Below are 69,735 nucleotides of genomic sequence, written 5' to 3'. Positions count from 1 at the left end.
TATTTATTTTTTTAAAATTTTAGGTGACGAGGGAAATCTGGTACGTGTCACTATTTGAGGATATATATTGGGTAAATTTTACTTTTGTGTACTAACCTATAAATCACCCATGAGATTAAGGTAAACCGTACCGTACCATGAAGATTCTATGTGATGGCTTGACTAAAAAGATATTTGCAAAAATCAAACTCGTAACTTTAAGTACGAAAATTATGTTCCACCCGGTCGATTCACTACTTGATCACCATTTTTTGGGACATGATGCCTTGAATATAATTGATTATACCGTGCATAAATGAAATATATGTTTGATCTTGATTAAAAAAGTAAAGTGATACCGACACACATATTTGTTGACTGCAACTTCCAGGACAGAGTTCAGCATCTTGTCGTTATGTGATTTTAACTGCTACATAATTATAAGAAAATAAAGTTATGCATGTCTTCTCTTCTAACTATAACTTTTGGATTAATGATAAATGTTTGATTCTAACAATATTATACTAACACTTAGCTCTAATTTTTATTTTATCAACCCGACTCAATGAGAAATAGATCGAGATGAATGCCTATAATAACCTTATTCGATCCTATAGAGATGAATGGTACATTGGCCACTGGCCTCTTGAAAATGTGGTGGTATATATATATATATATATATATATATATATATATATATATATATATATATATATATATATATATATATATATAATTTATTTATTTAAATAAGACTTGGCTCACGATCTGACCCATAGCCTGCGTAGGTTGTGGATCAAAGCGGGTCATGCCCGTTAGACTCGCATTTTCATAGGCCATCTTTTCTATACCCCTGTACTGTCCCACCGTGGGACGGATTGTCAGTCTACGAGTTTCAACCCAGTTTAGCAATCCTAGGCAGGTTGGTAGACTTCACTCTTTAGACTTCCGCCTAACAATCTCCAAGTTAGAAATTACAAGACTTGATCTTTCATTTGCTTCTGCCAAAGCTTCTAAAATGAAATGACGATGCTCTGTCGGGTCAGAATGTGGGGGCTCTTAGGGTTGGAGTTCAACCTTTTGGAAGAATGAAATGACGATGCTCACAATAGATGGACTTTTCCCATAACGACTTACGTAGTACATTTTAATTGATCCATCAAAACTATCACCTTTCTGGTTTGTCCACACTACGTGTCAATCACACTATAAATTGTAGCGAGTTAAATGTTACCGGAAAACACCTAAAATAAAGTTGGGCACAAGAAGTTGTGATTGGCGCATGAAACGATGCCATTAGTCTCGAGTAATGAGGATTAGGGCCCTCAAAGTCTTAACCTACCCAGATTGAGCCTCAAATCAAGGCGTAAATTAAGGGCAGCTAAAATATTCTAAAATTGGCAAATTGCACAACAAGGGATTATTTTATTCAAGAATCACAACCCAGGAGGTGCAGAAATAAGCAAATTGATGTCCGCACGGACTTAACTCACTGATTCAGTTAGTCTTGGCAGCGACAGTGTGATGATTATATCCAAGTGGAAGTACAAATTCCTTGTGCACACTGACATTTGATCATGTCTGCTGGGTCAATAATTTATATCCTTCCAAATATTTCGTCGGGCGAGTGTGGGGACGGGATTGGAGATTAAATCTTTTGGGATAAGAAATAAGCAAATTGATTGGGGGCTCAAACTAAGAGGAGGAGGAAGAAAAAGCAGGTAAGGGCAGAGGGAAACATGGAAAGAGACTGTAGTAGTGTTTGGCATTTTGCAACATAGTTGAAACCAATTAACTTAATTGATCGGAAATTTACCCTACAACTAACAACGTTATCCAAACACACATGCATATGCGTATACGTATGTATGGTAGTAATTAGAAGTAGTTCCAGATCAGAAAACCCAATCCTTAAACCTTTTGAAACTGTTGTTTATCGTTTTCTTAAAAAGGGAAATGCATGCGCAGATCAGATCAGATTAGATGAAATGTAAAGTCTTAAGAGGTAAGAAGTTTCTAGTTATACGACAGGTAGTTCATGCACCGTAGGATTTAGTAAAAAGATTGAGTGTATATGCGGCATGCTGGTTTGCTGCAGATAGGCTTTACTGTTTTAGGCATGCATCGATCATTTGAATGATTTTTATTTGGATTAAGGATTAATACTATAACAACACGTTTGGTTCACAGAATAAATTTTGAGGTAATAGGAATGTTATTGCATAAGGAATGGAATAGACAAAGAATAGAATATGAATTCTATTCTATTGTTTGGTTACCGGAATGAATAGACTTTAGGAATTATATTACAGTGTTTGGTTGGTTTAAGGAATAGAATGAAATATGTTTCAAAAGACATAAATACCCTTATAAAAATATGTGGTGGTGTTGGTGTTGGTGTTGGTGGTGGTGGTGGTAGTGGCGGCGGCAACGGCGGTGGTAGTTGCGGTGGCGGTGGCGACGGTGGTTGTGGTGACGGTGGTGGCAGTGGTAAGGTATTTTCAGTATGATAGTACTAAAGCTATTCTCAAATATTTGGGAATAGCTAACACCAGGGGTCCCCTAGGAATGGTTATTCCCCCTGCAAAGGGAATAACTCATTCCCAGGAACGCTATTACCTTGAATAAAATGACAAAACAAACAATGGAATAGGTTTATTCCCGGGAACGGTATTCCATTCCCGACCTATTCCATGAACCAAACACGCCATAAATGATTATTTTTTTAAAACTATTATCCCATCATAAAAGATGGTGGTCTGGTACTAAAACTTGTCTTTTTATTGAAAGATATCAACCGATTGTAACTATTTCACATAGTAAATATATAAAACAAATCATTAGAAAACATCAGCGGATCGAATTGCAACGATGCACAATAATAGTACCCAAAACAAACAAATTGAAAAGCAAACGAAGACGACATAGAATCATAAGGGTACCCTAAGTAGATAGAGGTGGTCATGTTAGAAATGGAGCTCCATAGCTAGGTCAACTTATCACTTAAACCAGATTTTTGTTGATTAGACTGGGGCTTAGCTTGGTGAATCACATTCTTGAATTTGACAATGCAAATGGGAAAGAGAAGGGAACTAATGGATTAAAGTAGAAGAAATTCTGGGCAGCTTTACAAATGATGGAATTATTCTTGAATCCTTGGATCTGAATTTGTTCAGGTTCTGAATTCATGGTCCAATTTGAATGGCAGATAGATGCCAAGTAAAGTATGAGACAGCAACCACACGCAACGCAAATGGGGGATAGTGTATAAATCATTTATGTATTATATACGGAGTACAAAAGTGCAAGTGTACTAGTGTACAACTATGTTGTGGTCCCTCGGTTTTCGTTTAATTATTATAATAATTTAACCTTTTAATCAATTTTGTGACTAATTAATTTCCTAAATCCTGCTAAGCATGTTGTGCTCAGATGACACCTCTGTGACTTCCCTTGAGAGAAGGTCACAAGATCGAACCTCGGTAATGGAGTATTGACTCTTTGGGTTGCAGTAGCAAGAAATTCCTTTAACGAGTTGAAATCTACATAATAGCATTCCCAACAATCCTGGCGACCAAGTTCAAGGGAATTTCGTTCTCCATGTCTTTCGGGAAGGAAGTAAATGTGCAGACTTTCTTACTACTTTTGGGCAGTCTAGTAGTTGGGACCCCTCCATCCTAGAGGACCCTCCCGAGGGTCTGGTGAGCTTCCTTGTGGCAGACGCCGGGGGGCCGCTTCTCGTATAATTATTTAGACTTGAGGCTTGGCCTGGCCTCTCTTACTTCACTAAAGGAAAAAAAAAAAAACGTACAATTAGATTTTTGTATGGGCTAGTCTAGGAAAAAAGAGTAAAATAATATTTTTAATTGAGTTGGTCTCTCCAACCGCGTGTACAATGGTAGCGCTTGTGTGCGCAACGTGCATTAAGTTTTTTTTTTTTTTTTTTTTTTTTTTTAAATAAAAAATTTTCAAACTTAGAAAAAATCAAGTTGCTACTGTTAAATCCTTCTCTCCTCTCTCTTATACCATATCACACTTTATGCCCTCGCACAAGCAAATACAAATCCTTACAAAAACTTTCTTTGAGCTTTCCCTAAGTTATATATATTAGATTTTAAACTCATACAAAACCTATCACAAAAATTCATAATGGCTAAACTTTACGCACAAGGTTGATTATTTAAAAACACAAAGTTTCAAAATCAAATATAAAACAAAAAGTCAAAGTTTTCTAAGGTATTTCTCAAAATTCTTGTATCAAAGGCGAATAACGATTCAAGTCTATACATATGCCCTATATATACCTTTAGGGGCATTATAAGCGCTTGTTTAGTTTATTATGTGATGTAAAATCTTCAAAACTGTCATATTACCTTTTAAAAAAAATCTTTAATAAACCAAATGTCTCTTAAAGAATTACTAGTATTTATAAAAAAGGACTATGGACCACCCAATAGCATATTTTGTTTGAATGGCAAGAAATATATAAAAAGGTGGCTGCCTATGACTAAGTGATGATCAAGCAAAGTAATAAATATTATTCTTCCAACCAATGCAACACTACAAAGAATTGTTTATAAAATAGAAACATCGGAGGGTACATACACACCTTCAGATACTGACTAAAAAAATCAAATCGATCAATTTAATTCAATTGAATTGTCATCAGATGTTACATTTGCAACCTTTAAATAGTGAGCGTGAATTTATCTCATCATCGAAATATAATACTCCGTAATAATCAAAAGGATCAAATCAAATTTTCTGTTAGGTGGTGGTCCAGAAACTCGAGTTCAGCATCATACCTTCGAAATATGGCGCTTGCTTATTGCTACACATGTATAAAAAAAAAATTATGAATTTGTTAATAGCTATAACTTTTAATGATAAATGTTTCATTTTGACATTGTGATTAGATGTTTGTACTAATTAAGTTTAATATTACATAAAAGCTAAGCAAGCAAAGGTTGAATAATATGGTCAGTTGGAAAATGGGAAGCAAGACCTCTAATTGTCGGGATCAAGATGACCGCCATTAGTTTAATCTTATTAATAACTTTTATTAACCCAATAATTAAACACCACTTATCTGAAAGCACATTCATCAAGGCCAGGGAATCCACAACATGCCATGCGCATCTTTCTTTCTGTAATACAAAAATGTTAAGAAAAAAAAAGGAATAAGGGTCAAATAGGCCATCGAACTGCACTCAATAATGCAATTAGGCCACCGAACTTCAAAAAGCTACAATTGGGTCCCTGAACTAACAAATTCTATTCAATTAGTCTAATTTGTAGGTTTCCAAGTTGTTAGCACGTTACCTCTTTTCAAAAAAAAAATTAATTATTATTTAAAATAATTATTTAATATTAATAATTAAAAAAAAAAAAAAAAAAAAAAAAAAACAGAGATTGACACGCCGGAGACGAAGAAGGTTTCTTCGTCTCCGGCCATGGAGACGGAGAAATCTTCTTCGTCTCTGGCTGGAGACGAAGAATATCTTCGTCTCCATGGCCGGAGACGAAGAATATCTTCGTCTCCATGGCCGGAGACGAAGAGACTCTTCGTCTCCGGCCATGGAGACGAAGAGTTTCTTCGTCTCCGGCAATGGAGACGGAGTTAACTTCTTCGTCTCTGGCCGGAGACGAAGGAACCTTCTTCGTCTCCGGCCAGAGACGAAGAAATTAACTCCGTCTCCATGGCCGGAGACGAAGAAGGTTTCTTCGTCTCCGGCAGACGGTATCTTTTTTTTTTTTTTTTTTTTTTTTTTTTAATTTTAAATAAGTATTTTAAATAATAATTTTTTAAAAATATTATAAATTAGGGGTGACCTGCTAATAACCTCCAAAACCTACAAATTGGACTAATTGAATAGAATTAGTTAGTTCAGGGAGCTAATTGTTGCTTTTTAAAGTTCGATGGCCTAATTGCATTATTAGGTGCAGTTCGATGGCCTATTTGACCCTTATTCCAAAACAAAAAAAAAACAATCCTTAAAAGAAGGAAACATTATATATATAATCAAACCTAGCTAATAAGCTGTTGGCTTAAGACCAAGAATCTCTCTCCCCTCCATCCTTATCCATTCTTACCACCTTTGTACACCATTCCACCATGCTTAGCTTTAACCTTAATCTAATGTGCTTGAAAATGGTAAACATAGTAAACTCTTAACAACCCCCTAGCCTTATCCTACCTTGTTCATTAAGATAACTCCAACTTGGAAATTAAAAGAAATTTTACGTACATAAAAATTAAATATACCAAAAGAAAATGTAAAAGAAAAAGAAAAAAAATCTCCCTATTATTATTATACTCCATATATGATTTGATCTACATATAGAGGGTAGTAGCTAGGTATAGGGCATATCTTGGTTTCATGTAGAGTAGTGGTGTTAGATTAAAAAACGTGCATGCTAGCTTAGTAAGTGTACCCTTTTAGCTCGATTTAACTGAAAAGTAAAATATATTTTTGGTATATTAAAGTTTAGATGAAAAGAAACAACAATACAAATTGACTTGTTATATTTTTATATATTTTTTTTGAAAAATTTCTATTTAAAGATCAAAATGTCCTTATATTTACTATTTAATAACATTTAATTTTTTTTTATGAAAGACCAAAAAAGTCACACCACAATAATATTAGTACCAAAGGGTGTGTTCTGAAAAAAAAATTAAAAGTGTTCTTATCACATATCTATATTTTGTTAAGAAAATTAAAAAAAAATGATTATTTTTTATCATTCAAAATATGTAATATTAATATGAAGTACAAAAAAAAAAAGTAAAAGGTAAAAATAAATATAGTGTGAGTCGTTATTGTTTACTATATGTACAACAAGTGGGAGTTACATGTCTCAACTCAATCAACTTTTTTGATAAAAGTGAAAGCAAATTCTATCTTCTCAAAGCTTCTACCATTCTAGTAAACCAACCACCGGCTAGCCTATTATAGTACCTCTTTTTTTTCTTTTTTCATAAATTTATGAATTCCGTGTCATCATGCTATTGGGTTTGTCTAGAATTTTGTGATTGAATCATTGAATTTAATTGGGTGAAGAGAAGAGTGTGCATTCTTGTATAATGTTATTCAAAATTCACATATAAAAAGATAAATCGTACTAAAAAATCCGTGCGAAGTTATAAATTACATATAAAAGGTAAAATCAGCACTTGAAAGATTTTGTGTGATAAGTTTGATAGAAAGAGTGTTGGTAAAAACTTATAAATTTGTAATTTCAAGTACAAGAATCATACTCTACGCACTCGTCCATCCCTTTCGGGGAAAATAAATCATATCATTGAATATAATTTATTTCACTTATTATCTCAAGACTATAGTAACATTTGTAATTTACCTATTACTTTGTATTAGAAAGATCTCGTGTTCTCTTCTGATTAGGTTGGAAATGCAAGATGTACCTTGTGAGGAGACAACGGTCTTCTGAACATAATCTGTTCAAATAGTGATCATAATTTCCACCTAGTTAGTCATCTAGTAGTGCTGTCATTACATCAATGGATATCCTAGCTTGGTCCCTTCAAATGTTTTAAGAAAAAGACTAATGGGATCAAATATAAACAACAAAATATTATCCACAAACATTAATAGCAAAGCATGTACATGATACCCTTCTAGAAGAAGACTATGATGGATAAGTGTAATCCATGTGTACATATACTTGATGAACCGAACCTTAATTAACAAATCAACACGCACAACTCATTGTATCTGCAAATTCTTGTAATCCCCAAAAAGATATGAGCAATCAAATTAAGGTTGGATATGATTATGATCGTGTGTCAACATGGTGGTAGGCTGTTTCATGAAGGAATCCAAAATAGGAAACTCCTTCAGTCCTTTGTCATCTAATCCTATAAAATACAAATCCGCACATAAAACTAGCAAAATGGTTAACTTGCAAGGAAGAAACTTGTCTAAATGATTAAACTGCTATTAGGATTAAATGCTTATCATTATATTAAAAAATATAGTTAGTAATGATTAGTGAATACGTAACTTTATTTCTTTATACGTGTATAACAGTTGCTGTTATATTACGATATTATGATGTTGGACTCTAATTATTGTTTAAATATAGCAATAATATTGTACTAGTGCAACAGTTTTTTTTTTTTTTTTTTTTCTCGACACGCTCTAATTAGTATATAAAAGGTGTGCTTTTGTTTTAATTATTTTCTTTTTATTATTCCAATAAAATTAAGACATGTTATATGAATTTTTACTCTTTTTTGGGTGCATATGGAGAAAAAAAAAAAAAAAACAAAAACTATTGAAATCTAGACTGCACTATCCCAATTCCATCTATGACAAGCAAGGGGCAAACACCATTGGGGAGGGGGGAGGACTTAATTAGGTGCCTCTAACTCAAAAAGGTGACAATCCAATTTGCACACATCTTAGTGTATATATGACTCTATTTGGTAATATAGTTAGCTTATCAGTTAATTTTGACTTATTTAATTATTATTAGCTGTTTGATTTGGTTAAACAATCAATATAAATGTTTGATTAATTAGTTTTTTGTAACCGCTATTATTCCAAAATATTAAAATTCAAAAAGTTACTCAAATTAAAGCAGTTTTTTCGATTAACTTTTTAAAATTGTATGTAATCAGCTATCAGTTAAGAATTAATATACCAAACACTTTTCTACAGTCGGCTAATGTTATCAACTAATCAAACCCACTAACTCAATCAGCTAAAAGATATTTACCAAACACACCTTATTTCTACAGACATGTTTGAGTTAGTACGTCAAATCTCTTTGGATAAATGCTCTAATCACAACAAATGAAAATGATCGAACATCGTTATTACACTCATCCATCCAAATCGATATTTTGTATAGTTATCAACGAATCACTTTCTGACTCAACCTTATTACTCCAACACACTTTTAAATCATAACAAATCTTTCAAATCTTTACAAAAAACACACAAATTTTACTTTTTAAAATTACACTTATCATTTTTTACCATAACAAATGGGGTGGGTGATGACTGGTTGGGGAGGTTATTAGTTTTGTAAAATCAAGACAACTAAGTATGTAAAATGGTCACATGGATAGGATAAAAAAAAAATGAAAAGAAATGTGGTCCCATGCATAGAGCAATGGGGGTAAAGACACGTGTAAAAGTAGTTGGTTGCACCCCATGTGCTTCTCTTCTTCAAGTTGAACCTCTCCTTTTCATCGTTTCAGACTTCCATCGATTTTCTGTCTTTCTCCTCACCCTAACTCATTCGTGTCCTTCTCCCACCGGCCACAAATAATAAGTTCCCCAATCATTATGTTACACGTACTCTCGTTTTATTCTATATTTTATCTATCGTCAATTTTAAAGAGTGAATCGTATAGTCGTTTCTTATTGAAAAGTCTAGATAAGATTAAGAATCATTCTATTCGACAGTGTACTTACATTGATGAGTAAAGTGATTCTTTTATTATGATGATTATTCATCCCTAGAGTTACATGCATCATCATTAGTTATACTCCGTATTTAATTTCAAGGTGCATCAGTTCTACACTTAAGGTGCGTTATTTTAATACTTAAGGTACGTCATTTTAACACTTAAAAGTGCGTCATTTTGACACTTAAGGTGTGTCATTTTAACACTTAGGTGCGTCAATTCAACACTTAATGTGCGTTAGTTTGACACTTAAGGTGCATCAGTTGACGGTTTGAAGTGCATCAATTTGACACTTAAGGTGCATCGGTTTGAAACTTAAGGTGCATAATTTTGAACCTTAAGGTGCATTAGTTCAACAATGGTAGAAGAAGAACGCATCCAGTTCTTAGGAAGTGCGTTTTTTTTTTCCTTTATTTGAGTCGTTGATCTAGATTAGATCAACAACTCATATCTCTCACCTGATCAGAAATATATATATATATATATATATATATATATATATATATATATATATATACACTACTGGAAATTATGGAATTTCTGACCACCTGAAAGTGATCTTAAATCAAGTCGAAAGTCTTGTTCCGATCACTTTTAGTATCCGAAAAAACCTTTGTTGCTATTCCCGACCACTTTTTACTTTCGACTTGATTTAAAATCACTTTCAGGTGGTTGAAAATTCTATAATTTCCAGCGGTGGTATATCATAGCACAAATTAAAACTTGTGCAATTTGTTTGGCTATTAAAATTTGGACTAATCAAAACAGGACATGTAATATATAGTCTGAAATGGACAAGTAGAAGGCATGTTTTCTTTCCACACATGCACACCAATGACATTAACTGTCCCTTCTGACACTTTGGATAACATTTGAATGATATATAGTCAATGACATGCACAACCATGATATTCATTTGGTTGGTTGGCCTAAAGTCTTGTGTTCTCGCCCACTTATTAAACAACACTTCCTCATCATTTAGATGCATTTTCTTTATTTTTCTTTAAAGACTATATAAGTTTAACCAATGAAAAACATCAACTTTTAAAATACTCTTTTTAAATTTTTAAAATAAAATATCTAATCCCAATTTAAGTAATATATAATATAGTCCAAAGTAAATAAAAAAAAGACTATTTATTTATTTATTTTTGTCTGAGGTGATATTATTAAATAATATATATCACTAGTTTTAAAATATGATAAAAATAAATTTACGTTCTTAAGTGACAATCAACGAGAATATATTCTAATCGAATGACCCGACCTAATTGTAAGAAAAAGACCTAAGAGAATAAAAAAAGGAGACCCGTTTAGGTGAGCCCATACCTCAACATAAGTCAATAGGTATTGATCATTGACATAGGTGGCCACATCTTCAAGACCAAGTACCCGTCATGGCGCAAGAGGTGGTCTAGTCCTTGGTCATCATCATGCTTAGAGTGTACTAATGTAGTAAAGACATGATGACACTCTAATAAAATTCCTTATAATATGTATTATTGGTAACATAAATATGAAAAATAGTTTTTACCCCGCTTAATTTTTCCTCATGACATGACTTATAATTATTGAGTGCCATGAATTGATAGACCTTATTACCAAATTTTAATAAAAGATTAATGCATCCAATATTCCCTTCATTTAATGAGGAAGGGAGGGAACCAAAAAAAAAAAAGAAAAAAAAAAAAGGGGAGGGGGGGCTTGGCCTTAGTTCCCTAAGATGAGAGTAATATTTAGTCGACAATACAAATTTAACAGTGAAATAATTCACGTATTAACTAAAAAACGAGGCACTATTTAATAAGATTCCAATCACACATAACTGATCACTTTTATGTACTGTTGCTCTCTTATCCATTCTTTCCAACCTCAATGCCCATTCATCATGGGACTAAATTAAATTTATCCGGGTGCGAACTTACCAACCAACATTCTATGTTGACTAAACCCGCTAGCCACTAATAGTGCAATTTTTGTTCAAACCATTTGAGCGAGCAAAATGAATTATTGGTCATTGAATTATCAACTCAACCAATCTTATTAGTTTTAATTTCTTTAAACATTTAGGATGTACTTACTAACCGAAAAATAGAGAATACATTCAGGTTGCGTTTAGTAGTGGTATATTAAAGTAAACATAATCGTAATTACTTCTTTATTTATATAGGAAAGAATTAGTTAATGTAATTGGCAGCTAGCTTAGTATTAAATTAGTTGAATAAGAATTTGTTGGAATTGAAGTTTTTTCACACTTGACAAAACATGCATTATCTAAATCCATCATCATCTCCCTCCAAAAAGGTTGAATTCCCAACCTTAAGGACCCCACACTCGACCCGACAGAGCATTTGAGAGGATATAAATCACGGTAACTCAGTGGCTCAGCAGACATGACCAAATGTGGTGATATACCCACTTTAATTTGGACATAATTCCACACTATCGCTGCCGATATCTTCTCCCAAATATTACCTACTGAACCATTAAATTAAACCTGTTCGAGCATCATCATCTTTATAAAATGTGATTCTCTATATGGGAATGCAATGCATGGCCGACCTGATATTTTATCGGGCATGGATATATGGATGGGGTTAGGGTACCTCAGCTCCTCCATGCATATGACACCATTCTTCTCCTCAAAGTAACTTTTGAGAAGTCAATTTGGTTCACTATCAATTGACAGAGGTTGTCATTCCAAAGTAGAGACAAAGTGGGACTGCAGTCATGGAAAAACCTTCCACGTTGTTTCATTTTCCTCCACCCAATCAACATACCTTGTCCCCTCCACATTTTTTTCCCCTACCACGGGATTCGAGTTTAGTGCAAAACAAGTTAGATAGTTACAAACCATTTTTGTTTGTTTAGGGTTTTTATGTATGTATGTATATTTATTTACTCTTATTTCAAGTCTTGATTAAATAGTAAATCATCTGACATTTAAAAATGAATTAATTTCACTTTTGGTCCCACGACTTTTGATGTTCTATCACTTTTGGTGCACAACTTTAAAATTTTTTAATTTTGGTGCCTAACTTTGTTATTTTTATCAGTTTTGGTCCTTTCGGCCAAATTGACAGCGAAATGTTGTTGGATTTTATATTTTTAGGGGTAAAATCGTCATCATAAGGAAGCATCTTCAATATCTAAACAAAATCACTTAAAATCATATCTATAGGTGTTTGATCGATGAGAATAATGGGGAAGACGGGCAGAAACCAGACAGATCTATGGGATTTATAGTTTCGACCATTGGCAAACTCTTTTTTTCCTCTTAATATGATTTTTCTTTTGTTTAAATATTGAAGATCTTTAAATTGGATGACGATTTTGTTCCTAAAATATAAAATCCGGAAATATTTTACCATCAATTTGGTTGGAAGGACCAAAACTGATAAAAATAACAAAATTAGGCACCAAAAGTGAAAAAATTTAAAGTTGTGCACCAAAAGTGATAAGAACTCAAAAGTCGTGGGACCAAAAGTGAAATTAATTCTTTAAAAATTAAAATGGTCACTTTGTGGTGTAATTTTTAGTGGGGTTCACTTTCGGTTTAAGTTGTGTCAAGTTGATTTGATTTTTTTTTGAGTGAGATGTTTAATTTGGTATATTATACACTCAAAATGAATAATTGATAAAGGAAGAATTGATTCTCAAAGCATACCCATTTGAGACTGGAAAAATGAAATTGAGAACAACATTTGTTCCACATTGAAAATGAGTGTGAATTTGTACTACTATATATACAATTCAACTTCTTAAAAATTTTGAATTATATAACATAGATATTCTCTTGTGTATAGGAGGGATCGAAATATTTTATTTCGATTTTTGGGGAAATTTCCCCACAATATTCTCTAAAGTAATTGTACACTAATGTTGACATCATGACAAATCCATACTGATGTAGTATATACGATCATTTATGACTACAAATACAGTACTAGGATCAATTCCGTAATTATGCGCTCTATGCTCGGGACTTAGGAACCGACCTCATCTGGTCGAATGGATTATCCCGAACAAAGACCTTCATTGTTTAAGGAGCACGCCCAAACCGACCACATCACCCCGACCGTATCCTGATGATGCGGTAGTCAGGAATCTCCTCCTACATGGATCTCTCGAGATTGTCCTTGTTAAAGACCGGTGCATACAAGACAATCCTTCGAGGCCTTTATATAAGATTATAAGGTGCCTCTATTGCCTAGACTTTTGAACCTTTTCACTAACAATACATCTTAGCTCGGGAATCTGCGACCCACTGTCTAAATTACCTGAGCTCACGTACTTACTTCGTAGACGTATTAGAGACTCTAGTGTATTTACCGCATCAGCTTGTATACAAGTGTTCGCACTAAAATAAATTTATATATGATTATATGACTTAAATTTACGAACTAGAATTGCCAGCAAAATAAACCATTAACATATATCCAATTATACAAATGATTTTAGTTTGATGAAGGGGCTGGTGAGTGATGTCATGCCTTAGGTATACATTCACCCATCCCGAGCAGTAGAAGAATTGAAGCTAGTGCACACAAATTCCTGACACCACAGCTAAGCTAAAAAGGTTACTATATGTAAAAGGTGGGGCGGCTTAATTGGCTGTCTGTTAGCGGTTAGCTTAGCCATAGAACTTGGAAGGAAAGAACCACTCTTCTCTTTATTAGGCAACAAAACAATCCTTGTCCAAATCCACAGGCCTCCAACTCTTTATTGTCTTCCATGTTTTGCATATGATAAAATAATAACCATTAATTTATCTGAAAGAGATGATTAAATGAACAGATCAGAACATGATCTTCATATTTAAAAAGTTATGAATTTAATTTTTGTCAACATTTTTTTAATGAAATTTACCTAATTGTTTCTCTTATCACTTGAAAATTGAAAATTGAAAATAAGTCATCATGTCAATCAATATTATTTTCATGGTAAAAAATAACTCTATTATATTTTATTTTCATATATAAAATTCAATGCTTGATTAAATTTTATTTCTTTGCCTTTCCAAAAAAAAAAACTTATTTCCTTGTATATATTCATTAATATTTTTATAATGCCAAAAGACTTTGTCGTCAAGCGACATAACTGTGGCTCTATCTCTCAAATGAGAGGTCACACTACATTGTAACATAGTCAATAGTACTCAAAAAATAATTTTAAAATGTAACTTTAAAAAAATATTTTATATATATATATATATATATATATATATATATATATATATATATATATATATATATATATATATATAACGTATTTTGTTGCTCGAAATTCTATAGTCACTACTCAAAAATTGCTTCATTCCTAAGGTAGTGGACTTGCTATGTTTTTTCATTGATCTCTTGGAGACTATAAGATCAGAGTTGTTCTCAAACGAAATTAGTTTTTGTTATATAAGTCATATTTATAGAGAAATTGACAGGTATGCATATTAGATGATTTATATATATATATATATATATATATATATATATATATATATATATATATATATATATATATATATATATATATATATATATATATAAGTGTGTTGATTGAGGTATATATAGTAGTTTTCTTTTGCTTGAAATATACATTTAATTTATTTATATCCAATTAAAGGGAAAAATTTGTTCGTAAAATATACATAATTATTGAACTCTATATTCACAATTACAGAACACTATGTTCATAATTATAAAGTTATATATTCATAATTTTTGAGCTTCATATTCACAATTATTGAATCTCTATATTTATAATTACAGAACTATATGTTCATAATTATATTCACAACTCTATGTTCATAATTATAAAACTATATTTTTATAATTTTTGAAATATATATTCATAATTATGAATAGTTTTGGAACCGTATCCACCTTGCAAGGTGAACACGGTTCCACAGCATAATTTGACATCAAGTAAGTGGAAGAATGATTATCATAAGTAAAAGTTATTTTTTATTCTTGTCAAGATTCTCTCTTGGTCAGCCTGTTACACAAGATTTTTTTAGTATGATTTATCTCTGGTATGTAATTTGCTCACTTTTAGTTAGTGAATGTTGTTCCCTTATCATCCAAGAGAAATAATAAATGCGGATAATACATTTATTTATCTGTTAAAATAGTATTTCATTATATTTCATTGTCTTGAACACAGTTGCTCTCGCAGGCGTCAGCTCATCACTATATATATAGCCACCCCCATCTTAATCTGCTGCAATCCTCACTCTTTGGTCTTGATTCTAGAGGGAGATGGCAGGCTGCGGCGGCATCAATAACAATCAAGTTGATGATCAAATGGCACTCATTTCTCATTTTTATCCAGATATTTACACTCAACTCCTACCCGATCAAGGTTAGCTAGCCACCCATGCATATATATGATGTTTTTGTTTTTACAAAATTTTAAATAAATCCGGCGAGAAAACGCTTCTGTGGGGCTGCACCGTCGCTGCCGGAGGAACAAGAAGATTTTTCCGGCAGCCACTCACGGCGCATCCCCATGTCCCAGTTGTGGTCCCTGAAGGTTAGATGAAGAAAAGCCCAGACCCGAAATGGGTCTCTCTCTCTCTCTCTTTTGTGACCAGGAAAACATATAGTGATTACTAGAGAGTAAACTTTGTCTTGTGATTCTAGTCAGTAATGATTGTTCATAGCTGATCGGTTCAAATCAAGAAGAGGAGAGTGAAACTTGTTTGTTTAGTTTAAGATCCGACATTAGGTGTGTTTTTTTTTTTTGGAGAGAAAGATTTGTTAAATGAATTTCCGGCCATCAATTTATGAATCTGACGTGAAAGTGGGTGTTTTCAGGAGAGGCGACGGAGGCGAAACCAAGGCGGAGGCGCAAGAAGAACAAGGCGGGCGGGGACGGCGGCATGACCGGAATCAGGAAGCGAAAGCTGAGCGAAGAACAAGTCAACCTCCTGGAACAAAGCTTCGGCGATGAACGGAAGTTAGAGTCGGAGAGGAAAGACCGGCTGGCTTCCGAGCTCGGACTTGACCCCCGCCAAGTCGCCGTCTGGTTCCAAAACCGCCGGGCGCGGTGGAAGAACAAGAAGCTGGAGGAAGAATACTCCAAGCTCAAGGCGGAGCACGACTCCACCGTCCTTGAAAACTGCCGTCTTGAATCTCAGGCACGTACATACAAACTTTATATAATTCATTTATTTTTGAGTTAGGAGAGAAATTTGTAGTTATTACCTAAATGTGTATATTTGTACCTAAAAATCAGGAATAGCTGTACTTGTGTTAAAATCAGAGTCAAACTTGTAATCTTATAGTTATCAAGTCAACAACCAACCAACTTAGCTGGTTACAACAAAACATAGAATAATTTCAAATTTTCTCATATTGTCCTAAATGAAGGTAAGAAAATAAAATGCGAAAACACTAAGTTTAGGCATGCATGGTCCGTAGAATTAAAAGAGAAATTAAAACAAAATTAATTAGGAAATAATCAAAACTGGAGTATAAACTGGAAAGTACTCAAACACTCTTCTTTAATTTGCCACCTTAATTGGAAACACAAGTCACAACTACCCCATATGTACATTATTCCCAACACCCTTGTTTAAGGTAACATGTTATGGTTCACCCTTGTCCCAAAGACCCTCTTTTGGTCTTTCCTTCTATTCTCACGTGGCCCGATTTTCTCGCGACAATAGAACAATGTTAAAATAACGTTACTAGCCTAAAACCTTATAGTCTAGTAATATAAATTTGAGATAACGATAATGTTATAAACGTGTAATTATTCTTAATACGATGATATTGTTGCAGGTGCTAAAGCTGAAAGAGCAACTTTGTGATGCCGAGAATAGGATTCAGAGTCTATTGGAGCGCCGCCACCATGGCGGAGGCGGAGGCGGAGGCGGAGGCGATGGGGTTTCCAGCAATAGTCCGAGCACTTCATCATTCCCCACAGAGGCACCGACGTTTTTCGGAGAGTTTGGAATGGACGGTTTGGACGATGAGTTCTATGTGGACGAAAACCATTACGGTCATGTCGTGGATCAATGGATTAAGTTCTACGGAATGTGATTATATTTATGAAGCTTATTATCATTATTATATAATAATAACTTCATGGCCGGATTCGTTATTCTAGGTAGCTAGCTAGATATGATAATGTAAATATATGACCCCCTATGTCTAATGTATGTAAATTATCCCCCTTTGTTTTCTCTTGTTACTAATTAAGTTAACTGGTCTTAGCTTATGTGTAGATAGCACGTAGCAGCAGTGTACTAGTGTGATTTTAATAGTATATATAACTCCATCTTTACTTATTTTAAATGTCATGTCATTTTATGTCAATCAAGGTTCATAAATGTACAGTGTGCAATTCAAAGATCAGTTATTGTATATGTAATTAGTAACTTATAACTGATTTAATTTCAAATTAAAATTGTACTAGTTATGAGGATAAGATTCTTATCCAATAATACCAATATTATCTAGACTTATCTTACTCTAATTTTGGTACGATTAAGCTCCGAGGTGTGATAGTGAGTAACCCCAGAGTTCCAAAGTGCGGTCCGGTGAACCCAGTTAGGCAAAAATTGACCCATCACCAAGAAATGGCCGCAAAAGAAGACATGAAGAGGACACATGTCAACATGAAATGCTCCGAAATATTGGCATCTGTCCCAAAAGCAAGTTGTGGGCTTACCTTAAATACCGTTTGGGATGGCATTTTCCATGTCGGGAGGGGGGATAATGACAATATAGTGAGATCGAAGCAATTCAAATACAATGCACCTAACAGGCAGAGGTACGATTTTAGTGCACACTGAACGGTCACGTTTTAGGGTTTGTCGTCGTCTGTCGTTTTGTTGCCTCACATGAAGAAATGGGTATGATTCCGTGACCTCGAGAATCTTCGCTCCAATTGCGGCCAAACACGGCCGTATCCTATAAAGAGTTCGCACTTTAACAAATGTTGTTGGACTTACTGAACTATATATTGGGATGAAGATGCAGGCCAGGCAGGCCCATTGGACTTCTTATGGGCTGGTGTTGCCTCATTCTTGTATGGCAAATTATGTTGTAGACACCGTTTCAAAATTGTTCATAATTATAAATATGAGTTAATTACCGATCTTGTCTATTGACTATGAAGATTTCACTAATCTGGTTCTCGACTTTTAAAATTTTTCAATTTAGTTTCCGATTATGCTTTTTTTTTTTTTTTTTTTTTTTTTTTTTTTTTTTTGTTCGAAATGGTCCTAACCGTTAGACGTCCGTTAATTCGGGACCAAATTGGTAATTTGCTATAGTCGAGGGACCATTTCGGCCATCACATGCATCATTTTCTCCGAAAGTTAATTACTGAAAATGGTCTCTTGACTAAAGCAAAATTACCAATTTGGTCCCGAGTTAACGGACGTCTAACGGTTAGGGCCATTTCAGGTAAAAAAAAAGAAGAAGCATAGCCTTGGATTAAATTGAGGAATTTTGGAAGTCGAGGACCAGATTGGTGAAATCCTTATAGTCGAGGGACCAAATCGGTAATTAACACTTATGAATATATAGTTCAAAAATTATGAACATATAGTTCTATGATTATGAATATAGAGATTCAATAATTGTGAATATGAAGTTCAAAAATTGTGAATATATAGGTTTATAATTATGAACATATAATTCAGTAATTTTGAACATAGAGTTCCGTAATTGTGAATATAGAGTTCAATATTTATGAATATGAAGTTCAAATATTATGAATATATATCTTTATAGTTATGAACATATAGTTCAGTAATTATGAACATAGAACCGTGTCCACTTTGCAAGCTGGACACGGTTCCACAACATAACGATTTTTCCTGTATGTATTACTGTGGAGTTGTTATACCATGGACTAGGGTCCATCTTGCAAGGTGGACATTGGTTAAGTCAAAACACATAACACTTATAGAAGAGAATTTGTGAATACAATACATGGTTATCAAATCCTAATATGTTAATATTGTGAGACTGTAGTATTTGAAAGAAACTTGTGAATACAAAATAAAGTAATTAATTACATGTATACAAATTGTGAATTTTTAAAATGTAAATTGTGAACATTTGGATCCGGGTCCATATTGCAAGGTGGACTCGAGTCCACATAATAATTTGCCAAGTATTTTGTACATGAGTTTATTCCACATTTGATCTCTAGATTATATTCGTATATATTTTCGCTTTTGATTTGTTTCATTTTTTTTTTTTGAAAATCGTGATTTGTTTCATTTTTCGATTTTGATTTGTTTCATTTTTTTTTTTGAAAATCGTGATTTGTTTCATTTTTAATAATCAAACTTTAAAAATATTTCGCTACCCTACTATAAATATAGGCATTTCAAACCGATTATTTGCTACTGCAATAAATTAAAATAAAGCCATGCTCATCTAAGATTGAGCATGGATGAACTTTGCCTGAGAGCTTCTTTAGTTTGTCCATGCCTCCCATAGTAATCTCATGAAGAAAACTCAAAGAAAGGTTTTAAATTTTTTTGAAAGATCAAAGAAAGATTATTTTAAATATCCAAGGAAATATTGGTGTTTGGTGATTTTGTTCTTAGGAAAGGTTTTTTAGAAAAAGTGTATCTCAAAGAAGATGATGATGTGCTTTTGTACTTCAATGAGTGCGTCAGATTTTGAAAATAATCTAAGTGATTCTTCAAAGAAATACCCTTAAGCATTTATTGGAAATAATTGAAAATAAATGTTCTAGTAAAAATGATTATTTAATCTTATGCATTAAATACAAGTTCATAATATTAGGGGTGTACAAACTTTGATAAAACTTTGATTAATCAACCGAATCAAAGAATTTTGATTAATAGTTAATTTGGTTTGAAAATACCAATGAATTTTGATTAACCGTTAATTTGGTTAAAAAATATCAATTAACGGTTAAAGATTTAAAAATTTAACTAAAAAATTTCGGCTAATCAGTTAATTGACTGATTAACCAAAAAGAAACTTCAATTCGGTTAATTTAGTAATAAAAACTTCAGTTCAATTAACCAATAAAGCTTTAAAAAATTTAATTAACTCGATTCCGTTAACCGAATGCAGATTCCTACATAATGTTAGTTCTTTGCACATATGGTGTTTTTCTTTCATCATCATCCTTTGCGTGACAATCTGACAGATTTCATTTACAGTTACATAGTAGTAAGCGTTTGATTTTAATAAATTTTATACTGCACATTTTATACAAAAAATATAGTTAAATAATATTACATTTTACCATATATTATTATTTGCATCTTAAAAGATGAAACTAATCTAATTAAATAATATTGATTGAGTATCATTAAGAACAACTTTGTCCCATATATTAAATGATTACAAGCGATGATTATGCGTAAAAAATTATTATTTAGTGCAATGCAATATGTATAAATTAAAATAAATAATTTTTTTCTAATTATATATTAAAAATATAATAGATAATGAAAATGATTATTTTTTTAAATAATTTTTATTTTGTCAAAATCTAGCTAGTGAAGCCTTCCAACTCAACGATTGAGCATTCCAACTCGGAAGCCTTTGTGAGCAAGATTTCAACTATTCAGTTATATAACAGATTTTCCCTCTCATTTCAACGATTCAGTTATTTCTATCAGCCTAAGCTCATCCACCTCTTTATAACAGATTTTCTCTCCCTCCCTCCCTCTCTCTCTCTAGCTATCTCTCTCTAGCTATCTCTCTCTCTCTCTGGTAAACCTGCTCGTTAGAAGGAATGGGGAATAAGCATAGTCAATACACCCAAGATGATGAGTTCAAATTTCTGATCGATGAAACCAAGCTCCAATATGGATATGTAATCAATAAGGGTGAGAACACCACCGTTTACGTCGGAACGTAAGTCTCCTCTTTGATTCTTCGAGTGCCATTTCTGATTCTATGTTTATTGTTTATATATTCAAAATTTGGTGGAGGAAATGATAAATATGGCCACTATCTGTTCGAAATTCAATTCAATTCATTATTCTTCAATTCTTATGGTAAATTTGTTCTTGACCTTTCTTGAGCTTTAATTTGATTGAGCGTTCTGAATTATTCTGGCTTCTATTGAAAATCTAGCTCGGATTTATGTACTGTACAGTGAATTAAGTCTGTTCTCTGTTAGAGTGAAGTTTTGCTATAGATTTTGCCTCTGATCTGACTTCTTTATCAATAGAAGTAGCTGAAGAGATAGTAGTGAGCTTAAATTTATAGATTAAGTCTGTTCTCGATCTGTTGTATTGTAAATGATGTTCAGAAAGTAGAGAGAAATAACACGATTTTGCCTCTGTTTATCAATAGAAGTAGTGAGCTTAAATTTATAGATTGCTGATTAATTAGTTACTTAGAGTTGAGAATTGTTATGTGTGACAGATATATGGCCAAACCTGTTGCCATAAAAGTAATACAGAAAGAAAAAGGCACAGATGTGAGTGCTCATCGAAACGAGAGATTTCTGAGGGAGGTCAGGTTGCTTGCTGCGTCCAAGCATGACAACATTCTGAAGGTAGTTATTCTTTTTTTTTTTTTTTTTTTTGGTAATATATTCATCGTCTATCTTTCCTGGGGATATGATCGATGAAATGTGTTGTTTCATGGTTGAGCAGTTTATTGGGTTCAGCCTGGAACCAGCCTTGACATTAGTTACAGAAATCATGAAAGGAGGTTCACTTCAAAAGCACTTATGGCACATCAGACCAACCAAGCTAGACCAAAAGGAAGCTTTAGTTATGGCATTAGAAATCTCTCGCGCAATGGCATATTTGCATGAAAATGGCATCATTCATCGCGACTTAATGCTCAGTAAGTAATTTTCTGCAGGCCTAACTTTGGTGCTAGCTATTCTGCTTATTAGTCATCAAGCTAATTATATAATTTTCTTGATCTCTTCTTGGATTGCAGATAATATTTTTCTATCAGAAGGCAAGAAGAGTGTGAAGCTTGGGGACTTTGGGCAGTGTAGGGAGCGTCTGGAAGGTTATTTTTCTACTGATGTTGGAACCTATCGCCGGATGGCTCCTGAGGTAGCAACTTTAATTTATTAACCATTCATCCAATCATATATATCAGGTGGAATTTTTTTTTTTTTTATTTTATTAAGGTGTATGTATGTGTCTGCCTGCATCATCATATATATCAGGTGTATAGTAGGGAGCGGGATGGAATCAGAAGCTTAACGACGAGATACAATCATAAGGTGGATGTATATAGTTTCGCTTTTGTTGTGTGGGAGCTGTACACAAACAAGACTCCTTTCCAGGGCAAGGATATCAACATGATTAAAAAAGCTGTACTTAATGTATGTATGCAAATTAAATGCAGACTTCAATTCATTTACTCTTTCATTTCCGGCCAGTAGCAGTTATATTGATTGTTTTTCTTTTTTTCATTTCATTTCAGAATGAGAGGCCTATCCTGGATGAGGAGGATATTCCGTTTGCCCTTCATGACTTTCTGCAATCCTGCTGGTCAACTGATCCACTACAACGACCAGAGTTTTCGGCAATCACAAAATTTCTAGAAGAATTGCGGAGCGAAATTGAGCCCGGTTGGGACATTATAGAACCCAGTATCCTAGCTAGCCGGCAGGAAAATTTGTGGATGAAGACTAAGAAGATCATCACAAGACTGGTCTCCTGTCTTCCTTTTCGCAAAAAGCCACCTCCAAGTGGGCTGCTGTTTTTTCCTTAAGAGTGGCATCTGCAAGTGTCTTTAAATTCTGCTGCTGCATATAAGATACATACATACATACAGGCTTCTTGATTGGCATATACTTGTAAAGTACACTTCATTCTTGATTCTTGGCAGATTCCATTTACTGCACAATAAAACAATATAATCTGTTAGACTGTCTATTCTTGGTCTTTCTGTTTTACTGTTTTCTGCCATATACCATTTTACTTTGATGATTTGATTAAGGGTCAAGGCTAGCTTCCAGCAGAATGCTTAGACCATTTCGATCATTTGATTTATATGTTATTTGGATTAGAAGTGGGCTTACATTGATTACTAGACAATATTTTCCCCTTTAATAATATGGAGTACTAATTCATTATATCTGTTTTAAAAGTCTGGTGCAGTCAAAAAATAAGTTAGATGGATAAATTAGAGCAATCTTAAACCACAAAAGTTTCAAATTATATTTTTCCATGATTCACTTTAGAATTTATATTTAACACTTTGACATTTTCTGTAATTGTTAATTTAACATTATACATATTCATTTTTAGTATACTATAAGATATTTTTGTTGTCTTTCAAAAAATAAGATATTTTTGTTGTAATCTTGATTCCTATTAGCCCGTAGCATTCTGCGAATCATCTCGTCATTACTTTACTATGCTCTAGCTTTGTTATAGCGACTGTTAAGTTATGAGATGATATAAAGAAAGGAAAAGTGTCAAATTGGCCCCCTAAGTCAAGTGGATAGTGCAATTGGGTCCCTTAAGTGAAAAAAGCTCCATTTAAGTCCCCTAAATCGGTAAAAATGTTCAATTAAGTCCAATATGACTTGTTTATCAGGTTAAATCGATATGGTGTTGACACGTGTACTTCTTATTTTATTTTTTAAAACAAATGTTTTTTATTTATTAAAAATTAAAAATATTATTTATTATAAATTAATTAATTAATAATAATAATAATTACAAATTAAAAAAATTAAAAAATTTAAAAATTAAAAAAAAAAAAAAAAAAAAAAAACAGCCACCGGCTGTCTGCACTGGACAGCTAGTGGCTATCTTCATTCTTCACGACCGTCTAAGGAAGGCGGCCATGGACGTCTGGCTGTCTTCCTTAGACGGCCGTGCGGCCACTGCTGTCCATGAAGAAAGAAGACAACCACCGACTGTCCGGCGCGGACAACCGGTGGCTGTTTTTTTTTTTTTTTTTTTTTTTTTTTTTTTTTTTAAATTTTAAAATATTATTATTTTTTAAATTAATTAATAAAAAAATAATATTTTTAATAAATAAAAAGTATTTATTTTTAAAAATAAAATAAGAAAGACACCCCAACACCATATCGATTTAACCTATTAAACAAGTCATATTGGACTTAATTGAACAATTTTACAGGTTTAGGGGACTTGAATTGAACTTTTTTCACTTAGGGGACCCAATTGCACTATCCACTTGATTTAGGGGGCCAATTTGACACTTTTCCCTATAAAGAATAGTAAATCAAGGTACACATATTCATATTGATGCTTTTTGACATGAAGTCATCATACTTGAGACAATAAAAATGTTAAATAATTTTTCATGATATAAAATACCCTGATCCACATGAACTCCAGAAGAGTGATAAAATATTTGTCCAGAAGATTTGCTCTAGTGACAAGTTAGCAAATGTATACCTACAAAATATCTATAAGATTGATATGTGTAGGTAAAGAAAATTATTGGTCCAGATAATCATGAGAAAATATGATAAATTCTAATGACAATTCTAAATATTGTACCATACCCCTTCTCTATACCCTTTTGAAACAATTATTTTACTTTCAATGCAGAATTTGAAAATTGTTATCTTCAAGGGGAGACGTGAAGTACATTCACTTGAGTCAATCCTGTAGATTGGGTCTTAAAAGGATTAATAGTTATACTTTTTTGCAGCATATATACATACCATGTATTCTTTTCCTCACTAAGTTTTTCCCAATGGATTTTTCTAGTGTGGTTTTTAACGAGGTATGCGTATTGATATATTAATGGGGGAGTTGTATATAAATACTTAAATACATACATCACAAAATCCTGAAGATTATGTCTTAAAGGTAAATATTTAAATAAACAAACCCAAAATCCTGAAGATTATGCATTGAAGGCTTATAGTTGTACCCTTTTTTCCTTAACTAAGTTTTTCCCACGAGGTTTTCTAAGTTAAGATTTTTAACGAGACAATCAATACAATATATGAGTTTACAAGTATCATGTACTCTTTTCTTCAACTAGGGATGGCAACGGGGCGGGGCGGGGGCGGGGAGTATACTCCCCGTCCTCGTTTCCGCGACTCCGTCCCCATCCCCGTCCCCTGGCGGGGAATTGAAAATGTTCCCCATTCCCGTCCCCGCGGGAAATTAGACGGGGTCGGGGATTCCCCATTCCCCGTCAACTCCTACTCAAAATGTTAAATAATTTTAATATATATATATATATATATATATATATATATATATATATATATATATATATATATACACACACACACACTAACAATATATTATATATATACTCTAACAACATTAATTAGTATACTGTTAGTATAAAATATATATACTGTGTTAAAATATATAAAACATATATATATATATATATATATATATATATATATATATATATATATATATATATATATATATATATATATAATTATTCGGGGACGGGGCGGGGAGGGGTATCCCTGTCCCCGTTCCCGGCGGGGATTCACACATATTCTCCGTCCCCGTCCCCGTTCCCCGAAAATTTTTCCCATCTCCGTCTCTTTCGGGGCGGGGATCGGGGATCCCCGTCGGGGACGGGGCACATTGCCATCCCTATCTTCAACTAGGTTTTTCTCACGTGGTTTTCCTAGTGAAGTTTTTAACGAGGCATGAATGTATTTAAATATACAATCGGTATACCTTGTACTATTTTCTTGTTTAGATTTTCCTAGCATGTTTTGAACGAGGCAAGATCGTCGCCAAATAATGTCCAAAAAAGAGTGTTTAGATTCCTTCATTTTCCTTGGGATTCTCAATCTTCGGGGAAGGAGGGGTGTTCGGAGAAGGGGTTTTCGTTTTGAGATGGCATGGCTACATGATGAGGGGTGTAGGGAGGTGGTGGAGAAATCATGGGGCGAGGGAAGGACCAGGGGGTTGCAGGAGTGTGTCACTCTATGTGGTGATCGGTTAACACGCTGGGGTGGAGACCGATTCCATAAGTTTGGTGAGAAAATATTGAGTTTACGTAAGGAACAGATGCGCCTAAGGGGGTGTACGGATCCGGTATCCCTAGCTGAGTTTCGAAGACTAGATGAATGTTTGGCTCGTATTGAGTTACAGGAGGATACGTACTGGAGGCAGAGGGCCAAACAGCATTGGCTCAAGGATGCGGATTCAAACACCAGGTTTTACCACAGGTATGCTTCTCATCGAAAGAAAAAGAATGCTATTACTAAAATTATGAATAGTGATGGGGATTAGATTGAGGGGGATGCCATGACAAATGTAATCTTGGATTATTATCGTGGTATTTTTAACTCGAGTACTCCTACTATTGATGATGAGTTCTTTGGGAGTATACATTCACGTGTAACAGGCATACAAAATGAGAGTTTATTGCGCCCTTTTGAAGAGAAGGAGGTTAAATCTGCATTGTTCTCGATGTATCCTGATAAAGCACCAGGCCCGGATGGTATGAACCCTGGGTTTTATCAGCACTTTTGGGATGTAGTGGGTACTGATGTTTCTTCTTATATTCTGAATTGTTTGAATACTTGCTCAATGCCTGATAAGTTTAATGAAACGAATATTATTTTGATCCCCAAGAAGAAAACCCCGGAAATGGTTTCTGATTATAGGCCAATTGCTTTGAGTAATGTCGTTTACAGAGTTATGGCAAAGGTAATTACAGCTAGGATGAAACCACTAATGGAGAGTATTATATCAGAATCCCAGAGTGCATTTATATCTGGAAGACTAATTACAGATAATATCTTGATAGCTGCGGAAGTTGGCCATTTTTTGAACAGGAAGCAGTGTGGACTAACAGGTTGGGGGGCTTTAAAGCTGGATATGGCTAAGGCTTATGACCGTATGGAATGGTCTTTTTTGGAAAGGATGCTAAGGGCACTGGGATTTGATGAAAGATGGATAGAGTTACTGATGATGTGTGTAACCACTGTGTCTTACAGTGTACTAGTAAATGGTTCGAGGACTGATAAAATAACCCCGACTCGTGGTTTAAGGCAAGGTGATCCCCTGTCACCTTATTTGTTTATTATTTGTGCTGAGGGGCTTTCAATTTTTTTACAACAGGCACAGGCAAACGGAGAGATACATGGATGTAGAGTGGCAAGAGGAGCTCCCTCCATTACCCACCTATTCTTTGCTGATGATAGCCTGCTTTTTTTCAAAGCAAATGCTCAAGAGGCGGGTGTGGTAAAACGTTGTTTATCGGAATATGAAAAGATGTCTGGCCAGGCAGTTAACTATCACAAATCAAACATTTATTATAGTAAGAATACTCGAGCTGAAATAAGAGAGGAGATTGCTGATATGTTGGGAGTAGTGCAGGCTCAGAATTTTGGGAAATATTTGGGGCTTCCATCATTTGTGGGCAGGAATAGAAAGGTGGCATTTTCATATATTGAAGATAAGATAAGGCAGATGATTAACTCGTGGAATAAGAAACTTTTGTCACAGGCAGGAAAAGAAGTTTTATTGAAAAGTGTGGCACAGTCTATGCCTACCTTTTCAATGAGCATTTTTCTACTCCCTATGACTCTGTGTACTGCCATTGAACGAACCATGAATCGATATTGGTGGAGGTCGAGAGATGACCAGGGTATTCATTGGAAAGCTCGGGATAAACTGTGTATCCCAAAGGAATATGGAGGATTGGGGTTCAAAGAGTTGCGTGCCTTTAACCTTGCAATGTTGGGCAAGCAAGCGTGGCGCTTTCTGACACAGCCTCATTCATTGGTTTCAAGAGTATATAAAGCCAGGTACTATCCCACTAATTCTTTCTATGAAGCATGCTTGGGGAATAACCCAAGTTTTTGTTGGCGAAGTATTTTGGCAGCACAAGATTTGATTTGTGGAGGGGTTAGGAGCAGGATTGGGGATGGAAAATCAACTTTGATTTGGGACCACCCATGGTTACAAGATATGAGTCACCCGAAAATTGTAACAGAAAAACCACCCCAATTGGCACAGACAAAGGTGATGGGACTGATGGACCAGCAGACAGGTACATGGGATCAGGAAATACTAACTGATATCTTGGATCCTGAGGATGTAGAGCGAGTTTTAAAAATACCTGTGTCACCAGATTATGAGGATTTGTGGTATTGGTATGGGGACCCAAACGGAGAATATTCGGTTAAAAATGGTTATAGAATAATAGTAGGTGACTACACCCAAACGGTTGGGGCATTTGATAAATGGAAAGTATTATGGAAGCTTAAAGCCCCCCCAAAATGGAAAACATTTCTATGGAGAGCTCTGAATGATATTTTGCCCACTACGAAGAATTTACTTATAAAGAGAGTTGATATTGATCCAACATGTGCCATGTGTGGGATTGGGCATGAAGATATTGTGCATTCGTTGATCACATGTGATTATTCGACAAACATTTGGGCACAATCCCACCTTCCAATCCCAAATAGTGTCACAAATATTTTCAGTGATTGGTTTAATGATTTGATGAATATTTTAGATAATGATGGAATTATTTATGCAGTGGCACTCTTATACTATATTTGGCGTGCAAGGAATGGAGCTGTATGGGAGGCAGCCTTGCCCAGGCCTCGGAAAATAATTGCAATGGCATCATCAGCTGTGAATGCTTGGAAATTAGCCCATCCTGGTCTGCGTTTGCTGGCCACCTCAGCGGCATCAACCAGCCGGACTGCCACCGTGGTGGACAGCCATACGACTACAGCGATTTCCTCGGCAACTCCCAACATTACTGCTGTGCAGATTACACCGCAGCAGCCAACACCGATCATGGAATTCCAACCCACACGACATATGAGGAATCAATGTTACTTCGATGCGGCGTACGACCCACAGACAAACAAAGCAGCGGTAGGAGCTATTATTTTAAGTTGGCAAGGACATTATATTTCGGCTATGACTGCCCCAATGATAAACTGTTTTTCACCACTAATGGCGGAGGCCTATGCATGCAAGGAAGTTTTGTCGTGGCTAAGAAGTCGCGAAATAAAGTCTATCGACCTCTTCACGGATTGTTTGGTACTTCAACAATACCTATCATCTATGACACACTCGTCAAGATCGTACTTGGGATATGCCATTGATAGTTGCAGGACTAGTATCTTATCTTTTGATTGTTGTTTACTTCATTATGTTCCTAGACTAGATAATTATTTAGCTCATACTTTAGCATCTACTGCTTTTACTCAGTCAACTAGTATGTACTCGGACTATGATCCGCCAGCATCTATTTCTGCATATTTTCAATAAATGCCGTACAGGCTCCTTTCAAAAAAAAATACTATTAAGTGTGGACATTATTGTAATGATTATAACATTTGTAACAACCAGCATTATTATTGTTACTAATATTAGTATATATTATATATACGTTGTATCCCCTATTTTGTATAGATGATGATGAATGGAAATTACTGTTACTCTCTCAACATTGTTTTCTTCTTCCTTTGTATTGTTTCTATTTTTTTCATTATACAATATGATCCGTTTCTCCGGGGATGGCTACAAGCTAAAGAAAATAATTATAATAATTTTTTGATAAATTACACATTGCATTATTGATCATAGTTCATTATTATAATATTGTATATTCATTAAAAAGTATCATTATAATTTTTTATAAATAAAATTAATGTTACAAAATATATTATAAAAAATATCTCATTTTATATTTTGTGAATAATACACATATTAATATATTTTAAATCTTAGTGGTTTATTGATGGACTTGTGGTATTAATAAAATGAACCCTATATTGTGAAAATGAACATTTTTTTTTTTGAAAATAACATTTAATATTCTTTTAAAAGACTTATTTTAAGTTCATCAGAATTATATATAGTGTAGTTGCATTATTGTTCGAAAAATGAATCTTGTAAAAATTTGCACGACACAATTTATTAGAAATTGAAATGTAACCTGTAATTGATCGTCTTCTTGCAAGCACGTGTCTCTCATTTCAATCACCGCTACTCCGGTTGTATTGAAAAGACATTGTGGTCTGGGGAAGGTTTGTGATATAAGAATGGAAATGTGAGTAGGGGCAAATTTCCCATTCCCATTTCTATCCCCGGCCTTGATCAATCCCAAATCAAAATATTAAATTAGTGTAATTTTTAGTAATCAAATAACAAAATTGAAAACCTTTTATATATATATATATATATATATATATATATATATATATATATATATATATATATATATATATATATATATATATAGGGGCGCGCTAAGGTGAAAATGAATGCCCAGGAAAGAAATGAGAATCAATTGCAATCGTCTACGTGTCTAGATTATTTAATGGATCAAATTTAATTTTTTTTTTTTTATAAAAGAGACGGTCTTATTTTCGTAAATAACTCAAACTTTGATGCAAGTAAAATGTGTTAAACGTACACGCAACTAGTGCGCAAGTGTGCAAGTAATTTACCTTTTTAACATTAGTGCCCGTTTTTTTCAAATTAAGAATTTCTTAGGCTACACCTCTAGATGACGATGATTTCTCGGTTAGTCTTTTAAATAAACTCATTTTAGAAAATCACGTTGCTGACATTAACATTGATGAGGCAAATGATGAAATTTTGCAACAATACGTGTGTTGCATTATTTTATTATTTATGGGCGAGTTGTTATTTCCTGAAACATCCCAAAATAAGATAAAATTATGTCTATTGGATAAATTAGAGGACCTTTTTACTGCCGGGAAATATAGTTGGGGATCAGCAATGCTCTCATACTTATACAGAGCACTTTGTAGAGCGGCAAATTACGAGCATTCCGTTGTTGGGGGTTGCCTAACATTGTTACAGTTGTGGGCGTGGAGCGATTGCCTTGTACATGTTCTGCTAGCGTACTTCCACTCATGAACATAAATGATGGACCTTATGGTGCACGATATGTTTGCTAATTTACATCAACATTAAATATACCTTAAGTTTCAAAAGTGAACTAAACACATTTTATTTCATTTACAGTTAGCATAGTAGTAAGCGTTTGATTTTAATAAATTTTATACTCCACATTTTATACAAAAAATATATACAGGATATTACTTTAAAAATTCTATATATAATACTAAAAGTAATAGTTTGTAAAACTATTATTTTAGTTATAAAATTTTTATTGTATATTATTATTTGCATCTTACAGAATGAGACTAATCTAGCGAAATAATATTTGATTATCATTAAGAACAACTTTGTCCCTCTCATTTCAACGATTCAGTTATTTCTATCAGCCTAAACTCATCCCGCTTAGCTTCCAGACCTCTTTATAACAGATTTTCCCTCCCTCTCTCTCTCTCTCTCTGGTAAACCTGCTCGTTAGAAGGAATGGGGAATGAACATAGTCGGCATACAAGTCAATACACTCAAACTGCGACTACTGCGAGTGATGATGATGGTGAGTCCAAATTTCTGATCGATGAAACCAAGCTCCAGTATGGATATGTAATCAGTAAGGGTGAGAACACCACCGTTTACGTCGGAACGTAAGTCTCCTCTTTGATCATGGAGTGCCATTTCTGATTCTATGTTTATTGTTTATATATTCAAAATTTGGTTGAGGAAATGATAAATGTGGCCACTATCTGTTCGAAATTAAATTCAATTCGTTATTCTTCAATTCTTATGGTAAATTTGTTCTTGACCTTTCTTGAGCTTTAATTTGATTGAGCGTTCTGAATTATTCTGGCTTCTATTGAAAATCTAGCTCGGATTTATGTACTGTACAGTGAATTAAGTCTATTCTCTGTTAGAGTGAAGTTTCGCTATAGATTTTACCTCTGATCTGACTTCTTTATCAATAGAAGTAGCTGAAGAGATAGTAGTGAGCTTAAATTTATAGATTAAGTCTGTTCTCGATCTGTTGTGTTGTAAATGATGTTCAGAAAGTAGAGAGAAATAACACGATTTTGCCTCTGTTAATCAATAGAAGTAGGTGAAGAGATGGTAATGAGCTTAAATTTATAGATTAGTCTGTTCTCCTTTCAAAAAAAAAAATAGATTAAGTCTGTTCTCGATCTGTTGTGTTGTAAATGATGTTCATAAAGTAGAGAGAAATAACACGATTTTGCCTTTGTTTATCAATAAAAGTAGTGAGCTTAAATTTATAGATTGCTGATTAGTTACTTAGAGTTGAGATTAAGTGTTATGTGTGACAGATATATGGACAAAACTGTTGCCATAAAAGTAATAGAGAAAGAAAAAGGCAAAACGTGAGTCCTCTTCGAAAAGAGAGATTTCTGAGGGAGGTCAGGTTGCTTGCTGCGGCCAAGCATGACAACATTCTGATGGTAGTTATTCTTCTTCTTCTTTTTGTAATATATTCGATGAAATGTGTTGTTTCATGGTTGAGCAGTTTATTGGGTTCAGTCTGGAACCAGCCTTGACATTAGTTACAGAACTCATGAAAGGAGGTTCACTTCAATGGCACTTATGGAACATCAGACCAGTCACCATAGAATGCAAGGAAGCTTTAGTTATGGCATTAGAAATCTCTCGCGCAATGGCATATTTGCATGAAAATGGCATCATTCATCGCGACTTGAAGCCCAGTAAGTAATTTTTTGCAGGCCTAACTTTGGTGCTAGTTATTCTGCTTATTAGTCATCAAGCTAATTATATAATTTTCTTGATCTCTTCTTGGATTGCAGATAATATTTTTCTATCAGAAAGCAAGAAGAGTGTGAAGCTTGGGGACTTTGGGCTGTGTAGGGAGGGTCTGGAAGGTGATTTTTCTACTGATGTTGGAAGCTATCGCTGGATGGCTCCTGAGGTAGCAACTTTAATTTATTAACCATTCATCCAATCAAATCCATATGTGTCTACCTGCATCATCATATATATATCAGGTGTATAGTAGGGAGCAGCATGGAATCACAAGCTTAACGACGAGATACAATCATAAGGTGGATGTATATAGTTTCGCTTTTGTTGTGTGGGAGATGTTCACAAACAGGACTCCTTTCCAGGGCAAGGATAACAACATGATTGCAAGAGCTGTAATTAATGTATGTATGCAAATTAAATGCAGACTTCAATTCATTTACTCTTTCATTTCCGGGCAGTTATATTGATTGTTTTTTTTTTTTTTAATCCATTTCATTTCATTTCAGAATGAGAGGCCTGGCCTGGATGAGGAGCATATTCCGTCAGGCATTCATTCCTTACTGGAATCCTGCTGGTCAATTGATCCACTACGACGACCAGAGTTTTCGCAAATCTCAAAATTACTAGAAGAATTGCTGAACCAAAATTACTAGAGCCCGGTTGGGACAGTATAGAACCCAGTATCCTAGCTAGCCGGCCTGAAACTTTGTGGGTTAAGACTAAGAAGATCAGCACAAGACTGTGCTCCTATTGTCCTAGTTGTCATCATTCATTCCGCCCGCTGCTGTTTTTTCCTTAAGAGTGGCATCTGCAAGTGTCTTTAAATTCTGCTGCTGCATATAAGATACATACATACATACAGGGTGGTTGTGCTTCTTGATTGGCATATACTTGTACATTACACTTCATTCTTGGTTCTTGGCAGATTACATTTACTGCACAATAAAGCAATATAATCTGTTAAGACTGTCTATTCTTGGTCTTTCTGTTTTACTGTTTTCTGCCATATACTATTTTACTTTGATGATTTGATTAAGGGTCAAGGCTAGCTTCCAGCAGAATGTTTAGACCATTTAATTTATATGTTATTTGGATTAAAAGTGGGCTTAGATTTTTAATTACTAGGCACCATTTTCCCTATGGAGTACTAACTCATTAATCTTTTATTTTAAAAGTCTTAACTGTGGTGCAGTCAAAATAAAAAAATAAGTTAGATGGATATATGGAATTAAAAATTAAAGCAAACTTAAACCACAGAACTTTCAAATTAGATTTTTCTATGATTCACTATAGAATTTATATGTAACACTTTGACATTTTCTGCAATTGTTAATTTAACATTATACATATTCATTTTTAGTATACTATAATATATTTTTGTTGTAATCTTGATTCCTATTACCCCTTGCATTCTCCGAATCATCTCGTCATTACTTTACTATGCTCTCGCTTTGTCATAGCGACTATTAAGTTATGAGATGATATAAGGAATAGTAAATCTAAGGTACACATTCATATTGATACTTTTTGACATGAAGTCATCACACTTGAGACAAATAAAAACGTATATAATTTTTACATCATAGATTGTAAGAATTTACAATTTTTGTATTGTACAGTACACATAGAATCAATTGTAACAATACACATATATTGAAATAAAAAACGAAGTTATATTATGTTAATTGTATGTATATTTTGAGTGCACAATTTTTATTTTTTGCTTATACGGATTAATACACAAACTATTTTATCAATTTGCATACAAAACAGTCTAAAAACAAAATACTTACAACAAATAAGGTGTCTTTTTTTTTTTTTTTTTTTTTTTTTTTTTTTTTAAACTTTGGAATCGGAAAAGCTAGCGTGATTGATAGGGTGTCAGTCACGCCATTCCAATTGACGTGACCAACACTGCGGGCAACAACTAATCACGTCGTTTGAAATGTTGACTGACGCAGCGCGCCAGTTGCTACGTCAATGAACTCCGACTGACGCATTGGCTTGTAGTCACACCAGACTGACGTGACCATACTTATGGTCACGTCAGTTTGGCTTAAGGAACACGTATAGCAGTGTGTATGTATAAATATAACTCTTATAAATCTTCAAAAATTAAGCACTACTCTCTTAATCAGAAAATTGAAGCGCTACTCTCTAATATGAGGCGAAATTATTTACATCACAGTCCAATTGATACCACTTTGTTAACTTATCAAAAGTTTCATCGATCAGAGTCGGTATAGGCGAATCCAGAGTGCAAAACGCAATTGTCATCTGTACATTATGCGAGTGGTGCATTTCGTAACGTTTGTTTGAATGAACGTGTACTAGATTTGTTACGCGAATAAGGTTTTCTTTCAATGACACAGTTCGGTAACATGAAACTTGACCCTCACCTAATCACTGAATTAGTTGAGAGGTGGCGGCCTGAGGTACATGCGTTCCACATGCCGTTTGGTGAGGTAACAATTACTCCACAAAATGTTGAAGTCCTTTTATGTCTAAAAGGCCATTGGTTGGGAATATTGAAAAAACAATAGAAGCTTGTTTTTTTCAAATTCAACATTTCTTAGGTTTTACACCTCTAGACGACGATGATTTCTCGGTTAGTCTTTTAAATAAACTCGTTTTAGAAAATCATGTTGGTGCCATTAACATTGATGAGCAAATGATGAAATTTTGCAACAATACGTGCGTGACATTATTTTATTATTTATGGGCTGATTGTTATTTCCAGAAACATCTCGAAATAAGATAAAATTATGTCTATTGAATAAATTAGAGGACCTTTCTACTGTCGGACAATATAGTTGGGGATCGACAGTGCTCTCATACTTATACAGAGCACTTTGTAGAGTGGCAAATTACGAGCATTCCGTTGTTGGGGTTGCCTAACTTTGTTACAGTTGTGGGCATGGGAGCGATTGCCTTGTACACGTCCTGCTGACGTGCTTCCACTCATGAACATAAATAATGGACCTTATGGTGCACGGTATGTTTGCTAATTTACATCAACATTGAATATACCTTAAGTTTCAAAAGTAAACTAAACACATTTTATTTCATTTACAGGTAGCATAGTAGTAAGCGTTTGATTTTAATAAATTTTATACTCCACATTTATACAAAAAATATATACAAAATATTACTTTAAAAATTCTATATATAGAATACTAAAAGTAATAGTTTTACAAACTATTATTTTAGTTATAAAAATTTTATTGTATATTATTATTTGCATCTTACAAAATGAGACTAATCTAGTGAAATAATATTAATTGAGTATAAGAACAACTTTATCCCATATATTAAATGATTATATAACAGATTTTCCCTCTCATTTCAACGATTCAGTTATTTCTATCAGCCTAAACTCATCCCGCTTCTAGACCTCTTTATAACAGATTTTCCCTCCCTCCCTCTCTCTCTCTCTCTCTCTCTCTCTCTCTCTCTCTCTGGTAAACCTGCTCGTAAGAAGGAATGGGGAATGAACTTAGTTGGCTTAAAGGTCTATACACTCAAAATGAGAGTGATGATGATGATGATGATGATGAGTCCAAATTTCTGATCGATGAAACCGAGCTCTATTATGGAGTCCAAATCAGTCAGGGTGTGAGCACCACAGTTTACTTCGGAACGTAAGTCTCCTCTTTGATTCTTGGAGTGCCATTTCTGATTCTATGTTTATTGTTTATATATTCAAAATTTGGTGGAGGAAATGATAAATGTGGCCACTATCTGTTCGAAATTCAATTCAATTCATTATTCTTCAATTCTTATGGTAAATTTGTTCTTGAACTTCCTTGTGCTGTAATTTGATTGAGCGTTCTGAATTAAGTCTGTTCTCTGAAATGACTTCTTTATCAATAGAAGTAGAGTGAAGTCTGTTCTCGATCTGTTGTGCTGTAAATGATGTTCAGAAAGTAGAGAGAAATAACACGATTTTGCCTCTGTTTATCAATAGAAGTAGTGAGCTTAAATTTATAGATTGCTGATTAATTAGTTACATAGAGTTGAGATTAAGTTTTATGTGTGACAGATATATGGACAAATCTGTTGCCATAAAAGTAATAGAGACAGAAAAAGGCACAGATGAGAGTCCTCAAAAAGAGAGATTTCTGAGGGAGGTCAAGTTGCTTGCTGCGGCCAAGCATGACAACATTCTGAAGGTAGTTATTCTTTTTTTTTTTTTTTTTTGCAATATATCTTTTCTGGGGATATGATCGATGAAATGTGTTGTTTCATGGTTGAGCAGTTTATTGCGTACAGCGTGGAACCAGCCATGAGATTAGTTACAGAAATGATGACAGGAGGTTCACTTCAAAGGCACTTATGGCACATCAAACCAGCAACTATGGACCGCAAGGATGCTTTAGTTATGGCATTAGAAATCTCTCGCGCAATGGCATATTTGCATGAAAATGGCATCATTCATCGCAACTTGAATCCCAGTAAGTAATTTTCTGCAGGCCTAACTTTGCTGCTAGCTATTCTGCTAATTATATAATTTTCTTGATCTCTTCTTGGATTGCAGATAATATTTTTCTATCAGAAAGCAAGAAGAGTGTGAAGGTTGGGGACTTTGGGCTGTGTCGGGAGGGTCTGGAAGGTGATTTTTCTACTGATGTCGGAAGCTATCGCTGGATGGCTCCTGAGGTAGCAACTTTAATTTATTAACCATTCATCCAATCAAATCCATATAGGTATTTTTTTTTATTAAGGTGTATGTATGTGTCTGCCTGCATCATCATATATATCAGGTGTATAGTAGGGAGCTGCATGGAATCACAAGCTTAACGACGAGATACAATCATAAGGTGGATGTATATAGTTTCGCTTTTGTTGTGTGGGAGATGTTCACAAACAAGACTCCTTTCGAGGACATGGATAACAAAATGATTGAAACAGCTGTAATGAATGTATGTATGCAAATTAAATGCAGATTTCAATGCATTTCCGGCCAGTAGCAGTTATATTGATTATTTCCATTTCATTTCAGAATGAGAGGCCTATCCTGGAACAGGAGGTTATTCCATTAGGCATTCAAACCTTACTGGAATCCTGCTGGTCAAATGATCCACAACAACGACCAGAGTTTTCGAAAATCTCAAAATTACTAGAAGAATTGCTGAACCAAATTGAGCCCGGTTGGGACAGTATCCCAGCTAGCCAGCCCGAAAATTTGTGGGGTAAGATCAGCAAAAGAGTGTGCTCCTGTTGTCATTGGATCCGCATAAGACTCTGCTGCTGTTGTCCTAGTTTTCATTGGATCCGGACAAGACTGTGCTGCTGTTGTCCTAGTTTTCGTTCAATCCCCAAGTTTCTGAGCTCCTGTTGTCCTAGTTTTCGTTCAATCCGCAACTTTCTCCGCAAAAATTGACCTCCAAGCTCGCTGCTGTTTCTAGATTGGCATATAATTGTACAGTTCAAATGAATGGTTCTGTTCTTTGCAGACTATTACTGCACAATAAAACAATATAATCTGTTAGACTGTCTATTCTTGGTCTTTTTGTTTTACTGTTTTCTGCCATATACTATTTTACTTTGATGATTTGATTAAGGGTCAAGGCTTCCCAGCAGAATGTTTAGACCATTTGATTTATATGTTATTTGGGTTAATTTGGAGTACTAACTCATTATCTATTATAAAAGTCTAGATTTAATTACTAAGACACCATTTCCCCTTTTAATAATATGGAGTACTAACTCATTATATCTATTATAAAAGTCTATAAACACGACGAAGATATATTAAACTAAATCAAGGTCAGTACATGAGAAATAGAAAGAAAAGGAATTGAAAAGCAATTCACACAATCTGACTTGAATAGAGCTTCCCTAGCAAGGACGTGGACAACCCTATTCACTGACTGTTTAACAAAAGTGAAGCTAAGTTTAACACTCTCTAGCTAGTACTCTAACATCATTGATGAGGAGATCAAAGTAAGAAATAAGTTGATCACTAAGAAATAAGTTGATCAAAGTAACAAACTTGATCTTAATATAAATTCTGCATTTCTTAATGTACTGTATAGCAGCCCACTATTCCTTGGGCAGGGGCATATAATCCTAAGCATGATTGCAGTAGGCGCTAGTCAGGTATCCGGACAGCGCCTAACGCCTAGACGGACTAGGTGGCGCCTGGCGAAATCTAGGCGGACGCTAAAAAAATAGTGAGAGACTTGTAGTTTGACAATTTAAATGAGGCTGTTTTCAACATTCAATCAAATAACACATCCAAATAAATGAAATAATGATAATTCAAAAGTCATAACATCAAAATAATATTAAAAAATAAAAATACTTAAATATGAAATACTCAAATACTTCAATCATCCAAAGATTCAAAGTATTAAATTAGTCTACGGACGGCGGGACCAGACGACATCGGACGAAATCGACCGACTCAGCTGAGTTGGCCGACTAGGCCGATTTCGGCGCCTAGACGCCCGGCCGATTTTTGTGCGCCTAATAGTGAAAGCGGAACGACCTAGGGGCGCCTAGCGCCTATACTAGGCCGATTTTTACAACAGTGATCCTAAGTAGGCGGAAGCCATGACAATTAGAGAAGCATTGGGTTGGGTTAAAGGAAGAGGAGATAACAAGATTTATGTGGAGATCGACTGTTTACAAGTTGTTCAAGGTCTATGTGCAAATGTGGGAGAGTCTTCCTTTTCTTTACTTTTACATGATATTACAAAAATGACGAAATGTTTTAATCATATAATATCATTAGGTTTGTTAGAGGATATGTGAACCATACTGCTCATATCCTAGCTTGTAAGGGAGCCAGTTTCTTTGTCAGATTGTATGGAGTGGTGTGTATGTACCCTATGTAATGTTCTCCATTTGATATGAGTTAAAGTAAACGTTTTTTTTTTTTTTTGTTGCAAAAAAAGAAAAATAAATAAATAAAAGTAAGCGTTTAATTTGATCATAACAAGTTTTATACTCCACATTTTATACAAAAATACATATAAAATATTACTTTAAAAATTCTATAACACTAACGGGGCGTTTGGTTGGAGGAAAGGAATTAGGTGGGAAATGAATTGTAATTTCATGTGAAAAGAATAATGTGGAAATAAAGTATGAGTTTAAATTCCATTTTTAATTTTATTATAATAAAAAAAATTCATCCGTGCATCGGATGGGTAATTGGACAATTATTTGTTCGAATTTAAGCCATGACAATATCAGAAAATATAATCGATCCAACCCATTTCATCAATTACACTATATAATATTCGTTGTTATAATTGATATAATTGTATCTCGATCCAAATATTTTTAAAAATTCATAACAAATTCATTCCATGTGACGCACATGTTAAAATACTATTTGTAAAGAAACATAATTTTTTTACACATTCTCTAACCTCCAAATATGGCCATATCTCCCCGATACCCATCCAAACACATCCATAAATATAACAGATTTTCCCTCTCATTTCAACTATTCAGTTATTCAGTTAGAAGGAATGGGAAATAAACTTAGTCGGCTTAGAAGTCTGCACATCAAAGATGAAACTAAGCTCCGTAAAGAAGGTATAATCAGTCGGAATAACAACACCACCGTTTACAATGGAAAGTAAGTCTCCTCTTTGATTCATGGAGCGCAGCGCCATTTCTGATTCTAAGTTTATTGTAGTTTATAGATTCAAATTTTGGTTGAGGAAATGATAAATGTGGCCACTATCTATCTGTTCGAAATTAAATTCAATTCATATATTATTCTTCAATTCTTTGCGGCGTTAATGGTAAATTTGTTAGTTCTTGAGCTTTAATTTCAGCGATCTGAATTATTCTGGTTTCTATTGAAAATCTAGCTCGGATTTTTCCGTGTTCAGTGAATTTAGTCTGTTCTCGATCTGTTGTGTTGTAAATGATGTCCAGAAAATCTAGCTGGGATTTTGCCTTTGTTTATTAATAGATTGGCGATTAGAGTTGAGATTAAGTGTTATGTGTGACAGATATATGGACGAAGCTGTTGCCATAAAAGTAATACAGAAAGAAAGAGGGACAAATGTGTGTAGTCATCGAAGAAGGAAATTTGTGAGGGAGGTCAGGGCTCTTTCTGCGGCCAAGCATGACAACATTGTGAAGGTAGTTATTCTTTTGTTTTTGTAATATATTCATTGTCTGGAGATATGATTGATGAAATGTGTTGTTTGAGCAGATTATTGGGTTCAGCATGAGACCAGCCATGACATTAGTTACAGAACTCATGAAAGGAGGTTCACTTCAATGGCACTTATGGAACATCAGACCAGCCACCATAGAACGCAAGGAAGCTTTAGTTATGGCATTAGAAATCTCTCGCGCAATGGCATATTTGCATGAAAAAGGCATCATTCATCGCAACTTGAATCCCTGTAAGTAATTTTCTGCTGCTAGCTATTCTGCTTATTAGTCATCAAGCTAATTATATTCTTGGATTGCAGATAATATTTTTCTATCAGAAAGCAAGAAGAGTGTGAAGCTTGGGGACTTTGCGCGGTGTAAGGAGGGTTTGGATGGTGATTATTCTACTGATGTTGGAAGCTATCGCTGGATGGCTCCTGAGGTATCTAGTATTGCAACTTTAATTTATTAACTTCCATCCAATCAAATCCATATTAATTTATGTATGTGTCTGCCTGGATCATCATATATATCAGGTGTATAATAGTGCGCCGTATGGAGTCGGAATATTAAGGGCGAGATACAATCATAAGGTGGATGTATATAGTTTTGCTATTGTTTTCTGGGAGCTGCTCACAAACAAGACTCCTTTCCAGGGCAAGCATAGTAAGGCGATTGTACAAGCTGTAATTAATGTATGTATGCATGCAAATTAAATGCAGACTTCAATTCATTTCCGGCCAGTAGCAGTTTATTGATTTTTTTTTTTTTTTATCCATTTCATTTCATTTCAGAATGAGAGGCCTAGCTTGGATGATCCACATATTCCAAGAGGCCTTCATATCTTACTGCAATCCTGCTGGGCAAATGATCCACAACGACGACCAGAGTTTTCGGAAATCTCAGAATCACTAGAACAATTTCTTAACAGAACTGATCCCGGTTGGAACAGAATAGATCCCACCAGTAGCGTAGCTAGCCCACCGGAAACTTTGATGGGTAAGGCTAAGAAGATCAGCGCAAGACTGTTTTCCCGCAGAAATTGATCTGTTTTTCCTATTTGTCTTTAAGATGTAAGAAACAGGGTGGTTGTACACTACACTTCATTCTTGGTTCTTGGCATATAATTGTACAGTTCATATGAATGGTTCTGTTCTTTGCAGACTATTACTGCACAATAAAACAATATAATCTGTTAGCCTGTCTATTCTTGGTCTTTCTGTTTTACTGTTTTCTGGCATATTCCATTTTACTGTTCACGGCTTCCAGCAGAATGTTTAGACAGTGCACTCAAAACTTAGCTTTCAAATTAGATTTTTCCATGATTGAATTTAGAATTTATATTTAACACTTTTAACACCATAGGTTAATGAAATTGTGATGTTTCTAGTGTATCGTTTTTTTTAATAAATTATATAATGGATCATGATCCGCATTACATTATTGATAATAATTCTTTATTATAATATTGTATATTCATTAAAAAGTATCATTATAATTTTTTATAAATAAAATCAATGTTACAAAATATATTATAAAAAATATCTCATTTTAAATTTTGAATGATACATATATTAATATATTTTAAATCTTTAGTGGTTTATTGATGGACATGCGGTATTAATAAAATGACCCTGTATTGTGAAAACGAACATTTTTTTTTTGAAAAAATGAACATTTAATATTCTTTTAAAAGACTTATTTTAAGTTTGTCAGTATTATATATAGTGTAGTTGATTATTATTCGAAAAATAAATCTTGTAAAAATTTGCATGACACAATTTATTAGAAATTGAAACGTAATCTGTAATTGATCGTCTTTTTGCAAGCATGTGTCTCTCGTTTCAATCACCGCTACTCCGGTTGTGTTGAAAAGACACTGTGGTCTGGGAAAGGTTTGTGATATAAGAAGGGATGGCATGACAACGGGGCGAGGACCCTTTCTCATTCCCATCCCCGTCCTTAATCAATCCCAAATCAAAATACTAAATTAGTGTAATTTTTAATAATCAAATAACAAAATTGAAAATCTTATATATATATATATATATATATATATATATATATATATATATATATATATATATATATATATATATATATATATATATATATATATATATATATATATGGGCGCGCTCAAGTGAAAACGAATGCCCATGAAAGAACTGATGAGAATCAATTGCAACCGTTTACGTGTCCAGATTTAATGGAACAAATGTAATTTTTTTATAAAAGAGACGGTGATATTTTTATAAATAACTCGAACTTTGATACAAGTAACATGCATTAAAAGTACAAGCAACTAGTGCGCAAGTGTGCAAGTAAAACCATTTAAAAGTATAAGTAATTTAACTTTTAAACATTAGTGCACCTAATGATAACGTCTTTCGGATTTATACACTTAATGATAACGTTTGGTGTAATTATTAATAATGTTAGATGCACTTAATATTTATGTTGAGTGTACATTATTTGTTACCCAACTCACATAAGGCAGGTTAGGGATAGAGCATTCCAACTCGGAAGCCTTTGTGAGCAAGATTTCAACTATTCAGTTATATAACAGATTTTCCCTCTCATTTCAACGATTCAGTTATTTCTATCAGCCTAAGCTCATCCCGCTCCCAGACCTCTTTATAACAGATTTTCCCTCCCTCCCTCTCTCTCTCCCTCTCCTTCTCTCTCTCTCTCTGGTAAACCTGCTCGTTAGAAGGAATGGGGAATGGACGTAGTCGGCTTACAAGTCTATACACTCAAACTGCGACTGCGAGTGATGAGTCCAGACTTCTGATCGATGAAAGCAAGCTCCGTTATGAATATGTAATCAGCTACAGTGTGAACACCACCGTTTACGCTGGAACGTAAGTCTCCTCTTTGATTCTTGGAGTGCCGTTTCTGATTCTATGTTTATTGTTTATATATTCGAAATTTGGTTGACAAAATGATAAATGTGGCCACTATCTGATCTGTTCGAGATTAAATTCAGTTCATTATTCTTCAATTCTTTGCGTTAATGGTAAATTTGTTTTTGACCTTTAATTTGAGCGTTCTGAATTCTGGTTTCTATTGAAAATCTAGCTAGCTCGGATTTATCCGTGTAAAGTGAATTAAGTCTGTTCTCGATCTGTTGTGTTGTAAATGATGTTCAGAAAGTAGAGAGAAATAACACGATTTTGCCTCTGTTTATCAATAGAAGTAGGTGAAGAGATGGTAATGAGCTTAAATTTATAGATTAAGTCTGTTCTCGATCTGTTGTGTTGTAAATGATGTTCAGAAAGTAGAGAAAAATAACACGATTTTGCCTCTGTTTATCAATAGAAGTAGTGAGCTTAAATTTATAGATTGCTGATTAGTTACTTAGAGTTGAGATTAAGTGTTATGTGTGACAGATATATGGACAAACCTGTTGCCATAAAAGTAATACAGAAAGAAAAAGGCACAAATGTAAGTCCTTCTCGAAAAGAGAAATTTCTGAGGGAAGTCAGGTTGCTTGCTGCGGCCAAGAATGACAACATTGTGAAGGTAGTTATTCTTTATTATTATTTTTTTTTTGTAATATATTCATTGTCTATCTTTTCTGGAGATATGATCGATGAAATGTGTTGTTTCATGGTTGAGCAGTTTATTGGGTTCAGCCTGGAACCAGCAATGACATTAGTTACAGAAATCATGAAAGGAGGTTCACTTCAAAAACACTTATGGAACATCAGACCATCCACCCTAGACCGCAAGGAAGCTTTAGTTATGGCATTAGAAATCTCTCGCGCAATGGCATATTTGCATGAAAATGGCATCATTCATCGCGACTTGAACCCCAGTAAGTAATTTTCTGCTAGCTATTCTGCTTATTAGTCATCAAGCTAATTAATTTTCTTGATCTCTTCTTGGATTGCAGATAATATTTTTCTATCAGAAAGCAAGAAGAGTGTGAAGCTTGGGGACTTTGGGCTGTGTAGGGAGGGTCTGGAAGGTGATTTTTCTGCTGATGTTGGAAGTTTTCGCTGGATGGCTCCTGAGGTAGTATTGCAACTTTAATTTATTAACCATCCATCCATCCAATCAAATCCATATTAAGATGTATGTATGTGTCTGCCTGCATCATCATATATATCAGGTGTATAGTAGGGAGCAGCATGGAATCACAAGATTAACGACGAGATACAATCATAAGGTGGATGTATATAGTTTCGCTATTGTTTTGTGGGAGCTGCTCACAAACAAGACTCCTTTCCAGGGCAAGGATAATAATGCGATTGCACAAGCTGTAATTAATGTATGTATGCAAATTAAATGCAGACTTCAATTCATTTCCGGCCAGTAGCAGTTTATTGGTTTTTATTTTTTTAATTTCTATCCATTTCATTTCAGAATGAGAGGCCTAGCTTGGATGAGGAGCATATTCCAGATGACATTCATCACTTACTGGAATCCTGCTGGTCAAATGATCCACTACAACGACCAGAGTTTTCGCATATCTCAGAATTACTAGAAGAATTGCTGAACAGAATTGATCCTGGTTGGGACAGAATAGAATCCAGTTTCATAGCTAGCCGACCCGAAACTTTGTGGGGTAAGGCTAAGAAGAGTGTGAAGCTTGGGGACTTTGGGCTGTGTAGGGAGGGTCTGCAAGGAAACTCTCGCTGGATTGCTCCTGAGGTAGCTAGTATTGCAACTTTAATTTATTAACCATCCATCCAATCAAATCCATATTAAGATGTATTTGTCTGCCTGCATCATCATATATATATATATATATATCAGGTGTATAGTAGGGAGCAGCATGAAATCACAAGTATAACGACGAGATACAATCATAAGGTGGATGCATATAGTTTCGCTATTGTTTTGTGGGAGCTGCTCACAAGCAAGACTCCTTTCCAGGGCAAGGATTTTAAAACCATTGCACAAGCTGTAATTAAGGTATGCAAATTAAATGCAGACTTCAATTCATTTACTCTTTCATTTCCAGGGCAGTTATATTGATTTTGTTTATCCGTTTCATTTCATTTCAGAATCAGAGGCCTCGCCTGAATGAGGATGAACTTCCGGAATACATTGTTTTCTTAATGGAACCCAGTTTTGACACAGTGGAATCCAGTTTTAACGTAGTGGATCAGACTGCGCTAGTTAGCGCAACAGTACCGACCATAACTTTGTTCGGTACGACTATCACGGTCCCCACATGCCTTGATAATTGTTATGATTCTATCCTTCTTTGTTGCGATTATATCCACCCAAGCCTGTGCTGCTGTTGTCCTAGTTGTGAGACTATCCAAACAAGTCTCTGCGGCTGTTGTCCTAGTTGTGAGACTATCCAAACAAGACTCTGCTGCTGTTGTCCTAGTTGTGAGACTATCCAAACAAGACTCTGTTGCTGTTGTCCTAGCTGTGATTCTATCTGCAAAATACTGTGCTGCTTTTGTCATAATTGGTATGCTATCCAAGCAACACTCTGCGCCTGTTGTCCTAGTCGTGGTTCTATCCAAACAACACTGGCCTCCTGTTGTCCTACTTGTGAGTCTATCCAAACAAGACTCCACACCTGTTATGAGTCGATCGAAAACATCTGCTGCTGTTGTCCTACTTGGGATTGTGTCTTCACATTACTCACCTGCTGGTGGCCTACTAGGGATTGTATCTTAGAATGGATGGGCTCCTGTTTTGCTGGGTGTGATTCTATCTTCACAAAACTGGGCTCCTGTCTGGGATTGTCTGGGACAGAAGGGGACCGAACTGCTGAACCAAATCGAGCCCGGTTGAGACAGGACTAGAACCCAGGATCCTACCTAGCCGGCCCGAAACTTTGTGGGTTAAGACTAAGAAGATCAGCACAAGACTGTGCTCCTGTTGTCCTAGTTGTCATTCGATCCGGACAAGACTGTGCTGGTGTTGTCCTAGTTTTCATTCGGCCCGAAACTCCTGTTTTTGTCGTCTTCCTTTCTGCAGAAATCGACCTCCAAGCTTGCTGCTGTTTTTTCCTATTAGTCTTTAAATTCTGCTGCAGTGCAGTGCTGCATATAAGATACATACATACATACAGGGTGGTTGTGCTTCTTGATTGGCATATACTTGTACACTACACTTCATTCTTGGTTCTTGGCAGATTACATTTACTGCACAATAAAACAATATAATCTGTTAGACTGTCTATTCTTGGTCTTTCTGTTTTACTGTTTTCTGCCATATACTATTTTACTTTGATGATTTGATTAAGGGTCAAGGCTAGCTTCCAGCAGAATGTTTAGACCATTTAATTTATATGTTATTTGGATTAAAAGTGGGCTTAGATTTTTAATTACTAGGCACCATTTTCCCTATGGAGTACTAACTGTGGTGCAGTCAAAAAATAAGTTAGATGGATATGGAATTAGAAATTAAAGCAAACTTAAACCACAAAACTTTCAACCTGTTTTTTGGGTTTGCACTAAAGAAATTGTTTTGTTGTCTTTCTTGTAGTTTTTCTCTGTCTTTGGGTTTGCACAGAACGAACTAGATGATTGAGGTTTAAGGTTGGATTTAGCTGATGATTTGAAATCGGTATATATAGGATAACAGTTGAAGAAAATGTTTATATATAGCTGGTCCCTTATAAACTGATGATGGCTTTAACTAGGTTACTAGGGTGACTGCTTTTTATCCTTCTTACTGATTCATTAACCCTATAATGTAACATTTACTTTACCAAATTAAGGTTCTTACTTTAATTTGGATCCGCTATCTTAATTTTAACTTGTAAAAGTAATCAATTAGCTAAATACTTGTCTCATTATAATGTAAATTTTAATGGAGAATCTAACTTCCCTTCTATCGAGGACGACGGGAATGGGAATGAAAGGGTAGGAATGGGGAGTACTAACTCTCCCCGTCCCGCCCCCGAAAACATACATATATAAGCATTCTAACAACACAGACACATGCATATATATGTATTATTCTGTATATAATATATAATTTTTGTAGTACTTTAATTTAAAGATAGATGAATATATATGACTTATTTATTTAAATGTATAATAATTTTTAATATTTTTATAAGTTGTAAACGAAGTAGGAGATTTCCTATTTCCAGATAATCCGTTTAAAAATCGGAACGAAAAAATTTTATCATTCTCCGGTGGGTATGGAGACATGGGTATGGGAGAGAAAGTCGGGGTGGGGACGAGGGTATGCCCCCTTCCTGCACCACGCCCCGCTGATATCTCTAATTAAGATAATTAAACTATGTTAAGAGTATGATATAGACTAACCCATGATGCATGGTGAAGTATTAAGTTGGATGCTGTTAATATTTATATTGTGCACTAAAGCTCACGTAACAAAATAGACCTTGATACATAATTACATATACAATGGACCCTTGGACGTATGAATTAATTTACGAGAAGTTTTTGATTGGACATTTAAAAACAAATCCTTAATCAGAAAATATAAAGATATTCAATTAACACCAAGTTTGAGGTAATTAAAACCAAGCTTAAGCTACAAATTACAAAGGACAAACCCTTAAATTAAAAAGGATATTGTGATTAGGTTGCATATGTTATCTTCATTATCATCTCCACCGAGCTGAGCCCTAACCTAGGATAGGAATGTATGTTGTGTACAAGGATATATAAATCATCACCTCCAAGCTGACGTGGCGACGAGGGCCCTATCATGCCAACAGAGCAACATCTCGGCGTGTCTCTTTGCCACGTGGAACCCTCCAATCTGCACCTTTCCGAGCAATAAGTTAGCCTGAAAGTCAGCAAATTGACTCAAACCCACCGGCCGAAACCCGGCCGCCACAAAAGCCTCCTTCCACGTCATCCCGCGGCCGCCGGCAGCCCCAACCGTCTCCACAATCTTCGGAAACAACACGAAATTCTCAATCTTCTTAATCCAATCTCCGCCGACGTTCGCCGCCTCCAGAGACTCCAAGAGGCCGGAGTAAAACTCCAGCCCTTCAATCACCGTCTGCCGGAAAGACGAAGGTCCGGGCCCCACCACCCCTTCACTGTCCACGTGCACCACCACGTGCGGAGACACCCGACGGAGATCGGCGGCGAACTGCCCCGACCCGACCCGCCGGAAAATTGCCGGAGATAACAACACGACGATCTTTTCTCCGTCTATGAACTTGATAGCTTTGAAAGATAAAAGCTCGAATGTACGGATTAGCACAAAATCTACGTCCAAGCCGATGTTCAGTTCCCGCGCAAACTGAGCCAAATTCTCTCTGATCAGCCGCGACTCCACGGCGTACTCCTCCTGCACCAGAGCCGTTACGCGGAGAATCGGCGGCTTGGTGTGGGTAGACTCGGCTTTATCGGCTAGCTCTTTCATGAAGGAAGCCCAGTGGGAGCCGAAGCCGATATCGAAGTCGATGACGTGGACGAGCATTGCGCCGTCGACGGCTTCCAGCATGGCTTGGTTAGCCGTGAAGCTGGAGAACATGGGAATAGGAGAAATATTGGAAAAGATCTTATAAGCTTTAATGGTCTGAATAACCTCAAAAGAACTCGAAGCGGGGCGAGTTGACCCAGTGAGTAGGGACTGAAGCGCTTCCTTGAAGTAGAAGGCAGCTCGCCGGAGCGGGTTTCCGGCGGCGGAACTCAGCTTCTGATTGAGCTGCGGCAGAATCACCTGCGCGAGCTGGACGGCGTTGGAGTCGAAACACTCGGCGAACTGGATCAACTCGTCGATGTAATCAAATCCAAAGCTCCAGTTTTCATCAAACGAATTAATATTTCCCTGGAATTGTGAGAAATTGAAATCTGAAGAAGGCACGAACTCCGGCAGCGAGTGAGTGAACTCGAACTGATGAGTCTGTGACTCGGAGGAGGGGGTGAAGAGGAGATTATGATCCGGCTTTATATTTCTGTCGTCTTGCAAACCCAACTCCTTCATAAAAGAGTCCCAATCTTCGAAGTTAGTCAGCAAATTATCAGCCAGCTCAAGAGGGTCATCGGAGACATCAAAGTTTCCCGCCGGCGCCGCCTTCTGGTCGAGAACAGGGCTGGGGCTTCGCCGGAGCTCAAGAACCGACTTGGGCTCGTACCACCCGTTCCCGGCAGCGGAGTTCCAGTTTTCATTTGAAGCAACGGGCACTTTCATCTCTCTGAGAATTGAAAGATGAAAGAACGACAAAATCCCTAAGATAACCGCACTTTTAAGTTCTCAGCTCCTTTTAATGGCTCTGAAATATGCGAGCTGAGTGATGGAAAGGGAGAAGAAAAGTTTGAAATGTGAAAGTAAAGGGGAGGGGGCCTGTGCCACTTTGGAGGGTTATTGGGATCAATGGCTTTTTATCTTTGCGTGTGGGAGAGTTGAATTGCAGAGATGCATGGGGGCATAATGTATATGGAGAAGTCATATATGAGAGACATGGTAGGGTATGACACGAGTCAGATCATATCAGAAGATTAGGAGATTGATTGACTTTCATCTTTACAAGGAAGTGTGTTGCTGAAGACTTAAAACCCCATACTTTTTGTTGCACCCTCACCTCGTTTTATTCTTTCCAATAATGCACATCAACCCATCATCCCCTTTACATCATTTACAACTTGTTGAGCTTCTTTAATAATAAATGCCCTTTTATTATAATGTTTCTCTCTCTTTTTTTGGATTTTTTTTAACCTTGTTACAAAAAGGCCCTTACACTCCGGCCCAATAGTTTACTCAATTGATCAATAGATACTAGACTTTTGTTCATTGCGTACAAGGTGTCCCTCTCATTTTTTTTTTTTTTACCTAATTATATCAGCACATAGCCGCTAACCTAGATTACATATAACTGACTAGGTCAAACCAAGAAGGTGAAAAGATAGCTCACATAAAAATCAAACATATAGCGTTGTAGACTAGCTTATAGTTACCAAACTAACTATGAGATGAACTTGGTTAGAGTTGTCCCTCAATATTGTCAACACTTATCCTAGAGTATTTGGCACAATCAATCATACCCTAAGTGGTTATACCTACTACTAACGGATTAGCAAGCAGTTAATGTAATGATTTTTTTAAGGGACTTTATTAAAAATAATAATAAAAAGGAGGAGCAAGGTTCAAGGGCTTAATAGTCCAACCTCCACCCAAAAAATAAATAAATAAAAACACCTAATACAAGCATGCATTCAAAACCGATGACAAGCTAAAGCTGCGCTGCAACTACAAGGAAGTCGGTTAGAAGGTTAAATTAGGCGGATTATAATGTAATGAAAGAAATTGTAAAGGGAGGGGAAAGATAGGTCAAGGGTTGGCTGGTAAAGTTCCATTTGTGTAGTTTTAATTACTTTAGACTTCATTATAAGGTAGGGGACCTCCCCCCTGGACAAAACTTCATGACGCCAAGCAATTTCAATAAGTTGACCACCACTTCTCCATTCGATTCAATCTCACATGAATCTTGCCACTGCAAATTTTTCCATATATTCTTTCATTAAACTTGCAAAAGGAATCATTATTTGCAAAAGTCACTTTCTATGCATTAATCAAGTCTTAGCTAGCTAGTTTTCTTCTGGGTGAGAATTAGGTGTCGTGTACTACTCCTTGACTGGCCTGGTGTCCTCATTCTCGACTGAGTGGTCGAACTTGATCGGACTCATCATCATCAATTCGAGTTTCTAATTAAGACCCGATTTTCTATTTATGGGAATTGTAATTTGGGACAATCAAATTCGAGTTGATATTATGGACTTACACAATAATTTTTGATAATGTTATATATATATATATATATATATATATATATATATATATATATATATATATATATATATATATATATATATATATATTGTGTGGTTTGTTGTGTGACATTGGATATACTGAAAAGGGGGTATTGATGACGCCAGATTCCGGAGATCGATCGGATGATCCCACCGGACAACGAGCATCTCCACGATCGAATCGCACCTCTTGGGGCTCCCATCAACATGCATGCATCAACAATTGAAGGACTAGCTAGGCGGGCATGCCCCACAACTCTATCTAACTTCCACTCCTACTTTCATCTTATTGGTTATCACTATTCACCTCGCCCCCACATGATAACCTACCTTTTTTTAAATATACCCTTCCCATCCTCACCATATGTGGTCCGTCCATTAGTCAAAAAAAAAAAAAAAAAAAAAACACTTTCAACTTAGTATGGAAATGAAATTGGAAAAATGGAGCAATCAGTCAAATTGATCGGACAATTAACTTAATATTTATCTCACAAGATTTTAAATTTAACATTTTATGGAGTTGAGCTGTCTATTAATCTAGCTTCTTGGTTTGAACTGATCAACTATGGACAATTTAGATCAGTATATTTCCTTGTGATTTTTTACTGGTTAGGGTCACATTTGGGAGCATGTTGGTCTGTCCCACCAGTGTCCATGCATGGTTGAAGTTGTGACTTCTGAGGTTTCCTTAATATATAGGTTTGGAGTTCAAACTTATATGTACAGTGCGCGTATAAATTACGCGAAAGACCGAGTAGAAATTAATTAAAAGGGGCTGACTTTGGCGGGTAGCTAGGTGATGAGAGAAAGAAATTAAAGGAGGAAGAATATATTCTTCTGCGGCGGTGAAATGGGTGGTGCCACCCACCCACAGGAGATGGAGACTACACCATTTTCATCATAACTCCATTATCTACGCTACTATACACAGAGATGCAAAGATACAAGGAAAGTAAACCCCAATATCGTTGCCTTTAATTTGGATTATTTTGTTTTCAAGCTTTTATGCTACAAAAGCATTATGCACCTTCCAAAAGATGTTTCTTTCTTTCTTTTTCTTCTCTCTTTTTTCTTAATCTTTTTCCAACTATGCAACCACTTTTCTATATTGTATTCTTCAACAATGCAAAAAAGATCAAAAAAAAAAAAAACATATATAATTTATAACTTTTATATGTGTGATTCACTCATGTCTTAATCAAGCTTAATTATGTGTTTCCTTTTCGCTATTATATATGGTCATTGATATCCAAAAATATATAATCACATAAAATGTTGATTAATTTATTCATAACTCATCCATTTTGAAGGTTTAGAATGAAAATCGAGCTAGTCCAGCATTCGGCTTATTATATATTGAAACATACATAGCGCTAACTGCTACATAAGTATAAGAAAATAAAGTTGTATCTTTGTTACTAAATATAGTTTTTGACGTAGTGATAAATGTTAAATAAGTACATTATTTAAGGTAATCCGACACTTTTTATTTAGATAATAAAATGTTGGTTAGGTTTGTGTTTTTTAAGTTATGTTATAATTTATTTTGTTTAAGTGTATATGAAAATTAAAGCAGTAATGACTCAATCAAGGTTGGAGTTCCTCTTCAATACAACAATGGTGTGAACACTAACTCCCAAGGGGATCCAATGTAAAGAAGGTTTAATCATTTTGGATTTTTAAAATATTTTTTATGCTTTAACTTTTGCCTCTAATGATTAACCTTTTACATTGAGGACCAAGTTTTTATAAAGCAATTAACTATCTCAGCTCCCTGCCTTTAACTTTTTTTTTTTTTTTTTTTTAAATCTATCTTTGTAGTTCCAAAAGAACAATGATGCACGTACAGGTATGGTAAGAATGTGTCAGTCTTAACAAAAATAAAGTTAAATACAAAATATTTAATTTTGTACAATATAAATGAGGTTATAAATTTAGAAAGAGTAGTAATCATTCGTTTGATTCGTGCAAATAAATAAAAGGAGACTCATTTTATGATGTTTACCCATTTTAGTTGCATCTTATGTTATAGAATTTACAAGTATTATACAAATTGTTTGTAAATCTCACAAATTTCATTAAAAATTTAGTTATAGATTATTAAAAGAATGCAAAATATATTAAAAATATTGGCCCATAAATATGCAATTGAAGTGTACAAAAAATGTACATTTAATTGAACGCATAGAAATGTGCACTTGAGGTCAAATGTTTGCACTCAAAGTTATAAAGATTTGCACTTAAAGAGAAGACTAAGTACTGAAACAGAACATATGTACTTGAAGAATGAAAATATGCACACGAAGGAAAACGTGCACTTGAAGAAGGAAAAAATATACACTCGAAGAAAAAAGAACATCTAAACTTACTTACTCAAAATTACAATAATGTCATCCCGTATTTTTTAATTTTTCTTTATTTTGGACTATTGATTTGGACTTGATCTATGATTGAGATTTAACTATCTTTTTTACCTAAAGCATTGCTCCTCGTAATATATATATATATATATATATATATATATATATATATATATATATATATATATATATATATATATATATATATATATATATATATATTAGTTTTTTACGCGCATTGCGCGATTGGGATAATACCCAATACTTTTTTGTTTAATAAGTACTTTAAAGTATATTAAGGCAGGATTATATTGCAATTGTTCATGCATAGATAATTGAAGGTTGAATTTGCGTATTTAAATAGGTAATTCTTCTCCCAAAAGTTGAGTCCCCAATCCCAATGGCCCCCACACTCCGACTCGACAGAGCATTGTGGGAAGTTGTAAATCACGGTGACTCAATGGTTCAGCAGACAGGGCCAAATGCTGATACGCACAAGGAATCTGCCCACTTTGGACATAATTCCCGCACTGCCGCCGCCGAGGTTCAAACCTTGGTCTCTTCTCCCAAATACTACCCACTAAACCATTGAGCTAAGCCCGTGCGAGTTAAATAGGTAATTCTAAGTTTACAAATGCAAGATAATATAGTCAAGATTGATTATAATTGTCAATAAAATAATTGTATATGTATAGTTGAAACCAAATACGGGACATAAGGAAAAACAAATAAAAATTAGGGCATAAAATATTAAATATATACTAATATTGTTTGAGGAGATTCCGACATTAGGATTTGTGGTTAAGTTCTATTAAGACTTTAATATTAGAATTAGATTAACGGTGTAGTTATAATTCTATATTAGACTTTAATATTAGAATTAGACTAACGGTGAATTAACGGGAAAGTTAAATGGATAATCATATAATTAAGGATAAATTAGAAAATCTTTAAAAAAAAAATTAAAACCTGAACAATATAAACCATTCATTTGATTTAATAATTCGGCGATCATTTTTTATACCCAATGTTAATAATTAAATAAATTCGCTGGTCAAATCCGCTAACGCTAACCGCTAACTGCTGATTGTCAAACAAGGACATTGTAGTTCTCACTTCAATTTGTTGTGTGATTTGAATAGTCTCTTTGTCACAAAATCTCTCAAGTAGTTAATATGGTTGGCTTTATTAATTATATTTTTTAAATTTTTTCATGATATTAATAAAATACTTGGTAAATAAATATATAGCATTATTTTGTATTATAACTTTGATATTTAATTAGAAAAATAGTGCACAAAAAAGATAATAGATAATGTAGTGAATATAATCAATTGATGAATTTGAATGTAAAAATTTTTACATTTGAGAAAAATTAAGACAATATAACTAATGAAAATATTTCTTTTAATTAATTTATTGATAATTAATATTTTTTTTTGCACTAATAAAGACATTGTAAGGACAATGTAGCGAATATAATCAATTAATAAATTTGAATATAAAGAAATAAAGACAATATAACTAATAAAATTATTTCTCATATTTAATTTATTGATAATGAATAATTATTTTTTTGAATAAAGACATTGTGGACACATAATTCTAAATTAAAGAAATGCATATGTATTATTTTTTGTTGTAACTACTAAATTATTATTTATATAATTTAATAAGAGTAAAATAGAGTACTAATAATGCCAACTTTGATTGGGATGAGGTTCGAACCTAAGACTTTTTTTATTAAAATCAATGAGTAAGTTAACGGTGAACTAACGGCAATTCTTAAAATTTTAACGGAATTAGTAACGGTGTGTGGGTATTTTGGAAAATTTTAGTGTAAATTTTAAATCTGATCAATCTTTTAATCAATCTGAGCCATTCATTTGATTAAAATCTGTGACCGCCATTTTTTCTACCCATTATAGGCCTAATAATCCGCTATTGCTAACCGCTAACTACTGATTGTCAAACAAGGACATTACGAGATAGTTCTCACTTCAATTTGTTGTGTGATTTGAATACTCTCTTTGTCAACAAATTCCTCACGTAGTTAATTAATATGATTGACTTTATTAATTATATTTTTCTTAATTTTTTCATGGTATGAATAAAATACTTGGTAAATAAATATATAACATTATTTTGTATTATAACTTTGATATTTAATTAAAAAAATAGTGCACAAAAAAAGATAATAGACAATGTAGTGAATATAATCAATTGATGAATTTGAATGTAAAGAATTTTTACATTGGAGAAAAATAAAGATAATATAATATAATAAAATTATTTCTCTTAATTAATTTATTGATAATGAATATTTTTTTAATAAATACATTGTATGGATAATGTAACGAATATAATCAATTGATGAATTTGAATGTAAAGAATTTTTATATTGGAGAAAAATAAAGACAATATAACTAATGAAATTATTTCTCTTATTTAATTTATTGATAATGAATAATTATTTTGAACAAAAACATTGTAGATATATAATTCTAAATTAAAGATCGAAATGCATATGTATTATATTTTGTTGTAAAAACTACTAAATTATTATTATTTAATTTAATAAAAGTAAAATAGAGTACTAAATATGCCAACTTTGATTGGGATGGGGTTCGAACTTCGAACTTAAGACCTTTCTTATTGAAATCAATAAATAAGTTAACGGTGAACTAACAGAAATTAACGGAAAAGATAATATTTAACGGAAAAGTTAACGGATAATCATATTCATTAAGGATAAATTAGTAAATATTAAGAAAAAATTAAAATCTGATCAATCTGAGCCATTCATTTGATTAAAAAACTTGACCGCCATTTTTTCTACCCATTATAGGCCTAACTCTCTTGGGCTCTTATTAGTATATATATATAGTAGATAGTAGATATATATATAAAGTTTACTTCACATAGAGAATTCAGAAGAGCTGTAGTCTGTACGTAATTTGCCGCTTGGCATTTTATTAAAGAAAGAAAACGATATTGGAAATTGTTGAGACCAAAGGCATAGTGAGACGTCTCTATCTTTTAGAATATTACCCAAAAATAAATAAATCAATCAAACAAACTTTATAAGAAAATCAAGAATGATGTTCCGGCAATTGGGCAACGAACTCCTGAAAAATGTTACTTCCTATCATCCTATGCTCTTAAAGGATCCCAATAATAATAATAATAATAATAATAATAATAATAATAATAATTATTATTATTATTATTATTATTATTATTATTATTATTATTATTCTTCCAAAAGGCTGAACCCCAACCCGACAGAGTGTTTGGAAGGATGTAAATCATGGTAACTCAACCTCACTTTGAGAGGTAGCTCTCACACTACCGCTGGTGAGACTCAATCCCTGATCATTCTTCCAACTTTTCACATCTATGACCAGTTGAGTTGCCATGCGGGTTATTATTATTATTATTGGCCTATTACCACTCATACATACACTCCTATTATAAACCCCTAATTTTATTTTTATTTTTTGATAATTTTTAAGTGGTTAGAAAATTAGATCAGAGTTTGTGAACAAGTATTCTTTCTAACCATTTTTGGTATCTAGAGTTTTAGAAACATCACCATCAATAATATCAGTCACCTAAAAAGGTCATCAAAAAATTAAGATGGTAAAAAACGACAATCCGTGGTTGTTGACATTTTCCATTATTAAGTGGTTGAAATTTTTAAAAATAATAATATAATAACCATGGTTTTTGAAAAATATTTTCACTAACACAAACTCATTGTTCTAGGCAAAATTTAGATTTCTATTAGCAAAACTCCTCAATATTTTCAAAAATCCTTTCTTTCTTATTTCTTGTTTTCTTTCTCGTTTTCTCTTCTTCTCTTCTTTCTTCGACTTTGTTTGGTAGAGTGTTTGGTAAAGCTTAAAACATAAGGAGTACAGTTTATAATAGTAGCTTTTTTAAAATACTACTCCGGGTAGCATTTCAAAATAAGCTATTGACTTTTTGACATTTTCCTTTTTAATCTTTATTAATATACAAAAATGACACATCATCTGCTCTTTATTAATCAAAATTATAACATATTAGATTATCATTTTAAGTCTTTTTACACTTATCAAGCTAATTCAACCATTAATTTTATCAAACACTTAATATCAATTAGTTTGCTTATTAGCTACTAGTTTTTTAGCTTTCAACTTTCAACTATCTTTTCAGTTAGGTGTGCCAAACAGCGCCTATATATAAAAGAAATAACAAATTTGAATAGCCCACCCAAATATATATAATCACTTGCCCACCCGAAAAAGTGATTGAAATTTCTAACCATCTACCAAAGTGGACAAAATTTATATTTTCTACCATGATAACGAATTTCCTAACCACCAAACAAGTTTTTAAAAAATCCGAACTTATAACTTAAAAGATGTGTGTTCAATTTTTATTTGAGCCCCACTCTCACTTGAGTTGAACAAATAAAATGAATAATTTTGAATGAGTCGAGATTTGAATCTATATAATTTAAAAGACGCTCGTTCTTACCTAAATCCCACTTCGATTCTCAACAAAGCTAAATATATAATAGTAATAAGAAAAAACAAAAAACAAAAACAAATGATGGATTCCTTTTTCCCTATTATTTTAAAATTAATTGTCAATCATGGTTAATTAAATAAATAATTAAGTATTAATTAAGAAAGACTAGCAAAGTGAAGTTTTGTAGATATTATTATGTGATGAGAAGTCAAGTACTTAGGAGCGAAGGTTTGTAAATGGCAAAAAGAAGAGAAGGCAGACTTAGCTTCCACAACACAAAAGCATAGATTTGAGATTCTGATTAATACCATTCATGACCAAAAAGGTATGTCTAGCAATGCCAAGAAAACCACAATTTGTTTGAAACATGTTGTAGTGGATGTGAATTCTTCTTTCACAACTCATCACACACGTACTACTGATGATGAATTGTGTTCACAAATCCGATGAACATTAATTTCACCATCCTATTTGTATCAAGGGTGCTCATATGTTATATATGTGTCAATATTCCAACTTATCCCAACCCCCTTTCCATTTATGCACACATGGTTTATCTTCATGGTTTTGCCTTATTATATTGGGTGTTCAGGATATACTATCATACTAGATGTTAAGTATCATATATATAAATATTAAATATTTAATCAAATTATTAGTTTATATTTTTAGTTGATCGAGATCGACATAGCACATTTGAATTTAGTATAAGAGTCGATCATATGCATAAGCGCACAAGGTCATGCTCAAAGTAATCGATCCACACACATGAAGCCATGAAGGTGTGTGTTGAGCATCATATATATATATATATATATATATATATATATATATATATATATATATATATATATGTGTGTGTGTGTGTGTGTGTGTGTGTGTGTGTGTGTGTGTGTGTGTGTTAAATGTCTAATCCAACTATCTGTTTACACAACTGGACACATTATTCCCTTCTATGTACCTTCTAATTTTGAAAAGTTAACCACTTTTAGTCTTAGTTAGGTACTAAATTAGGTATCCATGAATCAGAATGTCATATCATACTACTACTACCTTTTATATTGATAATAATAACTTATGTTTCGACATTGAGTTAATTTCAAGTTTAGTCTTTCAGATTTTCATTCTCGACCTTCAAATTAATCACATTTGGTATATGACTTTCAAAAACTAACCACTTTTAGTTCTGCCAATGTACTCGATATGATCATTGAAAGACTAAAACTAACATTTTTAAAATTAGATCCCCAATTTGATTGATTTTAAAGTTGAAGATTAAAAGTGAAAAAATACAATAATTAAATCATTTAAACTGGCATTCAAAAAAAAAAAAAATCATTTAAACTGAAATTAACTCTAAGAATGTTATAAGTTTTGGCGAATCAATCAATTTACTATTGCAGAATGCAGAGAAATAAGAATGAATTATTTTTTTTAAAAAAATGTACTCTCAAAAAAAATGTAATGTTTTGGGTTACTGGGCCTACACAGTTAACAATTGGGCTTCTTGTCGAGGCTATCAATTTAAGGCCGTAGGACGAATTTCATTGGAAGCCCATTACACTATTACCATGGTCAAAAGGCCCAATTATTTCTCACTCAATTATTATTATGGGGACTAAGTCTACATTATAATATTTGATCATTTTTAGTATACTTTTAATTCATTTTTATTTTTATTGTATTACATGTTTATTTTAATATATTCATTATATTTTGATACATATTTATTTTTATTATGCTACAACTTTATTTATAGCATTCCATCTAAAAATAAACATCTAATGCACTAAAAAAAAAAAAAAAAAATCAATCAAGTTGATTACGAGATTTTCTGATCAACTTTTCAATGAATGTTATCTATTGATTTTCTTAATTTAAGACTTATGACAAGTTAAATTGATTTATTATTGAGTTTGTCTCATATAAAGATTAGAAATATGAGTCATATAAGGAATAAAACTGGAACAAATTGAGTCAGACTCTAAGGATAGATGACTATAAATACAGGGTGACATCCCCACTATCACCTTCATTATGAAATAAAGAATAGTTTCACCCAATGTAAACACATTACTAAACCACGTAAATTGCAATTTTTTACTTTCTATCATTATTATGGTTTCTTCTCTTTGTTAATCTCAATATTATAGTTGTTTATGAACTTAGACAAATTTTATTTTACCACTAGAATACCTCCAAACAATAATATTGATCCATGATATAATTTATCATTCTCGATGATCCACTGTACAGTAGAGTATAATTTGTTATCCTCAGTTCGCACTAGATCGAAGCCGAAAGATATAATAGAAGGGAAAAGGAAACTGTCAAACAAAGAAACGGCAACGTGTGGCAGCTTAATCGGTGATTCATGCGTGGCACTTGCATGCATCCCCCTCGCCATGCAAATGCCACGTAGCTCAACACCACGACTCTCCCTCTACAAATTCATCTCCATCTTCTTCGTCACACTCTACACCTCATCACTACTCCTTAGCTTTCTGTGGAAAAAAATCGAAAGCCATGGCAAAGAAAAGCTCCGTCTTCTTCTTCATTGTCTTTATTGTGGCGGCATTGATCGTGTCATTGAGTGCACTGAAAGAGGCGGCGGAGGAGGAGGAGGAGGGTGGCGATGGCCGGCGGCCGGGATTCCAAACCCGGTGGCCGTTCTTGGTGAAGAAATGGGAAAGAAAGACGACGGTTAAGACGGAGAACGGGGAGGTTTCCACCGTGAGAATCAGCGACGGAATAGCTAACGGGTGGTATCACATCGAGTTCATCACGTTGGAGCCAAACTCCGTCTTCCTCCCTGTTCTTCTGCAAGCAGACATGGTGTTCTATGTCCACACAGGTTCGATCATCTTCAACACTGTTTTTTTTTTTAATTAATTTTTTTTTAGTGACCTAGGAATTGAAACTCGCATCGCTAGATTCACTGCTCGAAATTATGAAATTTCTGACCATTTGAAAGTGATCTTAAATGAAGTCGAAAGTTTGTTCTGACCACTTTTAGTATCCGGAAAAACCTTTGTTGTTATTTTTGACCACTTTTTTCTTTCGATTTGATTTAAGATTATTTTCAGGTGGTCGGAAATTCTATAATTTTTAGCAGTGATTTGAGTTGTAAATTGTGTCCTTAGTTATTGATTGGTTGTGGTGTTTACAGGCAGTGGGCGGATTAGTTGGACGGATGACGATGAAACAAAGAAGGTTGAATTGAGAAGAGGAGATATCTACAGGCTGAAACCTGGAACTCTTTTCTATATAGAAAGCAGCTTAGAGATGGAGCGCCAGAAACTAAGAATCCATGCTCTCTTCGCCAATGCAGAAACTGATTTGCATGTATGCAATGCATCTTCTCATCCATGAATAGATCGATCCAATAGATACAAGCAAAAAAAATTTCTGATAAAAAATGCACTTTTCTGATTCTCAGGAACCTGCAGCAACTGGGCCGTACACCAGTATACGCAATCTGATTCTTGGCTTTGACAGGATTGTCCTGGAAGCAGCGTTTGGCGTAAGTACAAGTTTATACTACTTCTTTGAGAGTTGGGTTTAGGGCGGGCTTGTACAACAGATTTGTAGTGAAAATTAAGGTTTTTGTGTTTCCAGGTTTCTGGGAAGCCTATAGAAGAACTGGTGAGCAGTCCAGATCCTGGGGCGATAGTTCATGGATTTTCAAATGAGAAGAAGACTACAGTGGTGGTGTTTGAATTCATGAAAGCTATTCTGGGTAGCAGTAGCATATTCCAGAGCCAAAACAACAAGAAGAAGACGAAAACGTACAATGTGTTCTCCCACGATCCAGATTTCGAGAACTGCAACGGGTGGAGCACGATAGTATCCAAGAAACGCCTGCATGCGTTGAAGGACCTTGACGTTAGCGTTTTCATGGTTAACTTAACCAAGGTCAGTTGCTGTACAGACACCAAAGTTTTAGTCTTTTTGAATTTAGAAATGTTTCATTTTTGAATTGATAATTGCTGTAGGGTTCGATGATGGGGCCACACTGGAACCCGAGGGCTACGGAGTTAGGAATTTGCTTGTCCGGGCCAGGAATTGTGAGGGTGGTTTGTTCCAGCGCTGCAAATGCAAATGCAAAGCAAACAGGCTGCAAAAACATGAGGTTTTACGTGGAGGAAGGTGACGTGTTTGCAGTGCCGAGGTTTCATCCCATGGCGCAGATGGCTTTCAACAATCACTCGTTTGTTTTCATGGGATTCAGCACGTCGTCAAAGAAAAACCATCCTCAGTACCTGGCTGGCAAAGCGTCTGTGTTACGAACATTGCCCAGAGATGTTGTAGCTGTTTCTTTTGGTGCTTCCAACGAGACAATGGATCTGGTTTTGGATAAGCAGGAAGAGGCAATAATTCTGGACTGTACATCTTGTGCCGAGGAAGAATTAAGGATAATGACAGAGGAAATTGAGAAGGCAAAAGAGGAAGCTAGGAAGAAGAAAGAAGAGGAAGAAATAAAGAGGGAGGAAGAGGAGACGAAAAGAGCGGAAGAGGAAGAAGCTAAGAAAGAAGAAGCAGCAAGGCAGAAAGAGGCAAAGGAAAGAGAAGAGCAAGAAAAGGAGGAAGCAGAGAGGGAAAAACAAGAGGAAAGAAAGAGAGAACAAGAGGCGAAAAGAGCAGAAGAGGAAGAAGCAGCGAGGCAGAAAGAGGCAAAGGAAAGAGAAGAGCAAGAAAAAGAGGAAGCAGCGAGGGAAAAACAAGAGGAGGAAAGAAAGAGAGAGGAAGAGGAAGAGGAAGAAGAAGAAGCTATGAAAGAAGAGGAAGAGGCTGCGAGAAGAGCAGAGGAGGAAGCAGCAAGAAGAGCAAAAGAGGAAGCGGAGAGGGAAAAACAGGAGACAAGAAGAGCGGAAGAGGAAGAAGCTAGGGAAGAAGAGGAAGAGAGGCAAAGAGAGGCAAAGGAGAGAGCAGAAGAGGAAGCAAGGCAAAGAGAGGCAAAGAAGCAAGAAGAGCAACAAAGACGTGAGGCAGCCGAGGAGGAAGAGAGAAGATGGGCAGAAGAAGAAGAAGCTAGGAAAGAAGAGGAAGCAATGCAAAGAGAGGCAAAGAAGAGAGAAGAGGCAGCAAGGCAACAGGAAGAAGAAATGCAGCAGCAGCAACAACACGAAGGAGGCGGTGGCTGGGGAGGAGACCATCCAGGCAAAGAATGGGGAAGAAGAATCTTGAAAACTTGAAGGCTTCATTGCCCCTCTTGTGCAAATCTTGGTGTGTACTTGTTTTTAAATAAGCATATCTGCACTTGTTCTTACTTCAATGCTGCTACTGTAATCAACGGCCAAAACGATTAAAAACAATGATGCTCAAATGGTCATTTCTTCATGAAAAATTTCTGCCATTATATTCAGAGACAAGGGAGAGATCTAACAAAGTGCTAACAGAGAAAAAGCCAGTGAAAAGGAGAAGCATAGGAAGAATAAGCTCAGCTAAGTAACAAAAGAGACGACAACTGTAAGGTCATCTAGTTTACCACCATAATATTGATACCCAGCTTCTTGTGCTGCATCAGCAAATGGAGTTTGTCGTTTCCTATCCAGAGCTCTTTGCCGTGCTAAAGCTGCTATTTTCTGAGCAGTGGCCTCCGGGTTGCACCCAGAGTTTACTGCATCGCGAACAACACCAGCTACTTCATCTTTATACAAGTTGTCAAACAATCCATCAGTTCCCGCAACAATGACATCTCCCGATAAAACAGCAATAGTGAAAACCTGACCAAGGCCCAACAACGACAAAACCGTGCTGTTTATCAGTTATTGATGAAGAAATATGGCATAGTTGTGTTTCTTATCAGTTCTAGATGCAGAAATAATAAGCTAGATGGGAATTGTTGCAAATGGTCAATTTAATTCGGGGCAAGAATGTATAGTGGGATGCAGAATGTGGGGGGAATAGAGCAACATACCTGACCAGAACTTGGTAGATCAGCCCTACTGCCACTTTCAAGTTGATATGTAAAATTGAAACCATGCTGCTGAACCGGACTCTCAAAGATGGTGCACCCGTCCCTAACAACTATAAATCCACTGTCTCCAAGATTGATGGCATGAAGACCCTATTTTAAAAGTAGTAGTTTTGAGTAACCAAGGGCAGATAAATGATCAGTTTTTTAAGGCAAATGATTTCCATAAAGTCACAAGATTTTTTTTTTCTTTTTTTTTGATAAGCAAAGAGTCATTATTTAAAGGTCGCAAGGGGGTACCACCCAGATATACAATAAGCCTTAAAAGATCAGGAGCCCCAAAAGTCTGCAAGTTTGAATAGCCTTTTTCTTTCCAGTATAAATAATACGTTCTCAGTTCTATTTCTCACTAAGATGCACATATTCTGAACAAAAGTTTCAACTGTGCAAAGTATAAGATGAATATATAGTTATAGGCTTATGGCACTAGAGCATATAACAAACCTGGCTATTCAAGGCTATGATGCAGGCTGTTGAGGAGCCCTTTGCTTTTGTTTTTGAGTGTGCTTTCTCTAGCACGCGAGCAGGATCAATGGAATCTTTGGGTTCATGAAGAATAGCATCCATTGAATAATACATTAGTTCGCGTGCATAATCTCCTGCATTAATGCCAACATCTGCCCATCCACCCACTCCATCTGCTACACCGACTGCTTGCTCATCTGCACAAATGAAATGAGCATCCTCTCCACCAGTTTCCACTTTAGCCGGATGAGGAAGGTAGCATGATCCAGAAACTAGCACAAGTGATCTATTATCTAGAGTCTTCCTGGTCAGCCAAGTAAAGCAATGTAATAAGACAGCAAAGAAAATCATAGCTAAATCTGAGTAGTATGGTACATTCTGGGGACATGGTTATTTAGAGAGTTGCTATAATTGGAGAAGTCTTATTTTATTAAAATTACATTACATAATTTAAATATTAAGAAACTACAAAATAGTTATTTAGCTTATTATTTAGTTTAGTTATTTGGAAACTACTAAATAGTTATCTTAGTAGACTAATTAGTTTAGACAGTTTAGTTATTTGGAAACTACCAAATAATTAACCATTCTGTACTGCCATATTATAAAAAGGACAATTATTTACAATTTATGCTAAGGGCTAAGGGACAAGGGAGTATTGGATCTCAAACAAACCCATAAGTTTTCTTTTCCTTTTTCAATTACTATTCTTCATTCTTTTTCCTTTGTGTTTTCTTGCCAGTCAGCCTGTGACACAAGTCCTTTGTGTTTTCCTACCTATGACGTATTGACGTGGAGACATAACATAATATTCTAGAGTTACATTTACAAGACAACCTACAATTGTTATCACTACAGTAATACTAATCTATTTTTACCGAGAGAGTTACAAAAAGGAAATTAACATAAAAACACTAAGAAAATATTCTAGAAACTAACTATAAATGACTTCCTAGAATCAATTAAGAAAACAGACTAGTAAGAAAAGTAGAAAACTTATAAGTTGGATTGTATTACTCTTTGTGACCACTATGAACAAAATACCTAATACTAACAATACTCAAAAATGTTGCAGTTTCTCACTCATGTATAGTTATTTGCTTTGCTCTTTAGTAACGAAAAAAGCAAAGGATTTTGTGTGAATGATCAAAAGCAAGAGAAGACACCAGAAAAAGTTACTCCGTATAAATTATACACTGTAAGAAGAGAGTCATAACTCAACTAGAAAGCTTTCTCAATTCTCATTATTCCCATCTATTTAAAAAACAGAAGCAAGAAAACTAAATTTGAAGTTGTTGCAAAAATCAATCACAACTATTGCCAGTATATATGCAGGCTGAACAGATTCTGAAATATGCAGAGAGAGACAAACAGACAAGCGCACTTACGTTTCTACTGGAATTGCAAGACTTGAAAGGTGCTCATCGTGTGATGATCCTTCAGAATAAGGAGGCGATGAGGATGTAGAATGGCTTTTCAACCCTCGTCTGGTTACCAGACTTGAGTTGGAAGACCTTCCTGTGATGTCAAATATGAAATAACCATGAACTATAGGAGCCATTTTCACTTCCTTATGCTGCACACTCACGCACGTTTTCCAACAATTCCTACAACTTCTATCACCAAAATGGATACTGGCAGGGTTTGCAAAGCTTGAGACATTCCCACTGCTCGAGATTAAGCCACCCAACGCGAAATCCCCTGGGGCAGCTGTAGAACCAGAAGCAGCCATAATTCTCGGATTACAAAGATAAGTTGAATATCCAGAAAAGCGGCTAGTTGAGTCTCCTAGAATAGCACTGGAATGCTGGAGCACCCCAATGGCAAAGCTCTTGCTTCTGCAACTCCCAAGATAATTACTCCTTATAGGCAGAGCTTGAGTTAGTTTATATCTCCCAATTTGTTTTGCACTCACAGCCTTTTGAACGCCAAAAGTGAATGAAGAGTTCAGACTTGAAAGCAAAGCAGACGGCATCTTTTTCCCTTAAACTTAACAACTCCAGAAATCCAATAAAACCAGAACGTTAAATGGCATTACTCTCTCAATTCATAATAGGGTTCACAACCACCTAAAATCCAAAGAAAGCTCACATATTCACCATGAAAATGAAAATAAAGCAACACAAATTCGTAAATCGAACAGCGTAATCTGGTATAGCCTAATCTATACAGAGATTAACGATTGAAACCTTTTGAAGTTATCAAACAAATTGTAACGAAATAGAGATTGTGAAAATACCTGATAACGCAATCCTGTAGAAACCAAATGTTCAGTTCAGGTAGGTATAGGTTGTTTAATATAGAGGAAAATGAGATAAACTCCAAAGCTTATCCATGGAGTTCTTCGTCACACTGTGCCGCCTCCCCAGAGAATAACGAATGAACAAGAATGATGAAAATGGCTAGGCCAAGTAATTAATCAGAATCTGCCTACTTTTTTTTAAACCTATAAACAGAATATCTCCCTTTCCCTTACAAATATCTTTCCCATCCTACCCTATTCTAATTTCCATTTACTATTTACGGAATACTATTTAATTATGAAAAAGAAAAACAATTTATCTTCTAAATTATAAATAAACAAGTTTTAATTAAATTAAATATTTAAATTTGTCAAATTGATACAATTCGATTAATAACTTATTAAATTGATGCAATTAATTTAATTAGTCAATAAATTTAAGATAATGTGGCAATGTTTATTCAAAGAAATAAATTGTGAAATAAATTTTAAAAGAAAATGTGTAGTTGTCAACCGTCTTTGTTCTTATCTAGACTAAGAATCTAGTTAATTTCTTTTCCCAATTAGACAGAGAAATTAACATGACTTCTTCATCCTGTTAGACGAAGAAGTCAGTATGATTTCTTTTTCCAACTGAAAGAATTTAAACTTTACTCGCAAATTATATAATAGATCAAGAATCATTGTACGTATTAAAAATTTTGGTCTAAATTATGTACATAGAATTAACAAATAAGGTATATATTATGTTAACTACATATACATAATCTCTATCAGGGTTTACAATGTGGATGGACCTGATCCAAGATATATAGTATGGATAGTCTGCCTTTCCTGTCCATATCTTCATTAATATTTCTTTTTTTTTTTTTTTGGTGGCGGGGTTTAACTGAACAAGAGAAAATGGCCCAATGGCATATACAGTAGCATAACTCCATTAGCTTTAGATGGGCCTATGGTCTTGCCAGGTGCTATGAATATTTCAAGAAATACTTTCATGTAATGTACCCATTATTAAAATTTTCATATAACTTTAAAATTTAAAAGAAATTGTATTCCAGTGAATGTTAAAAATAAAAAAATATAAAAACTACAAATCAAGTTTACAATCTCACAATCTCCAATTATTTTCATTAACACAAATAATATAAAGTGACTCTCCTAAATGGAATGTCATATGTTTGAGCCCATTAGAGGCTGTATTGACTCATTGTACCTTGAAAAAGTAGATACTACATTGTAACAAAATTATCAGTAATACTAAAAAAAAAACATACTCCGTATTTAACTAATATGGATATTTGATTCAAAAGACATTTTGAAGAGAATGTAAAATTCCTAGAAATCTCATAGGACATAAGAATGTGAGAAGAGTTTGATTCTCATGAAAACTATGAACTAAAAATAAAGTTTCAGAATCTCACATTTTCCATAATAACCTCACATTTTTTTGAACCAAACTTCATATTATTGAAAGGAAAATATTGTTTATACTCTCACTCTCTATTTTTTATTTTTACTCTTACACTTAAAATTTTTAGATAAATACATTTACTAAGACTTACATAAAAAATAATTTATCAATGTTCTTCATATGAAGGAATAAATTTGAGAAAGTAAAAGTTAGAAGTAAATGTTGTAGAATTCTTAATGAAAAAAAATGAGATAAGAAGAGGCTTATAAATGATGGGTATAAATATACAGCTGCCATGCATGGATATGTTGATTATTATGAAAATATTTGAGTACAACCCTAGAGCGCAGAGATGGGGCCCAATTGGTGGGCAGTCTGAAGCAGGGGGCCTACACAAGTTATTGTGTCGTGGATTGGGCATCACTGTATATATGAATGAAACCCTATCCATTTTAGTTTTTTTTTTTTTTTTTTAGAGGATTTAAAATGATAACATTAATGAAGGTCCGCACACAAAGAGTTAACACTGAAAGAGGGAGAAACGACAATACAAACCCTACGATCAGTCCATTTTAGTTAATGCTACGGAGTATATATTTTAGTATTTTTCCTTAACAAGGTAACAAGAGTTTTATTGTAATGTCATGGATGAGAATAATTGGAGGATGAACAACGCAACATATTAAGCATTATGATGTGTGCATATTAAGTATGTGTGTTTTTGAAATATAGGGACATGTTTAATATGCACACATCATAATTCTTGATATACACACGCACGTTTTTAATCCTCAAATTAATCTCATACATAGATCTATTTTTTAATGGATGAGATTGGTTCTCATGTACTTATGGGAAGGTTGGTTCTCATAGACTCATCACTCATGGGAAGTTTAATGGATGAGATTGGTTCTCATGGACTCAAGGAAATATATCATGGAC

General features: G+C 34.5%; 8 protein-coding genes across 8 annotated transcripts; 6 read left to right on the top strand and 2 right to left on the bottom strand.

The window, feature by feature from the left end:
• Window positions 1-15,620: 15,620 nt before the first annotated feature.
• LOC109177508 (homeobox-leucine zipper protein ATHB-40-like) lies at window positions 15,621-17,708 on the top strand. Its single transcript, XM_019326876.1, has 3 exons — window positions 15,621-15,775; window positions 16,231-16,553; window positions 17,200-17,708. The coding sequence occupies exons 1-3, from the start codon at window positions 15,673-15,675 to the stop codon at window positions 17,458-17,460; spliced, it is 687 nt and encodes a 228-aa protein (XP_019182421.1). The 5' UTR covers window positions 15,621-15,672; the 3' UTR covers window positions 17,461-17,708.
• Window positions 17,709-21,122: 3,414 nt separating this feature from the next.
• On the top strand, window positions 21,123-23,260 carry LOC109177506 (serine/threonine-protein kinase HT1-like). Its single transcript, XM_019326874.1, has 6 exons — window positions 21,123-21,279; window positions 21,796-21,928; window positions 22,029-22,224; window positions 22,324-22,445; window positions 22,562-22,720; window positions 22,822-23,260. The coding sequence occupies exons 1-6, from the start codon at window positions 21,158-21,160 to the stop codon at window positions 23,110-23,112; spliced, it is 1,023 nt and encodes a 340-aa protein (XP_019182419.1). The 5' UTR covers window positions 21,123-21,157; the 3' UTR covers window positions 23,113-23,260.
• Window positions 23,261-26,219: 2,959 nt separating this feature from the next.
• On the top strand, window positions 26,220-29,593 carry LOC109177507. The gene is made up of 2 exons (XM_019326875.1): window positions 26,220-26,539; window positions 28,867-29,593. Exons 1-2 carry the CDS (start codon window positions 26,379-26,381, stop codon window positions 29,444-29,446), a joined length of 741 nt encoding a protein of 246 aa, XP_019182420.1. The 5' UTR covers window positions 26,220-26,378; the 3' UTR covers window positions 29,447-29,593.
• A 6,865-nt stretch (window positions 29,594-36,458) lies between these two features.
• LOC109177567 (serine/threonine-protein kinase HT1-like) lies at window positions 36,459-38,591 on the top strand. Its single transcript, XM_019326954.1, has 6 exons — window positions 36,459-36,616; window positions 37,018-37,147; window positions 37,234-37,429; window positions 37,513-37,634; window positions 37,739-37,897; window positions 37,978-38,591. The coding sequence occupies exons 1-6, from the start codon at window positions 36,459-36,461 to the stop codon at window positions 38,356-38,358; spliced, it is 1,146 nt and encodes a 381-aa protein (XP_019182499.1). The 3' UTR covers window positions 38,359-38,591.
• Window positions 38,592-39,533: 942 nt separating this feature from the next.
• On the top strand, window positions 39,534-47,253 carry LOC109177566 (serine/threonine-protein kinase Nek1-like). Its single transcript, XM_019326953.1, has 9 exons — window positions 39,534-39,621; window positions 40,443-40,569; window positions 40,952-41,084; window positions 44,727-44,922; window positions 45,001-45,122; window positions 45,220-45,378; window positions 45,474-45,761; window positions 45,867-46,025; window positions 46,118-47,253. Exons 1-9 carry the CDS (start codon window positions 39,534-39,536, stop codon window positions 46,874-46,876), a joined length of 2,031 nt encoding a protein of 676 aa, XP_019182498.1. The 3' UTR covers window positions 46,877-47,253.
• Window positions 47,254-48,519: 1,266 nt separating this feature from the next.
• Window positions 48,520-50,468, bottom strand: LOC109177952 (scarecrow-like protein 15). Its single transcript, XM_019327465.1, has one exon. The coding sequence runs from the start codon at window positions 50,199-50,201 to the stop codon at window positions 48,726-48,728; it is 1,476 nt and encodes a 491-aa protein (XP_019183010.1). The 5' UTR covers window positions 50,202-50,468; the 3' UTR covers window positions 48,520-48,725.
• A 10,722-nt stretch (window positions 50,469-61,190) lies between these two features.
• On the top strand, window positions 61,191-64,010 carry LOC109177676 (vicilin-like seed storage protein At2g18540). The gene is made up of 5 exons (XM_019327105.1): window positions 61,191-61,549; window positions 61,865-62,040; window positions 62,135-62,218; window positions 62,314-62,610; window positions 62,691-64,010. Exons 1-5 carry the CDS (start codon window positions 61,222-61,224, stop codon window positions 63,888-63,890), a joined length of 2,085 nt encoding a protein of 694 aa, XP_019182650.1. The 5' UTR covers window positions 61,191-61,221; the 3' UTR covers window positions 63,891-64,010.
• A 17-nt stretch (window positions 64,011-64,027) lies between these two features.
• LOC109177682 (probable protein phosphatase 2C 80) lies at window positions 64,028-67,545 on the bottom strand. The gene is made up of 5 exons (XM_019327110.1): window positions 67,377-67,545; window positions 66,526-67,206; window positions 65,117-65,441; window positions 64,616-64,765; window positions 64,028-64,421 (listed from the first exon to the last, which is right to left on the bottom strand). The coding sequence occupies exons 2-5, from the start codon at window positions 67,110-67,112 to the stop codon at window positions 64,140-64,142; spliced, it is 1,344 nt and encodes a 447-aa protein (XP_019182655.1). The 5' UTR covers window positions 67,113-67,206; window positions 67,377-67,545; the 3' UTR covers window positions 64,028-64,139.
• Between the last annotated feature and the right edge of the window lie 2,190 nt (window positions 67,546-69,735).

The sequence above is a fragment of the Ipomoea nil genome, unplaced genomic scaffold (assembly GCF_001879475.1).
Source record: "Ipomoea nil cultivar Tokyo-kokei standard unplaced genomic scaffold, Asagao_1.1 scaffold0805, whole genome shotgun sequence".
Taxonomy (NCBI): Eukaryota; Viridiplantae; Streptophyta; class Magnoliopsida; order Solanales; family Convolvulaceae; genus Ipomoea; species Ipomoea nil.
The sequence above is the reverse complement of the archived record's forward strand: the minus strand, read 5'-3'. Positions and strand labels throughout refer to the sequence as shown.

Bases quoted from the DNA above. Each gene is read 5' to 3' on its own strand.
- LOC109177508 (XM_019326876.1), top strand. From the start codon at position 15,673: ATGGCAGGCTGCGGCGGCATCAATAACAATCAAGTTGATGATCAAATG. The intron at 15,776-16,230 runs GTTAGCTAGCCA...GGGTGTTTTCAG, and splicing joins TCAACTCCTACCCGATCAAG to GAGAGGCGACGGAGGCGAAA. The intron at 16,554-17,199 runs GCACGTACATAC...ATATTGTTGCAG, and splicing joins ACTGCCGTCTTGAATCTCAG to GTGCTAAAGCTGAAAGAGCA.
- LOC109177506 (XM_019326874.1), top strand. From the start codon at position 21,158: ATGGGGAATAAGCATAGTCAATACACCCAAGATGATGAGTTCAAATTT. The intron at 21,929-22,028 runs GTAGTTATTCTT...ATGGTTGAGCAG, and splicing joins AGCATGACAACATTCTGAAG to TTTATTGGGTTCAGCCTGGA. The intron at 22,225-22,323 runs GTAAGTAATTTT...CTTGGATTGCAG, and splicing joins TCATCGCGACTTAATGCTCA to ATAATATTTTTCTATCAGAA.
- LOC109177507 (XM_019326875.1), top strand. From the start codon at position 26,379: ATGCGCCTAAGGGGGTGTACGGATCCGGTATCCCTAGCTGAGTTTCGA. The intron at 26,540-28,866 runs GTATGCTTCTCA...TTATTTATGCAG, and splicing joins AACACCAGGTTTTACCACAG to TGGCACTCTTATACTATATT.
- LOC109177567 (XM_019326954.1), top strand. From the start codon at position 36,459: ATGGGGAATGAACTTAGTTGGCTTAAAGGTCTATACACTCAAAATGAG. The intron at 36,617-37,017 runs GTAAGTCTCCTC...TATGTGTGACAG, and splicing joins ACCACAGTTTACTTCGGAAC to ATATATGGACAAATCTGTTG. The intron at 37,430-37,512 runs GTAAGTAATTTT...CTTGGATTGCAG, and splicing joins TCATCGCAACTTGAATCCCA to ATAATATTTTTCTATCAGAA.
- LOC109177566 (XM_019326953.1), top strand. From the start codon at position 39,534: ATGACAATTAGAGAAGCATTGGGTTGGGTTAAAGGAAGAGGAGATAAC. The intron at 45,762-45,866 runs GTAGCTAGTATT...TATATATATCAG, and splicing joins CTCGCTGGATTGCTCCTGAG to GTGTATAGTAGGGAGCAGCA. The intron at 46,026-46,117 runs GTATGCAAATTA...ATTTCATTTCAG, and splicing joins TTGCACAAGCTGTAATTAAG to AATCAGAGGCCTCGCCTGAA.
- LOC109177952 (XM_019327465.1), bottom strand. From the start codon at position 50,201: ATGAAAGTGCCCGTTGCTTCAAATGAAAACTGGAACTCCGCTGCCGGG.
- LOC109177676 (XM_019327105.1), top strand. From the start codon at position 61,222: ATGGCAAAGAAAAGCTCCGTCTTCTTCTTCATTGTCTTTATTGTGGCG. The intron at 62,219-62,313 runs GTAAGTACAAGT...TTGTGTTTCCAG, and splicing joins TCCTGGAAGCAGCGTTTGGC to GTTTCTGGGAAGCCTATAGA. The intron at 62,611-62,690 runs GTCAGTTGCTGT...TAATTGCTGTAG, and splicing joins TCATGGTTAACTTAACCAAG to GGTTCGATGATGGGGCCACA.
- LOC109177682 (XM_019327110.1), bottom strand. From the start codon at position 67,112: ATGCCGTCTGCTTTGCTTTCAAGTCTGAACTCTTCATTCACTTTTGGC. The intron at 65,442-66,525 runs GTAAGTGCGCTT...TTGGCTGACCAG, and splicing joins CTTGCAATTCCAGTAGAAAC to GAAGACTCTAGATAATAGAT. The intron at 64,422-64,615 runs GTATGTTGCTCT...GGCCTTGGTCAG, and splicing joins ATCTACCAAGTTCTGGTCAG to GTTTTCACTATTGCTGTTTT.